Genomic DNA, 72089 nt, shown 5'->3' with positions numbered 1-72089 from the left:
GTTCAAGTTCGGCATACGCCTCTATCCTTAAGCATTCTCAATACAAAGCTAATCCAAATTGCTATCCCCATAGTACCTGAATACATGCTAAAAAGTGTCAACTAAAAAGTTGGTGAGTTCGTGAGTTTAGCTCACATACACATAAAACAGTTAATTTATAAAAGCGCGCAAGTTTGCGTGTATGTAAGTATAAAGCATGGTGCACATCAATCAAGTCCACAATCAAACCCACAACTAGCATAAGTATCCCCAACTCATACTAGAAGTTAAACCGTCCCGGATTATCACCCTGCTAAAAGCAATAATCAAACACGTAGGTTATATGCCGCAACGATCCGCAGATCTCAATGTGGTTTATCCAACATAGGGTCACTGTGCGTGGGGGTCTCTCAAATAATACTACCCATACAAGCCTCCGGCCCATTCCCTCGGGCTAATGATTGTGTAAAAGTTGGGACAAAATTTAGCAGTAAAACACCTTGATAAATATAACACCATAATTAAAACCAGCATGTATCCAGCCCAAAAAATTTAAGTAAAAAAGGCAGCACGAAACTCACCTCAGTCCGTATGCAATATGTATATGAAAGATAATCAATGAGCTTGCACTATGCTAGAAATCACTAAGTACGCCTAGTATATATATATTAACCAACAATAAGTTATCGAAGAACAATGTAAAATTCACTATTGGTATTGTGTACTAGTTAATTCTAAGTGTTTTCCAACTCATTTGGTTCTTGATGAGTAAAGTTTCCCTTTATGGGAAGTTTGTACTTAAATAACTTAATAAGATTAATGTTTTGTGTTTACGTATATAATTCAGCTTCCGAGAGTTTTAGTTACCTTGGTTCATGTGTCGGTTTTGATAAAGTTTCTATTTTTGGAAAGTTAGGTTTTGGGTTACCATATAACCACAGAATTTATATACATTTCATTTATATCAAAAGTCTAATGATACATATTTAAACAACCATATCTTGTGTTTACAAACATTGACAATACCGGTTATCAACGGTGTTGTCGGTTTTTAACGAAATGTCTTGAAAGAATAGTTTAAATAAACGAATACTTTTGTAACTGAAACTTGTCATTTCCAGAATTATATATATCATAAAAATGAGTTATTTTCAGGTCTGATATCTCATAAATTTTTGGGCTGTACGGTTTTAGTCCTCGTACCTTCGTTTAACGTTTATTTTGGCAAGAACCGAGTTAAAGGCTTAGATAGTTTTTGTATAATAAGTAACACTAAAATCATGGTTTTATTAACTTATACTTACTGTTAAAATTCAGAAAAATGAAAACTTTATATTTTTCAAATGCTCGGTCGGGTTACGTCGTTTTTACCATAACTCGCGTTTAAATGCTATTTCTTAGCAAAAATGGGTGTTGTGAATATTAAAAATGGTTTATAAAATTATAGTAATTTTAATTATATAAATTCTGGAAAAAAATATCCATTTTATATTTCTCTAGTCTTTCAGTCTTTAAAAGCCGGCTCGTTGTCGATTTCAAACGAAACAATGAGTTTAAGCATGCAAACGGGCCCATTTTGTAAATACATTGTCCCTTTAAACATTTATAGCTTTTATCTAGCCATTTGAACTCATAAGCCTTTGTTTGAAAAACACAATCTTATACTTTCAGTTTTTGAGAAATAACCGGTTTCCAAAAATGCCCTTTCGTTATATTTTTAACAAAAACTCACTTTTCGTCACCTAACGAGTTAGGACCTGTTATAATAAATAAAAATAGGTTGTTTTGACATCTCGTGGGTTTTAAAAGATTGTCCGTAGCTGCAGTTTCGCTAACGGTCCCGGTTTTGGCCCGTTTGGGTTCTAGTTCGGTTTTAAAGCGATGTTTCCCTTAAAATAGTTTCAGGTCAGATTGTAAACCATCAAAATATTATTTTTATGGATGCAAAAAGATATCATATTATTACTCGGGTTGTACGACTTATTTCTTATCAAAAGGGTCACCAAAATGTCGGTTCGAATGGTTTTTCTTACTCGGTTAGATATTAACTTTTGAGGCTGGTCTTGACCAGGTTTGAGGTCTTAAACATGCATGTGTAACTGCTGGAACTTTTGTTAAATGTCCAGAATTTAGTATGGTCACCTATCGGGTTTGTTTTCAACTAGTTTTCATGTAAACGAATTTCCAAATAGCCTTGAATTAGCCACAGTTTTCGGGGCTGCACATTACGTGATTTTTAAAGTTCCAAACCAGTAATAATTTCTGCATATCTTGGACATATTTGCAAAGCTTATTGGTTTGGTTCACGCTCCGCTAGTTTGGTTTTAAAATCTGAGTTTTCGGTTTAATAGTTAATGGTTTTAACTTCACGGTTATGATAAACCCGATTTTAACATGTTTTCCATTATAGTTTTAGGTTACATATTAATATGTTTTCTTTTAGTTTACTGGTTGAGTTTCCTACAGGTTAAACACGGGTTCAAAGCTTGAAATCAACACGAATATACAACAAATACGAGCTGCAATACCTCGAACTCTTTAGGGTTTCACGAGTAGGATAAATTCTTGAACTCAATCCATGAGCAAAAACAGAAGCTTCGGGGCTGTGGTTGGTTACCGGTTTATTATAATATCAGAGTAATAAGATAAGAATAAGTTGAACAGTATTACATTAGTGATTACCCGGTTTTCCTTGTGATTTAGGCTGGTTCGGTCCCTCCTAGATAGGGAGCAGAGAGTGAGTTTGAGTGTATACATTGAAGAGTAATATTGATTAAGTGGAGATGACGAGCATGAGCACACAATGCTTCTGGTTCTGAGGGTAATTAGACAGCAAGGGAGGAGTTTCAGGTTGGGATTTTTATAACATCCGAACCAATCAGATGATTATAACAGAATGAATTATGGATTGTACATTATGATAACAAACTACCAGGTTTCTTGTTGTTTGTCTGCTGGATCGGTTTTCCAAGCGGGGAAAGCACCACAAAGAGTTTGAGTGATGCTTATAATTGTAAAGATTGATAATATTAAGGTGAAGAAGATGATATCTTTGAATTTTGCATGAAGAGTGATTGGAGAAGAAGATTGATTGGTGGCAGGGCTATAGATGGCTTCGATAGGGGCAGAGAGAAAGAAATTTCCATTGGGAGTGAAGATATTATAATATCTTCCATTATATTGGCAGTGCTGTTTAGGACCGTTAATCCTAAACGAAATTGTGGCTTGGTTGAAAAAGTCTAAGAAGAGGGGATTGATTTTTAAAGTGGAGATTGAAAAAGCGTATGATTCATTAAACTGGAGTTTCCTGGACTCGGTACTACAACAAATGAATTTCCCTTTAAAATGGAGAGGTTGGATTTCTGCTATACGGTTGGGTGGAAGGTCATCAGTGTTAGTGAATGGCTCACCGACTCCGGACTTCGAATGCTCTCGTGGTCTCCGCCAAGGCAACCCATTATCTCCGTTTCTATTCGTGTTGGCAATGGGGGCACTAACAGGAACTATGAAACGCGCTGGAAGTGTTGGTTTATTTAAAGGAATTAGATGTGGACAACTGTTAATCACTTCTTATATGCAGATGATGTAGTCTTTGTTGGGGAATGGGATAAGGATAATGTTTTGAACTTGCGTCGGATACTGAGATGTTTTTATCTCGTGTCAGGGCTAAGAATTAATTTAGCTAAAAGTTGGATTTATACGACTCATGTTGACGCTCCAGAGAGGTTAGAAATGGCAAATTTGTTGGGTTGCAAAACTGGTACGTTTCCTTTCAGATTCTTGGGGTTACAAGTTGGTGCGAATATGAACCTGGTTGGTTCATGGGATCCGGTTGTGGAGGTTTTTAGGAAACGATTGTCACTATGGAAAGCAAAAAAGTTATCGATTGGTGGGAGAGTGACGGTGATCAAGGCGGTTCTCAACGCATTACCCACGTATTATTTCTCTATGTATAAGGCTCCTGAGGGTGTTTTAGAAAAGTTGGATAGGATTCGTCGGGTATTTTTTTGGGGCGGATCGGAGGAGGAGGCGAAATTAAACTGGGTGGCATGGCAAAGGGTAATTGCGCCAGTGGATAATGGAGGCCTCGGTTTAGGTTCGCTGCGTGAAATAAATCTCGCCATGCTATCTAAGTGGTGGTAGAGGTTTAAAAGCGAGGAATGTGGATTATAGAGGTTGGTTGTGTGGGCTATTCATCATTCGGAGAGGTCTTTGTCGGATATGCCGGTTAAAAAGTCGATACCGGGTACTTGGAAAAATATAGTTAAGGTGGAAAAGGATATCATGGAGCTTGGAATTAATTTGCATAACACCATCAGGTGGGAGGTCAAAGATTGGAAGAAGATATTGTTTTGGTTGGAAAATTGGTGTGGTGAAACTGCTTTCTTTGAAAGGTTTGCAAAAATTATGTAAAGTAGCAGATAGATTGATTATGCATGATGGGGAAATATGTGGGCAATGGAGTTGGTGTAGAGGACCACAATTGCTTGCTGAGATAAATGAGTTGCGGGACTTACTGTTAGAATGTCGTGAGGTCCGGTTGACCGGCGAGTCGGACCGACTTGTTTGGGGTTTGGAAGACGGGCAGAGTTTCTCAGTAAAGAGTGTCAAGAACAAATTTGCCTCGGGAGCGGCGGTTGATGGTCGGTACTCTTTCGAATGGAATAGGTTTGTACCTAAAGAGGTGGCTATCCTAGATTGGAGGGCGAAAATGGAGAGGATTCCATCTTTATTTTCGTTGGCCAAACGGAACATTCCACTTTGTTCGTTATTGTGCCCGTTTTATTCGGAAGAACTTGAGACGGCGGAACATTTATTTGTGTCATGTCAATTTGCTCAAATGGCGTGGAGTGTAATTTCGTGTTGGTGCAAGGTCCCTCCTATATATGCTTTCTCGACTAGGGACTAGTTGGAATTACATAGGTTTACTTGTTTGCCTAACCCCAAAGCAAAAGTGTTCCACGCGGTATGCCTCACTACGATTTGGTGTATTTGGTTGGAAAGAAATTCTTTGGTTTTTGAAGGGAAGCCGGCTCCGTTAAGTAAAGTCATAAGCGAGATCAAAGCTTTAAGTTTCTTATGGGTTAAGAATAGATCAAATGATGTGACATTAACATGGGAAAGTTGGTGTAGTTTTAACTTCTAATGTAGTTGGGGGGTGTGGGTAGCTTTGGTTCGTGAGGAGTGTACTTGGGTGGATTGGTGTTGTAATTGGTGATACTAGCAACTTGCTAGTTGCGTTGTAATTTAGTTGTTATATAGTAATATTTTCGTTTTCCGTTCAAAAAAAATATTGGTTGATTTGTTATTATTATTATTATTACATAATTATTTATAGTTTTACTAAGACCGGTTTATGTATTTACATATAAACGTGGGCATAGGTGATTTATATAACGTGTCACAAATCTTGTTTATCGGTTTCGTCTCATTTTGTTTTGTGAAGCGGATGGTAATATAAGGAACTACTTGATGTTTGGTTTAACTATTTTGTATACCCGGTATGATTCACATAATTGTGGAATGACTCATGTTATTTTTTTTTGGGGTTATTGAGTTAGGGTTCGTTTGAGTTATGTGAGTCTCTATTTCGTTTGAGTAATTTGGGCCGAGCCCATGTTTTATATTATGGTATTATTTTTGAGCTTATCCATATTCTATCGAGTTCTACAAAATTATCGGGCCGAGCCGATTAGCAACAATCTTGGTGACTCGGGCCAAGCCCATCGACGTAAAGTTCACTTCGACTGTTCGATCAACATTCCACTCGGTATCTAACGATAAGTTTTCTTAAAAAAAATTCTAGCCCTATTTTTGAGGTTGTTACACAAGGGTCCGACCCTTTTTCAAACCCTTGACCCGTTTGCTAGATAGATATACATCAAATTCACAAATAATCTGAAATTTATGAGATGTTTGCATTTCATATATGATTCATCATAAATATCCCAACTATTAAGAAAAATAAAAATAAAGGGTTATACTACTGAATGAAAACATATATATGGAAATCATTGAATTGTTCTCTACAAGTAATTTGTGAATGTGAATATTGTTTGCATCAATTCAAATGATTGATAAACTTTCGAAGTTAGACTTTAATATGTTATTAAATGAAAGTATAATTGTTTTAGGATTCATATATTAAAGTCATTTATGAGATATGCAACTAGTAAATGCAGAAAAAGGAGATGTGATTAATGTCTTAAAAGGTAAAGGGTTGGACCCTTGAAACCCTTATTTATACCCGACCCTTTTATTGGTTAGAGGGTAGGGTATCGGGTCTACGTTTATTCCTAAAAGAGTAAATGGTCCGGGTAAGATATTAGGTAAAATGATCGGGTCTTACCCTTTGAACAGTCCTACTTTAATCCATACTTTACTTTTCATATATATATGGTCGTGTATTCAATCCGACTCGTTTCCACTTCATCCAATCAGGGCAAACTAATTAAGTCACTTACTATCTATATAGCGTCTCGCAAATCAACTTATGTACATCAGTACATGTATATATTATCAACAAATTGTAACAAAAATTCATTACAAAATAAAAGAAATACTTGTGTAATGATAAGCCAAATTAGTGTAATCCGTATGCGAAAATTCCAATAGCCCTCTTTAAATTAGTGTTACCTCTCATGAAAAAAGTAGTGTTACCTCTCATGAAAAAAGTTATTGGGTCCGCTACTTTCTGACATTGATGTATCTCAATCACACTTACTGAGAGAGCCATTTAGTTACTAGGTTATTTTATTATTTTTACAATTATGGCATGATTTACGGTTGGAAATAACTAAACATACACTATAATTATTGCATGTGTATCTAAATAAGAATTACAATTTCACGTTTGATAATTCGGTACAAGCAAGTTGATAGATTCTTAAAAAATGCACATGTTTTTGTTATAAGTACTTGAATAGTGTATGTTTTTTAATAACATAATCAAAGCAAATCTGGAAATTATCAACAAGCACAAAAACGTGCAAGTCTTTATCTATATCTATACTATATATAAAGCATGAATTAGGGACCTTTTAAATTTTAAGAGGTACCAAACTCAATGCTTTATATACAACACATAATGCATAAAAAATAAAAAAATTAAGGGTAATTAAGTCTTTACAACTTTCTTTATTTTTAACATATACTTACAACTTTAGTCCCCCAACTTCATTATCTTTTTTGTAAAATTTAATAATAGTTACACACAAGCCCCCTAAATCAAAACCAACTATCCCACGGCTTTTTAACGGCCATAACTTTTTCACACGTTAATGTTTTTTCAAAAAAAAAAATACATCATAAAAACGAGCATTTTATTCTCTTTGATTTGAGTATGATATTGCTATAGTTTTTTAGTTTTAAACGTTAACATGTTACGCGCTTACGATTTAGAACCGAGTAACAGGTCGAGTCGGGAGAGCTCAGGTCATTTGTAAAAGTAAAATAGGGTCGGAATGAGTCAATACAAAAAAAATGGTTAATTTGGTTCGGGTTCGAGTAGAAAGGGGCCATGTCAGAACGATGTCGAGTCATAACAGGTTTGGGCCAAAACGAATTGATTTAAAAAAATGATGTGTTTCAAATTAATGTATATTTAATGTTTGCCTTTTGATTTTTGTTACAAGTTACGCATATACCGTTGTTTAAATATACCGGGGCCGATAAATACGTGTCCAGCCCCACGTAGCACCCTACACTATTAATCGCCATGAATTATACGCGTGGTGTTGGTTAAGCATGTTCCAATATCGGTAACGTGCATTCTCGCCTGGTTACGCGCATTCAATATTTGATAACACGCAACTGGCTTTGCACGAGTTACGCGGTCCAATTTTAGGCTATGTGTGTGCTGCCATCAGGTGACGTATGTACCGACACGGACTATTTGTAAAGGCTTTGAAGTTGCATGCGCCCCCGCGGCATCGTGCAGGCACCCAGCTAGTTTATTTGTAAAGGCTGGCCTCGTCATACATAAATATCCAAAATTAAAAACAAAAACTTAACACAACAAAATCCTTCTAGTGTTTGTTTGTTTATTTTTTTAATCATCCAAATATTGACTAAATTTGCAATTAAAAATGAAATGATTACAGCCTTCTTTCGTCTTCATGCATCAGAATATAGACCTTATAAAAATTATATGTATATTTATTAAAGGGAAAATTACCTAAATAGCCCTTTTGAAGAGAGAAAAGAATAGCCCGTGAGATTTCATTTTCCAAAAGTAGCCCACCAAATCCAACTTTCACATGACATTTTGATATTCCCCGCGAGTTTTTGTGGACCAATCAATATCTGTCATGTGTTTTCCATTCCCACCTACCACGCTAGTATTCATCCCAAATCTGTCTGACACGTTAGTTTTGAAATCAAATACATATAACCTGAAGAAAACTAACTTTTAACGTGATGTTTCAAGCTGTTTTTATCGGCAACGTGAGTTTTCAAATAAAATGATTTTTGTGTTATTTTGAAATTCATCTCCAAAGATGAATTTCAAATGAACTCGGAGACGTTTTTTAAAGTAGTTGAAGTTTGTGCAAGTGAAGTTTTGAAAAGGGTTAGATGTATAGGGTCCACATGAAGTTTTCTCCTCAAAATGTATTTGAACATGGAATTTATAAGAATTCCAACTTTGACTATTGTTTTCAACATAAAACCAACGTGTTTTAAAAGGGTTAGGTGGATGGGGTCCACATGAGATTTTTCTCCTCAAAAATGTATTTGAACATGGAATTAATAAGAATTCCAACTTTGACTTGGGCTTTTAACGTAAAACCAACGTGTTTTGAAAAGGGTTAGGTGGATGGGGTCCATATGAAGTTTTCTCATCAAAAATGACTTTGAAGATGGATTTTATTACAATACCAACTTTGACTATGTTTTCAACATAAATCTCAACGTATTTTGAAAATGGATGGGGTTCGCCAAACTACTTTGTCTCGAAAACTATCTATGAAGAGTGGAGCTCCAGTGAACCCATGGTGGTGGTGGTGGTGGTGGTAGGTGGATTGTAGTGGGTTGATGAGTGTACCAAGGTAAAGAAACTCGGTGCTTGGAGTTGAAGCGGTGGTGGGTAGTGGTGGTGGTTTGTCGGAGGTGGGGTGGTTGGCCGGAAACAGGCGGTGGCTGTCGGAGGATGGTGGTTTATGGTGGTGGTTGCGGCGGTATAAGAGGGTGGTGAGTATGGTGGAAATAATGAGAATGGAAATAAGAGAGAGAGAGTGAGTGAAAGGAATAGTATTTTCTTTTGGAAGTGTGTGATTTGGAAGAAGGTGATGGTGGGAAGGTAATGGAGGTGATGTTTGCCGGAAAAGTGGGCATGGTAGTGGTGGTGGGGAAGAAGGTGATGATGGGAGGGTAATGGAGGTGATTTTTGAAATTCATCTCTGAAGTTGAAATTCATTTGAAATTCATCTTTGGAGATTAATTTCAAAAAAACTTTAAAAACCATAAATTTGAAAACTTACGTTGCCGATGAAAACAGTTTGAAACATCACGTTACAGTTGGTTTTCTTTATGTTAAATTTGATGACAAAAATCACGCTTCAGACAGATTTGGGATGAAAAATAGCGTGGTAGGTGAAAATGGAAAACACATGGCAGATTTTTATTCGTCCACGAAAACTCACGAGGAATATCAAAAACTCACGAGAACGTTGAATTTGGTAAGCTATTTTTGGAATTTGAAATCTCATAGGCTAAATTGTCTTTTCTCTCTCATCATAATGGCTATTTAGATAATTCTCCCTTTAATAAATTGTAACTTTACACCTGTTTGATATCTAAAGAAAATAACATAGATTCATGACGTAGTATTATTTATCTCTTAAGGAAAGTAGGAACTGAAACTAGTATTATACTTAGGGATGAGCTTTTTTTTTCTAAATAACCGTACCCGTACCTGTTCAGTACCCGTACCTGTACCTGTGCGTGTCTATTGGGTACGGGTATGGGTACGCGAATTTACTGATTATAGGTACGGGTACTTTCGGGTACATGTACGGGTATAGGTACGGGTGTTATTACAGGTACTGGTACCCGTTTAGAATATGTATGGGCTTTTATTAGGTTTCCAACACTTATGACTTAATTTTCAAGCGGGATTTTCAAAACATAATATATATTAGTTGAATAAGTTCATTCTCAATTTATATGTGTATATTCATATATTGTGTATTCGTATATTTTTATTTCATGTATGCGTAATTGTGTATATAATTAAATAACATGCATTAACTTTCTATCTTGTTTTTTTATAGAAATTGAGGAAGCAATAAACTAAGAAAAGTAAAAGGGAATGTATTTTATATTAGGGCTGATTTGTTTCATTTTTAGTTTTGGTATTATGTTTTGGTTATGATATTACGGTTTTGGTATTATAGATTATTGATCGTCGGTATCGTTTCGTTACCGATACCTAGTTTAGTGGAATTTTTTTTAAAAGAACAAAAAGGTACCAAAGCAAGTACCGTACCCAAAGTACATGTACCCGTACCCGTACCATATAATTCGGGTACGGGTATGGGTACCAAGATTTACTGATTTTAGGTACGGGTACTTTCGGGTACAGGTACGGATACGGTCCCGATCTCATCCCTAATTATATCCTTCTGTTCATCTAGTAAACGCACCCATGTAAACCACAAATTTAATTACACAATGAACATTTGAGATCTTAGTTAGAGATGGATGGATCGAAAAAGGGGCGATATGACTATTTCGAGGATTTTCTTAAAATGATACTCCATGCGTCCCATTAAAATTGTTCATATTTTATTTGTTATTTGTCTATTTGTAAATGTCCATTTTCAAAATTTATTGGTCAATTTTCAAGTTTATCCTTAAACACACACAATTAACATTAATAAACAATATTGATGGATCCAATTTTCAAGGGAATTATTGTCATTTGGTAATCATTCAATCTGCCTAGAACTTTGTGTTTTTCAAACCATGACACTTAAAAGGGGACGGAGGGGCAACATGACTATTTTGAGGATTCTTCCTAAAATAATAACTTCTAACATTGACTATCGGTTTAGAGCATCTACAAGACTACAACAAGCCACACCCCTCAAGGTTTGAGTGATGTGGTAATGAAGCAAACTTGATGTGAAAATAATCCACCATTATGGTGCCAAGTCCATGAACTAAACTACAAACTTGCACAGTGGGTCCCTCTCCTCTATACACTCACATACTATATATATACATATACATACACATACACATACACATTTAATATTTTTCAATAAGGTTTGTGGAGGTTTGTTTTTGTGAAAGAAAGTTGAGGTTTTTAAGAAAAGTTTGGAATCTGATGTGGCGATGATGTGTCAATTTGTATGAGACCATCTACAATAACAAAACCTCTACAAATCGCTACATCAGATTTCAAACTTTTCTTAAAAACCTCATTTTATTCTACAACAACAAACCTTCACAAACCCATCATATAATATTAAAATAATATATATATATATACACATGTTACTCCCTCCGTCTCATTTTAAGTGTCCTAGTTTGACTTTTCAAGTCTTTCTTTTGCAACCTTGACCGTAAATATTTTTGTTCATGTCATATAATACTTGATGAAAGTTATATCTATGTAAAATACATTTAAAACCTAATCCATTCATATATTTTACATCAAGTATTATATAACACAAACAAAAATATTGTCGGTCAAAGTTAAACAAAAAACACTTGAAAAATCAAACTATGACACTTATAATGGGACGGGGGGAGTATATATACGTGTGTGGTTGAGAAAGTGGTCCCCCACTTTTTGGCACCTATGATGTTTGGATGAAGCTTGTAATGACAAACTTTGTGAAACAAACTTTTATAGCCCACAACAATAAAAAAATTGACTTCCCTCTTGTTTGAAGTCATCCACATCATCCAAACTTTTGGTTCCACACTTCATTGTGGATGCTCTTAGAATAAGTTGGCCATGTGTTAATAAACTACTACACCAAAACTTCCTTAAACATCAAAGTCAAAATCGTGTGCTTCTGTCCTGCTTCTCTCTCACGAACCTCTCCAAATTGGGAAATGTGACTATGCAATTGCCAAATCATCAATGAAGAGGTATGTACCCGCCTCAGCACCGAGCAAGGCGGGTCAACCCACAAGACAAAGACATTATGAAGGCACAAAGCCAAAACCTATGCGCATGGCGCATACAAAACATGCTCAGGCATCATATGCCCAGGCATACATATGCTCGCGCATCACATATGCGCGCGGCGCATCAGCGCGCGGCGCATATCACATGCTCGTGCATATCACATCTGCCCAGGCACACATATGCTCGCGCATCACATATGCGCGCGGCGCATCAGCGCGCGGCGCATATCACATGCTCGTGCATATCACATCTGCGCATGAAATATCTGCGCGTGAGAATAAAGAGAAGACCTCGCGCATCCTCAGGATTGGCGCATATCACACATGCACATAATCGACCTCGTCCTTATCCAAATCAGGATTAGGGCAACCTTGATTGTGCACGTCAGACAACCTTCTAGAAGGCATCTTTTTAAGGAGTAAGAATATGCTGATGTTGACAGCTGCCAAATGAAAGGTCGACAACTCAGCATGACACATGTGCTACCACGTGATTACAACCAACGAGAAAGCGCCAGGTGTCCCAGAGGACACGTGGCACAGTGCGATTGGAGGAGGCCAACGAGGTTGAGCCCAACCAGTGGAAACCCTAGCACTATAAATACAGCATCAACTCCACTTTGATGGACATTCATACTCAATCATTGACAGTTACAGGCAGTGATATCACATTCAATCATATCGAATTACATTCACTCACAGTCAGTTACATACAAACACACAGTCATACAGTATTCAGCTATTAAGCAATACTCTTGAGATTCCCTTACTTACATATTATTATCTTCTCCACCATATACTTATTCTCACGCCGGAGGGTTACCCCAAAGAGGACCCCTCTGTCCCTTTCTGAGGGGTAAGTTAACGGCGTTGTTCATTTTGTAGGTGGAAGAACACGGATCCAGAAGAACCATCGGTGAAATAGTACAATCAAAACCCGAGGAAAGTAGATCTGCCACCAGCGAGTAGATCCACGTTTCTTCATTGGCGCCATCCACTGTTATATCGGCAATCAGATCTCATCAGATCTACATAAAAAAAAATCAATCACCATGGTTTCTGGCGTTCGCAACGTTGATCAAGCTCTGGAGGATATTGAACGTGAGGGTGTTAACGACGGACAGCAGGTTCTGAGGGTTCCGCGTGATTCTACGCGTACCACCAGCAACCGTCCCTTCGTCACAACCCCTCACGGCCAGACTGAAACTCCTCCAGACGATCTCACGTTACAAAATATGGCCGGCGCGAAACTGAAAGGACCAATGGGTCCAGAAGAAGAAACAAATGATCCGAATGAATGGCTCATAAACGAGCAGCGGCGTCTGATGGAAAAGTACAATGAAATGGTCAAACAGAAGAAGCTAGCCGACCAAACACAAAGGCAAGCGTTTGATAAGCAGACTACAAAAAGGCCGCGCGCGCCGGAAGAAGGACATTCTGTTCACACTGCACACACTGAGTTCAGTGATGAAGAAGTGCATAGCATGAGGAAGACGCGGGATACTCATGCAGGAGGCTCACAGCTCCGCGCGCCTGTGAACATGGCGCCTGGAGCCAGAGCCGATCTGGACCTGCACATGCCGTACAGCCCACCAGTCAGAGGGCAAGTGGACGTAACCACACCCTACAGACCAGCCATCTTGGTGAAACACTCAAAGTTCACTGCGCGCATCGCGCAGGCTCCCATCCAGCACAAGACCAAGATGCCAAGTGGTTTGGGTAAATATGACGGCACGACAGATCCAGACGATTTCTTGCAAGGTTTTTACAACACGGGAAACCTAAAGAGCTGGACGATGCCAACATGGTGTCACATGTTTGCTCGCTGCCTAACAGGCGCGGCGCGGGTATGGTTCGAGAGCTTGCCGACTGGGCAAATTGATGGGTTCGAGGAACTATTAGAAAAGTTCCAAGCCCACTTCGTACAGCAGCGCAGGCACACGCGCGATCCTGATGACATCATGCACTGCGTACGCAGGAATGATGAAACGATTGAAGATTACATCACTCGGTTCAATCAGGAGTCTCTGGCAATCGGAGGTATAACCGAGCAACTCCTGCGCGTGGCCTTTATACAAGGCGCGCGCAGTGATCAATTACGACGAGCTCTCGTAAGCAAAGATGGCATGCCCACCACGTGGGCCAAGTTAATGGAGGCATCGCGAGTTTTCGCGAGAAATGAAAAACAGATTGCCCAAGATAGGGCAAGAGAAAGAGCGCATCAGGCTGAATCACCGGGCAGCAAAGAGAAGAGGGCCAAACAGAACTCTGTATGGTCCAGGTTGCAGCCAACAAGTTTTTCTTCCGCAGAAAAGCAAGCGCAACCAAGCTCACCCCAGCCCCAAAAAGATGTTCGTAATCGCGGGGAGGGTGACAAGAGGGAGGGCGGCAGAGATCCTAGCAGACCTCTGCCAAGAATATGGACACCCCTCACTAAAACACCTTCACAGGTGTTAAGTACTGAGAATGTCCAATTCAAGCCCCCCAAGCAACTACACTACAAGGGACCGCAAAACAGTGGCAAATATTGTGAATTTCACAGGTCCCCGGGCCACAACACCGACGCATGCCATCATTTAAAGGATGCGATCGAGAAGGATGTAAAATCAGGCAGGCTGGCTCACTTGGTGAAAAACCAAAGAATAGAAGATGAGCAATCGGAAGGAGCCTCTGCCAGCAAGAAATACAAAAGAATCTGTGTGGCTGAGGGGGGACGACAAGGGCAGACGTCAAAAAAGAGAAGCGCGCAAATCCACGGAGAGTGGCGCGAGTAGCAAGTCATCTTCCCAAGAATCAGGGGAGGCCCTTCAATAAGCAGTCCTCTCGTCATCACCACACACATTGCTCATTACGAAGTGTCAAAGGTCCTGGTGGACACTGGAAGCGAATCTGACATTATGTATGAGCAATGTTTCAGAAAGTTAGACCCGGCAGACCAAGCGCGGCTCGAAATTGTGAACGCACCAATCTGTGGTGTTTCAAATGAAATCATCCATCCCCTAGGCCAGATTCAGTTTGAACTAACTATGGGGGATGATGAGCACAAGCGAGCCGAAGTTGTCAACTTCTTGGTCTTGCCCACCACGTCATGCCACAATATGATCCTGGGTAGGGGAACGATTGCCCAATTTAATGCTGTACCGTCGCCAGCGCACGGCGCATTGGGGTTCCCTACACCAACAGGCGTAACATTTGTTTACCGCGATCATTTGTGCGCAGTGACAAGTACGCCGCGGGAAGGGAGAATGAAACTTCCAATGGCGGACAATGCGCCAGAGAAGTGGATTTTAAACCGAAAATTCCCAGAGCAAACGGTCACAATTGGCGCTACCATTTCAGACGAAACGAGATTGAGAATGAAAAGGTTGCTCACAAAATACACGTCGGTTTTCGCGTGGCAACACTCCGATATGACGGGGGTCCCGCGAGACTTGGCGCAACATTCTCTTAACACGTTCAAGTCGGTGGAACCAATTGCTCAGAAAAAGAGAATCATGGGGGATGAAAAGGCGAAAGCCATGAATGAGCAAGTGGAGGACCTGTTGCGCGCAAACATCATCCGCCCGATCCGATACCAGACGTGGGTAGCCAATCCTGTGATGGTAAAGAAAAGCAACGGGTCATGGAGGATGTGTATTGACTTCAAGGACCTCAACAAAGCATGTCCGAAAGACTGTTACCCCCTCCCAAACATCGACGCAAAGGTGGACTCCGTGGCGCCATTCAAGCTCAAATGTTTCCTGGATGCCTACAAAGGCTATCACCAGATTCAAATGGCACCACAGGACGAAGACAAGACTGCCTTCAGAACCGACAAGGGTGTTTTTTGTTACACAAAAATGCCCTTTGGTTTAAAGAATGCGGGCGCCACCTATCAGAGACTTATGGATTCGGTTTTCAGTGAACAAATCGGAAGAAATCTAGAAGTCTACGTTGATGATTTGGTGATCAAGAGCAGGGAGGAGAGACAAATGCTCAAAGACATCGAGGAAACTCTTCAGCGCCTAACGGAAGTTAACATGAAGCTCAACCCGAGCAAATGTACTTTCGGCGCGGAAGAGGGGAAATTTCTTGGTGTAATGGTCACTAAGGATGGTTTCAAGGTGAACCCTGAAAAGGTGGAAGCCATCCTTGACATGCCTTCACCATCCACCATGAAAGAGGTTCAGAAGCTGAATGGTAGATTGGTGTCAATCAACAGGTTCCTAGCGAACCACGCCAGCAAATCTACTCCATTCGTTAACACTTTGAAGAACTGCTTGAAGAAGAGCCAATTCAAGTGGACGCCTGAGGCTGAGCAAGCTTTCAGTGAGATAAAAGAATGTCTCATAAAGCTGCCCGCGCTAACAGCTCCACTTCCTGGCGAAACCCTTACATTGTACCTGTCAGCTGGAGACCGCGCCATCGGCGCAGTATTATTGGTGGATCGCAAGGGGATCCAAACGCCAATATACTATGTGAGTCGGGTGCTGACAGACCCTGAGACGCGCTATTCCATCATGGAAAAGTTAGTTTTGTCACTAACACACGCGTCGCGCAAGCTCCATAGATACTTCAATGGTCATCCTATTGAAGTTCTGACTGGTTACAACATCCAGCAAGTCTTTCGACGCCCCGCGCTCTCCGGAAGGCTGACAAAGTGGGCGCTGGAATTAGGTGAACACACGATCACCTATAAGCCCCGTCCAGCAATAAAGGGTCAAGTTTTAGCGGATTTCATCACGGAAATCCCAGAGGGAAAGATTGAAGAAGCTCAGCGCGAGGTAGACCCTCCGCGAGCAAATGATGAAGAAGATGTTTGGAGGCTATTCACTGATGGAGCCTCCAACAGCGAAGGGTCCGGCGCAGGACTCAAACTGGTGGACCCTGATAATCATGAATATACTTATGCTATTAGATTGGACTTCAAGAGTACCAACAATGAGGCTGAGTATGAAGCCCTGCTGGCTGGTCTGCGCATTGCGCGCAAGTTTGGAGTTAAAAGGCTAGAGGCCCATGTTGATTCTTACTTGGTAGCTGCTCAGGTCAACGGCCTTTATGATGCCAAGGAGAACACCATGCCTCTATATCTAGAGCAGGAAAAAAAGCTCGTTGAGCAGTTTGACTTCTTCAAAATCATACACATCTCGCGCAGCGAAAACAAGTCCGCTGACGCGTTGAGTAAGATGGCATCGACTAATTTTGATCACTTTGGCAAAGATGTCAGGGTGGAAGTGATGAGCAACCCGTCAGTGCAAACGCAATCTGTCCTTGTAATTCATACAACCCCTTCATCCTGGATAACTCCAATAATGGAATTCCTGAAGGAGGGGAAGTTACCGGACGATCGCGCACAGGCGAGAAAGATAAGACACAAGGCGCAGAACTATGAACTACTTGATGGTACATTATATCGACGCTCTTATCTTGGACCACTCATGAAATGCCTGGATGCTGAAGAAGCAAGCTATGTGATTAGGGAGATTCACGAAGGAATCTGCGGAATACACGCTGGCCCGCGCATGGTGGTTGCCAAGGCAATGAGCTCAGGCTACTATTGGCCAGGCATGTACTTGGATGCGCTAAAAGAAATCCAAAAATGCAAGGCATGTCAGAGCTACGCGCCAAACACCATGCGGCCAAAGAACAACTTGATTCCAGTGACCTCCGCATGGCCTTTCCACAAATGGGCCATTGATATTGTGGGGCCCCTGCCGCAAGCGCAAGGGCGAGTGAAATTTTTGGTAGTGGCGGTAGACTATTTCACAAAATGGGTTGAGGCCAAGCCACTAGCAAAAATCACATCTGAGGCGATGAAGCAATTTATCTGGAGCCACATCATTTGCCGTTTTGGCCTTCCTATGGAAATTGTGAGCGACAATGGCAAGCAATTCACTGACAGGAAGATATCCAGCTGGCTCAAAGAATTGCACATCAATCAAATCTTCACTTCGGTCTACCACCCTCAAGGGAATGGCCAAGTGGAGCGCGCGAATCAAAGTTTGTTAAATGGGCTGAAGAAAAGGTTGGAGGGAGAATCCCATTCTTGGGTCGAAGAGTTACCTAATGTCCTGTGGGCGCACAGGACATTAAGCAAAACTAGCAATGGCGAATCCCCGTTCAGCCTAACCTATGGGACAGAGGCTATGATCCCAGCAGAAATTGGATGCCCATCCTATAGGGTACTCATGATGAGCAAGACTGATAACGAGCGCGAAAGAAGATTGGACCTCAACTTGCTTGAAGGACGCAGAGAAGCGGCTATCATCAATGAAGCCAAATACAAGAAAAAGCTGGAAAAATATTATAATCAGCGCGTTAAAGAATGCCACTTCAAGAAAAATGATTTTGTCCTTCGAAACAATGAAGCTAGCCGCGCGATACCCCCAGGAAAAATGTCCCCCAATTGGGAGGGACCTTATCAAATTTCAGAAGATTTGGGGAAAGGCGCGTACACTTTAAAAGATTTGAATGGAAAAAAGATACCGCGCGCGTGGAACGCAGCACAGCTTAGAAAATGCTTCATGTAAAAATTCAAATATGCAATCAAGGCTTTTAAGCCATCATGAATGATGATTAGCGCTATCTTTCAATATTTGTTCTATTACCTTTGCATACATGTTTCACACTTCCTTTATTAATTTGGAGCAATATGACAACACTATATTGACTTCAAAACAAAATAAAATGAAGTAAAACATACATGCGCGAGCCTTAGCTCAAACGCGTTAACGAGTCTTAACTCTAAAACGTCAGGGCCTTAGCCCAAACCTACGAGCCTTAGCTCAAACACGTTAATGAGTCTTAACTCTAAAAACGTCAGGGCCTTAGCCCAAAACAAAGAGCCTTAGCTCAAAACACTCACAAACATCCATCTTACATCCCGCGCAGCCTGATCATAAAAATCCTTAAACACAACTAAGGCAAAGTACATGCCATATCATAGTTGTTAAGGTCTCAGGTCGAGGTCGCGCGCGGAATCATAGTGGATATCTGAGTAACACATGCTGACATGTAATGGCTAAAACTCATACTTCCATATAAAAACCGCGAGATAACGACGCGCAAAAAAGGAATTGAGAAAAGATATCGCACATGTCAGCATAAACAAGATACTGCGAAACCACTTACAAAATATGACTATGGTTAAGCGAATAATTTCCTTACAACCTTGTTCTTATTTTAACGTGCAAGCATATCTTATATCTATACAAGCAAACATGAAGAGATGAATGGAAATGCGCAAGATGTGAAAAAGAGAAAACAAGTTTCATTCCATACAATTGAAATTTACAAGTATGATGAGTTACAAATTACAAGTATAAAAAAAATATATATATAAAATTTGAAGGGCTTCTCAAGTCTCCACGTCGACGTCAGCCGCTTCATCACCCTCATCATCTCCCTCAGCATCTGGCGCGGCCCGCTCCTCATCTCCGAACTGACCATAGTCAAGTTCTTCCTCCTCAATGGAGTCTTCTATCACGACGGTGTCAGGAGCAGATTCTTTCGCCGCGCCAGAGCCGCTGGCAGGGGCAACATCCCCCGCGCCACCATCATCGCCACCAGCCCTCTCGCATTCATCGAGCAACTTCTTTAGCGCGCCGAGGTCGGGCTGGTCAGCAAGCGCAGCTATCTGCAAATCATTAGAAAAGTATTGAGTATAAAACACTTGGAAAATTAATCAACAAAAACTCATTAAGGTCGAGGTACCTGCATAAGGATGGGGATGGGAGTATTCATATACTTCTCCCCCACCGCGGCCATGTCCGCGCAGGCCGCGTCGCTCTTGTAAGGGTACTCGGATGGGTTCTTCTTCAACATGCCATATTCATACCCATCCGTAAACCCTTCAGCTCGACCCACCAAGCGCGCGGCAGCATTGCAGTCCATCACAAGGGCCTGAAACTCGGCAGAATATTTCATCGCCAAAGCGCAACGAGTCATGCCCTGTGACACCAGCCATTGGCGATCCTGCGCGAGGCCAGCAACAGACGTCTCGAGGGCAGGAACCTGGGAGTTTAATAACTCAACAGTTTCCTTGGTCTTTTTTAGCTCCTCTTTATCAGACGCTGCTGCCGCCAAAATTTTTCCTTTCTCCGCCTGCGCAGCATCAAGTGCTTCCTGGCTAGACGCTGCCGTCGCCAAGGCCTCATCTCTATCGGCCTGCGCGGCCGCCAACTCCTTCTTCAGGCGCGCAACCTCACTCTCCAGTGATGATTTCTCAGTGATACTCTGGACGAGAGCTTGGTCACGCGCCTCCGCCTGTTGCTCCAAGACACGCACTCTCCGCGCGTACTTGGCAACTTCGGCCTCCGCCACCTGCTGCTTCTCCCGCGCAGCTTGGAGCTCATGCCCGCGCTTAATAAAGGCGGTGTTAGCACTTGCTCGGTTTTCGCTGAGCTCCGCCTGGAGTTTCTCAGCTCGTGCGCGAGCATCAGAAAGGTTCCAGGCAGCCACCTTAGCCTCTTGCTGGGCTGCCACAAGAGCATCGCGTACATTAATATAATCACGATGAAGCTCTTGGGAGGCAGCAAAGAAAGCTGACCCAGCGAAAATGTGATCGTTGAGCAAGTCAGCGCGGGTGCGCTCCTCCTGATACCTCCTTTCAGTAGGAGGCACGGCATGAGCCCAGAAGTCCTCGCATACGCCCATGGATTGGAAGGAACTGTCTTCATTAATATTCCATCTCGGGCGGTAAACGCGGTCACCATCCTGCAAAACACAAGAATTGTTCTAAGTCATAAAACATACTTATATGGAGGTATGCGCAGCGGAGCAACAAATTAAAACATACATGCGGGGATGAAGCAGAAAAGTCAGCGCCAGCCCCACCTGAAGTCTGCGCTGCGAAGTCTTGTGGCATCGCAGGGCTGGCGCGGTCTCCCAAGGAGTCCTCAGCTTGAGCCCCCTCATCCTCCTCATCTTCTTCAATAGGCCTCTTCTCCTGCGACCTGGAGGGCTCAAAACCAGTTTCGCGGGGAGGGCTGCGTGTAGGAGGAGGCGAGGGAGGTCTCGGCGTCGCCATTTCGGCGCGCAATACGGCTTCCTGCTCCTTTGTAATCCCAATAAGGGAAGACTCAGCACTAGCAGGAGCAGGAGCAGAACCAGCGGCGCCGGCAACGGCGCCAGGAGTGTCACCAGCAACTTGTACGCCAGCTACAACTCCTATGAACAAATCAACAAGGAAAATTGGTTTATGACTGGATCCAAAAGAAAAAATTCAGAAGACAAATGTGCAAAACATACCTTAGCGCAATTCAGTTCGCGCGGCGAACATCGCCATAAAGTTCATTCTACCCTTTTCAGAGGGTAGAACAGGGGACTTCGAAGCAGCCCCCGGCGCAGCCTCAGCACCTTGTGGCGCCTGCGGCTGATCTGCGACCGTCGCCGGTCCTGCAAACATTCAAAGGAGCAAAGGTTTAATAATAATTCAATCAGATGAAGATAAGCAAAGTATACCTGTCGCAGGCGCGACACTGCTACTCTCTTCAGCCGCGCGAAGGGAGGAGGTCACGCCACCATGCCTCAAGTGGACAGGAGGTCTGCCCACTTTCACAGGCAGGGAAGCGAAAGAAACCTTGGTGGTAAACACCTGGGTTTCCTCAGGTCCCTTCGTTTGAGCATGGGGATGAGCGACAGGGGTGTCATCTTTCTTTTGTCTCTTACTGCCCCCTGAGCCAGATTTCCCCTTAGCTTTGCGCTTTAGTAGGGGCGCCTCCTCTTCCTCCTCCTCCTCTTCCGCGAGCTCCAGCTCGTAGTTTTCGAGCGCATCTGCAAATACAAGCAACAGAACTGTTAATAAACTTTGGTATTCTAAAGGAATAAGCATAAGAGCGAAGGCTTACCAGGCGCGTCGCTATCAAAGTCAAATTCCAGATCCACAGGGATGAACATGTCATCGAAGCGATCTGGGAAGCACACCTCCCCAACCCCCAGCGGGACGGAGCCACCCTCCACTTGATCGTTGTAGGCGGCGTGGACAAACTCCTTCGTTACTGCGCAAAAACAAGATAACTAATATCAGCAAAGGCAAATTTTATTAGCGCGGAAATAAAGCAATGCGATAACTTACGCAAGCCGTCCACTTGGATGACAGGCTCCGCCGCGCGGTCGGCTCACAGCTTACTCATGCCGACCCCCACCAGCGCCTCCTCGCGAATTTTCTTGGCGGGGGATGGTTCGGCGGTCAGTTTCTTAACCCAGGCGCCGGTTGGGTTCTTAATAACATCCACATCCGCGGGCGCAGAATCGATCGCGCGCATCGTCATGCGGATGGGGATTACACCAGCCCGGATGTAGAAGAACCTCTCAGACCATTCATGAAGGCTCTTGAATGATACGGTGCTGCACTTAACCTTCTGACTGCGAGGAATAAAGGAGATCCAAGAATCTTGGATCTTGGGCTTGTAAAAAAATTGAAAGTGCCGAGGGGTGGGCTCCTCGCGCTGTGATTTGCACATGAACTCGAAATGAGTCATGCGCACAAGTTCAAACGGATGGACTTGGGATATATGAATCCCGAAAAAACGTAACACCGCGCCTACAAACCTTGTCATCGGAAGACGAAGGTTGCAGTGGGTGAAAAAATGGGTGTACAATGAAATATAGCCGGCAGGCGGGTCCGCCGCCGTTTGCCCGGCCACAGGCAACATGCAGCCAAACACAGGGAGAAAACCCTGTGACGAGATGAGGCTGTCGAGATCGGCCTGCCTCAATTTGCAGGGGATTTCATTCCACCTTTTCGTGGCCTTGGTCCTCCCTACTTCCTCCGATGTGGTTTCAACAACCCTCTTCCCCTTGCCCTTTTGCTTCAATGTTGACATCACCACAGATTTCACACGACGTCTTCGAGAGGCAATAGAGGTGATTGAGGGGTTAGAGGAGTCTGAACTATCAGACATACAACTGCAGCAGCAGATAATCGAGGATTCGAAACGATGAATACACTCAAATCAGAATATTAAAGGCAGAAATTCGAAAATTTGCAACAATGAAGATGAAGACAGAAAATTTCTTAAGGGCCTGCTTTTATAGGCCCAGGAGAGAGAAAAGTGGCAACTGATCGGATTTCACGCGCCCCCACTCGCAGGTGTAAGCCAATGAGGGCGCGGCACGTGTCCCTAACACTGTTGAGGGGACATAAAAACGTAACGGAACTGCCACGGAGCAGACACGCGCCCCCACTCGCAGGTGCAAACCAATGCGAGCGCGACACGTGTTCCAGACAGCTGTGCGAGGGGACATGAAAGGCAACTGTAGCACCTCGAGCACACGAAACGTCTGACACGTTTACGGCGCACGTCACCACCAACCAACCACGTGTTTGGACCCTTCGTTTCAACCAAATGGATAGAACTTCGCGCAACGATGGAAACAACCAAGAAAACGACAAAACCCCATTAAAAAGACCAAATCAGTAAGTCTAATATCTATCGTACCGCGCTAGCGCGAGATAAGACACACATTAGACTGGGGGGGCTTGAAGAGGTATGTACCCGCCTCAGCACCGAGCAAGGCGGGTCAACCCACAAGACAAAGACATTATGAAGGCACAAAGCCAAAACCTATGCGCATGGCGCATACAAAACATGCTCAGGCATCATATGCCCAGGCATACATATGCTCGCGCATCACATATGCGCGCGGCGCATCAGCGCGCGGCGCGTATCACATGCTCGTGCATATCACATATGCCCAGGCACACATATGCTCGCGCATCACATATGCGCGCGGCGCATCAGCGCGCGGCGCATATCACATGCTCGTGCATATCACATCTGCGCATGAAATATCTGCGCGTGAGAATAAAGAGAAGACCTCGCGCATCCTCAGGATTGGCGCATATCACACATGCACATAATCGACCTCGTCCTTATCCAAATCAGGATTAGGGCAACCTTGATTGTGCACGTCAGACAACCTTCTAGAAGGCATCTTTTTAAGGAGTAAGAATATGCTGATGTTGATAGCTGCCAAATGAAAGGTCGACAACTCAGCATGACACATGTGCTACCACGTGATTACAACCAACGAGAAAGCGCCAGGTGTCCCAGAGGACACGTGGTGCAGTGCGATTGGAGGAGGCCAACGAGGTTGAGCCCAACCAGTGGAAACCCTAGCACTATAAATACAGCATCAACTCCACTTTGATGGACATTCATACTCAATCATTGACAGTTACAGGCAGTGATATCACATTCAATCATATTGAATTACATTCACTCACAGTCAGTTACATACAAACACACAGTCATACAGTATTCAGCTATTAAGCAATACTCTTGAGATTCCCTTACTTACATATTATTATCTTCTCCACCATATACTTATTCTCACGCCGGAGGGTTACCCCAAAGAGGACCCCTCTGTCCCTTTCTGAGGGGTAAGTTAACGGCGTTGTTCATTTTGTAGGTGGAAGAACACGGATCCAGAAGAACCATCGGTGAAATAGTACAATCAAAACCCGAGGAAAGTAGATCTGCCACCAGCGAGTAGATCCACGTTTCTTCAATCAAGATTACTAGCTTACATCAAAACTGCACGTGCAACTGCCAAGTCCTCTTCACCTGGATAACACTGCAAAGCCAGCAATGAAAGAAACAAAGGTGCATGTGTCCATCAAATGTATTAAAATTAGTTATTAAAAGATATCAGAAAATTGAGAAAAAACTAACCTTGCCAATAAAATTTACAACGGTTGAGGCAAACCTATTTGGATTTCTACCCATTGCAAAATGGTAACAGACTCTAGTCATATCCTGCAGGTATAATATGAATGGAAAATGACTTTTCCTTCAGGACCCGGTAAATAAAAAATAAACCTTTAATACCAGAAATAAAAGACTTATATGTTCTGGTGTTTTAGAGTATATGTATTCAGCCTGCACATCATGTAGTAGTTCGGTAGAGCCGATCTTACGTGGACCAGAGTCTGCAGAGTGCAGACCATCTAGGAACAGAATAAAAAAGTCAATTTCTTATAGCTATAATTTTATTGAACACTTAACTATAATTATGTGCATAATTATTCGTGAATTTTTTACTTTCATAAACAACAACTTTAGCTAATCAAACAAGGTCGAATGATATGTTCGAAACACTTATGTTATTAGAACCAAACTCGTTTAATAGCAGAACCACAAGTTACCTACAAGTTTAATTTGCATGACTCAATATCTTGTACTAAAAGAAAATAATAGAATATTTGTTTCTAAGCTTTATTTCATGAGTGTTACTGTGTTACAAACTTACATGCTCGTGTTCAGACTGGTGGCAAGCACCGGATTGAAGAAGGTCTAAGGCTTCAGAAAATCTTCCAACTGCAGCGTATCTAAAATGAGCATAAGCTTATGTATACGAAACCATTTGTTTTTATAACACAAGTTTGTTCTACTTTTGAGTCTAATACATTATGGATCAAGATGTTAAACATAAAATTCACATTCAAATAACATAAACCAAATTGACAAAAGACATTAACTGATTAAGACACCGATTTAAGGTAATGTAATAATTATTTATTACCTCGGCTCCCGGAGGCAAAACAACTTTTCTAAATCTTTCTGGCGACATTGGTGTCGTTAATTTGCTTCCGCCGGTTGTCGTCCTGATTTGGGTGGCTATTTAAGGTGGCATCAGTCATTATAGTTAACAAACTACATGACTTGTTAGTTTGTGCAAAGATTAGTGGTACCCTGAGCTACATTCGGTGTACGTTGTATTTTGCAATTTTGGAAGCATTCATTAGCTTCCACAGTATAATAGTTATTCCTAAAATATAAAAAAAAATTTATTTTTTGTTGTGTACGGAATCTGAACTGATCAAAACCTCCAAAACTCCTCCCAATCTATGGTGTTTAAAGACTAAGTCTTTGTTATGGATCGCCAGCTCGATTAGTTATTCCACATATAGTTATTACTTCAAATTTATAATACTTATTTATTACTTTCTTTTTCTTAACTTAAAATTACTCATATAATAAAAACTATAATAAATAGTAATATAGAGAATGAATATTGTACCCTCTATATAGAAAATCTTAACTTTTCTTTAAACTTTTTTAGAGATGAAGTATATGTCTATATGATGAGGATCCTTATGTTGAGTGAAACTGAAAAAGTATATACAAAATATGTGTATATATATATTTTATTTTACATAAAGAAAATGTTTTACTTTTAAAATAAATTGGTGGTATGATTTGCTTTACCAAATATGTTAGAGTTTGGAGGGGTGAATTGGTAATCGTCCATGTCATGATAGTGTCAAAGTGTGTCTACTTCTATTCTAACTTCTAAGGCACTTCTTCTAGGCAATGATCATGTTTCTTTAATTTGTACATACATACACACAATACACACATATATATACACACACGTACATATATACACACATGATATATACACACACGTACATATATACACACATACACACATGATATATACACACACGTACATATATACACACATGATATATACACACACGTACATACATACACACAATACACACATGATATATACAAACGTACATATATACACACATGATATATACACACACGTACATATATACACACATACATACGGACGTACGTACGTGTGCCAAATGTATCCCACCTCTTGTTCACTTTTACTTATGGCACCCATTTCAACTTGTAATCACGTTTAGTTCAATGAAAATTTAGGAGGGTGGGATACATTTAGCCAACCTCAAATATATGAATGGATGCTCTATTAATTGATCTAAGAAACCATTAAAAATCCTAATAAAATGTACATGCAATAAAACCAGCAACTTCTGTATGGTTTTATGAAATCCATGGAATTTGAAGTGTAAACTTCAAGAAAAAAACTCCCAAAAAAAGGTGAAAAACAAGAGGAGAGAATAATGAATAATGATGACAATCATTCTTTTACATCAAAATAGAGGTGGGTCCCACTCTTGCCTCTCTACTCTCTCTCATATAAGATATGAAGTGGTTTTTTTTATTTCATTGACAAGATTAATGGAAGTATATAAGGTTGAGGGGTGTGGGGGCTCTAATGGGGGCGTGAGTGGGGGCTCCAGCCAATAATATTGTGACGTGTGGCAGAGAGAGAAACTGGATAAGGGGGTGTTGGAGCCCCCGTTGGAGCCCCTGGCTCTGGTGTGGAGGGGCTCCAGCGGATTTTTTTTTTATTTTTTATAAATATATTCAAAAAACGTATCATTAAAAAAACTCATAAATTATTAAAAAAAACACACATTAAAAAAAAATACATTAATATCTAAAAATAAAATAAAAATAAAAGTACTAAAAAAAACATTATTCTTATTCTTCGGCTTGGTCTTCTTCGATCAACCTCTTTCGGATACGTTCCTTTTGCTTTTCCATTAGCATTTGATCGACCGGATTTAGGTTACTGAAGTCTCTAGTAAGGAAGTCCAAATCTCTCATTCGACTTTTTTCCTTTTTGTCATTAGAGACCACCTCCATGGTTTTGTTGAATTTATTGAGGGATTCAACAAGATCGACGATGTTTATGGCTCCCCCCTCAGCCGGTTTTTTCCCCTTGGCGTCCCTTCCCAATGGCCGCCTCCTCGGCGGTGAAGACGTTTCCTCCCCCGCAATGTTTAGGTCGAATCCAACGCGGCAATCCGACCCAGCGGAAGTGCTATACGCTCCAGACGAACTAGTTTTAGTCCGTTTCGGCCCTACTTCCGCATCAAGATCCGGCGCCACCAGCTCAACCCACTTGGAACACCTTTTCAACCTCTCCCACAACTTTAAATCGTCCCACGTCTTCACCATCCCATACCTCCGCAAACACTCCTGCCTCCGCTCTTCGACCGTGAAATTGTAAACCGCCAAATCATCACTGCCACTTGGTGTCATACGACCGGCGTTCCTGTTGAAAAGATTAGTAAACAAGCCGACAAATTTTCTGATTTCGGACCACCGACCCGAAATCATATCGGCGTTTCGCTCTGTACTCCCAACGAGCGTATAGAACGTCTCCCTAACCTTTGTCCAAAAAACCTTGCTTTTTTGGTAGTCGGCTGCAAAATGAATAATTAAATTAGATTTCCAGTTAACTTTTTTATTAAAAATCATTTTTAAAAACGTTAAAACAATTACCGCAACGCCGATCCTCAGAAATGACTATCCAAGCCCGACACAAGGCTTCCTTCTCATCCGATGACCACGGAGTGGTTTTCCGTTTCGTTCTCGGAGTCGAAGCCGGTCCCGGCCCGTCCGTTGCAAGTTGTTTTTTCCGGTGGACGCGTCTTCTTGCTCCCGTAGCATCACCGTGTGATTCTTGTGTCTCTGGAACAACAAAGTTAGGAGACGGTTGTATGTTGGATGGTTGAAAGCCGGATGTTTCTTGCGGCCCCGAATAAAACATCGGTTGGTCTGGTGACGACCATAAATCGTCGTCAATATAATCTGAATCTAGGTTTGGGTACCAATTTCCAGACATTTTTTTAAAAAAAAGTTGGGAAGATGGGTTGAAATGGGTTTTATTTTGAAGTTGTGTTTTGATATGGTTGATATGGTTGATATTATATAGGACATTTTTTTTTTATTTTTTTTTTTAATTTTAATCCAACGGCTCTTTTGCCTTCCAACGTTCACTTTTCTCTCTCTTCTCCCGCCACCATACTCACGCCTGCCTGGGGGCTCGCGCTCGCGCCCCGTTCGCGCCCCGGTGGTGTGGGGTTAGCGCCTGGGGGCGATAGCGGAGGGGCTCTCGCGCCCAGGTTAGCGCCCCACACCCCTCAGCCTAAAGGTTTGAGCACTGTAGACTGTTTAAGAGGCAGATTACTTGCTGAAAGAGCAGCTTCCAAGGCTGCAAATCATGAATCTGAACAACTTACCAAAAAGGTATTGCTTCCTATTATTATTATTATTATTATTATTATTATTATTATTATTGTGTGTGCGTGTTTCTTTACAGAAAGTGTCATCTGCAACTTTTTGGTTTTGAATTTCATCTGTTTACATGCATTGTTTGAACTTGATATTGGGCTCTATGAATCTTGAAAATTGCAGGTGGTTGAGCTAGAGAAGCAGTTAAAAATGGAGATCAAATCAAGAAACAAAGCTGAAAAGAGGCTGAGATTCTTGATGAAAAAGCTTGATTCTTTAAACATATCATATGTTTCTGCAGATGAATCTTTAAGTATTTCTGAAAAAAGTGAGATTTCATCGGTTTCATCTTCAAAATCTCAAGTCAGTAACACCTCAAAATGTGTCAAGAACATTGACATGTCTGGTGAAAGACATAAATACCCTTCATATGAAGATAATTTGGTATCTTTAGATGAAGCTATATCTTGAGAATGCGATTCAATCCGGTCCAAAAGAAGATAACATTGGGTATGTTTCTTGAATTCAGATTTAAATGATGTGTTAAGAGTTGGTAGTTAACATATTCATTTTAATGCTAATCTTTTGTTGACCAGGTCAAAATTTACACATAACAACAATGATAATGAAGAACACTATCAAGACGCATGTCATAATGAGCAAAAATCGATTTTGACACCGAGGAATGACGAAGGTGATGATGATGTATATGAAAACTCCATGGCATTAGTGCCGTTCGATTATAAGGTGAAAGAAGAGAAAAAGGATGTTAAAATATCAAATGGTCATGTGAAAGATGTACTTGATGCTTTAAGGTATGCTAGAGAATGCATTCAAGCTTCAATGGATATGAGGAGGCATGTGAAATCAAACATTGTTCGACCTAGACTTGATAAGATTTCATGTTAAAATATAAGGTATTTAACGATTTTTATACATCATTTTGAGTGATAATATTTTTGTAAATAGACATGTTTTTGCAAATTCCAAAAATTTCGGTACCGGTATATTCAGTACCAGTATGTACCGATCTCATCCCAATTTAGGTCATTTGGGTGAGTATAAATTTAAAAAATATGGACTTTCTTATAATTTGTTTACTTAAGATCACACATGAATCAATGGTACATGTGACTTTCAATATGGGGCCAAGAATAAAGGCATTGAAGTTGATCAAAGTAGCTACCTATGAATGCATATTCCCTTGTAAGACCGTCACCAAGATAATCACTTTACAAAGTGTATATATTTAAATAATGTAATTACATAAACATTTATGCATTTTGCTAATGATTGTGATACATAAGCATATTATTATTTAACTGTTTGACTCACTCTACTTCTAACTTTTTTTATATCTATGGCGCATCAAGTACAAATGTGATATGTGATTCTAACGATTGTTTGCTTAAAACTGTTACTGTATTATTTAGGGAATACAAGCCAAACATCTTAATCCTAATTATGTCGGGAAAACCTCTTTAATTTTTTGGTTTCGTAAAATTCTATGGTCCCGATTCCTTTGTAAGTTATTGTGGTACATGTGGTCATATCACATGCCTTCTGGATGTGGTCACTCCTGACTCCCACATTGTAACCTCTTCATGGGGGCAATGTTCATTAAATTTGATTGCATGGTATCATAACTATAGTAAATAATTATAAACGTTTTCATGACAAATATATAAAACTATTGCTTTTGTGTGTGTGTCGCTATTTGAGGTTAATAGTGGACTCATTTATCATCTTCATGATGAGATTTCAAACCCTTTTTAACGTAATCAATCTTTACCTTTTGCACCTTCATAGTGTGGGCTTCCCTTAAATGATCTACATGACACGTTAACCATGACCAAAAGATTGCCTCTCACATGGTTTTAGTATGCATAAAGATATAGATGGGGAAAAAAAATTCATGTCTAGTATATATGTGCAAGGACAAAAAATAAAAAGTAAGAAAAAAAATATACTGAACTATAGAAAGAAAACATTGATCAAAGTGTAAGATGTTTTATGACTTAACCTTTAAATCATGTTGTTTGACACTACTTTTCAGAATGTCTAGGCATACAGATAGTGTTGTTCAAAATGCTCATAGCTTGAAGCTCGGGCTCGTGGCTCGCTCGATGAAAGTTTGACTAAAACTAGCTAAAAATACTTGATTTGAAACAACTTGAGCTGAGTTGACTTATTTTTGTAACCGAGCCAAAATCGACCATGGCTCTGCTTGTTGGCTCGATTTTGGGATCATTTAACTTCAAAATCGAGCTCGAGCTCAAAACCACCCTAGCTCGACTCGTGAACAATCCTACATACAAATTGTGAGGTTGGGTAAAGAAAATATGTCAAACTATACTCACGGGTCTAGTCTTTAAACTTTTATTGATGACATAAGTAGCAGCTTATTAGCCACTTCTACTTTTAATCCAACCTAAATTGTTCTGCTTCCATCATTTTCTGCTTGTGAATGCAAATATCTTGTCACGCTCATGGTGGCTAAGTGATCGCTATCTTCTTTGGTTACCAAATCTCACATTCACCATATATTTCAAGCCAGCATGTCAAGGCATGAGTAAGATCAAAGTTGCAAGCCGAGTTTGAACCCAACCTTGCAACTCATTAAAGGATTTAAAGGGCAATTTAGAACTCATGACCTACTTAGGATACATATGCAAACACATATTCTAGTTTGAGCAAGTATAAATATACTAATTTCCAGGGTACATATAAATTCTACCAAACTATCATTTCTTAATCACCTTTAATAATCCCCAAACTAGTAAAAATTGATCACAATGTATATTTTTTATGTCGGCAATCAACTAATGCTTAATGAATAATATAAAGAAATTTATATCAGATATCCAACACCCGTTTACATGCACTACGCATCAAGAGATCATGCAACAGTTGCTATGAGCAAAACATCTTTACAAGTTTTAAACCACTCTGGTAAGTCAAAAACAAATCAAAATGTCTTATCACTTCCTATCGAGTACCAAATTCAACACAGTATACATAAACATGATCACTGTCATTTAACATTATGGCCCTTCCTTCTTTGCTGCAACTCATACTGAACATTTGCACAGATAAAACAAGCTGCCCGACATGATTAATAACAATCCCCTAACAATGTGCCACCTATCTCGACCAAACTACATAACCCCCCAACCCTCTTTACCCAGCAAATATTTCATCTTACACCAGTTTTTAAAACTAGTTCGTTTTACCTTAATAACAGAATATCAAATAAAACAGATTTTAACATGAAAACTTGAAAATTTTGATTTTTAGGTAATAAAATTTCCATCTTAACATCAGATGACCATGATTCTTGGTGTACACAAAACGCAGCCCTGATACGAAATAAAGATTACCTGAAGCTATCGAGCATAGTGGCATACAAATTGTAAAGATGTAAACAGAATATCTAGATTCATGTTATATCAATATATGCAAACAATTCACCAAAAATCATGGACATGATACTGCTAGACCAGCAATTATTATTGTTTTACTAACACTACAACTGGTTTGTGCACTTTAAAATTGAAAAACTACGCATGAGCATTACTAGAGCGATATCAAACTAAAATGAAACACATCTTAAGTACTAGTTAGTTCTTGTCAAATCATATTCTCCTACAATCTAATCCCATTTAATACTTAATTAAAAACATTACCTACTATATTTTTTTGTTAGTGTGACACAAGGAGATTGCTATTATATAAGTCGGGCAAACCAGCTTAACCAATTCTCACCGCACTTGATACATGAAGGAAGCACCATAACTGCAAAATACAGTTGTCCAGTGATCAAAAAGGGAATTAACAATTAATCTTTCAAATGTGAATAAAGTTAAAACTATAAGCAAGATAAATATAGAGGTCAAAACTCGGGGCCTTACTGGAAAATGACAGTACAATGCTCAAGCCTCTCCGCCTGCGTTGCCAGCAATAGTTGCCTTCTGTGTAAAACAGGTAAAAGAATGATGGGTTAATCTTGATGAAGTGTGAAAAGAGCTCAATATTAAATGCTGTATAAGCCGATTATGAGTCTTGCTTTGTTTATTTATTTAGATGTATATCATTTTGTTTCGGTCAATATTTGTTTACTAGTTTAAAGGAGTTTTAGTTTGCGAGTAATAGCTTGAATAGAAAGTAGTTTTTCTAGTGTAGATAGAAGGTTAAGAGAGTCTTTGTATTGTGTAGTTTTCGTTCTTAATAACATTGAAAGAATCGGTAGTTGGTTGAACCCAAAAACACCGTATGGCTTTAACTTGAGACGAATAGCTTGAATAGGAAGTTATTTTTCTAGTACAAAAATAGAGGGTTAGAGAGTCTTTGTATGCTGTAGCTTTTGTTCTTAATAATATTGAAAGAATCAGTAAGCGGTTGACTCCAAAATCCAGTGTGTTCTTATTCGTGCTCATCATAATATCAGATCGTGTGTGTTTATCAAGATCTGGGCCAACAAAAGAAGGCTAATGAAAAGCACATAAGCATTTTACAAAAGCACAAGTTTAAAAGACCTACTGGTTCAATTTTCGCATTGCCAGTCGCTGCTGTTCCTGAAAACCTGTAAAATAATACTTAAAATTACTGCTTAAACTTAAAATGGAAATTAAATTTTTTGATGAACCTAGTTAATTACCTGAGTGCCCTTGCTTTCTTTTTCTCTTCTTCTGCAGGATCAGGACCAGAAGCTGCTGATCCAAACCTAGAAAGTCTAGCCTTCTTTTTCTCCTCGTCCTCAACAGGTGTTGACTGAGTAATACCAAATCTGATCAACAGAGAAATATAATCATTAGTTAACAAATAAAACAGTGATAACTTTGAACAAAAAGAGAATGAGAAGTTGTATCCTCTAAACAACCTCTCCGCTCTCGCCTTCCTTTTTAGCTCCTCGGCTTTCTTTGTGCTATTTGATCCTTGTGACCCAGGTGATGTACCAAACCTGAAACACAACAGGTCCAAACTTATAAGTTCAGATGCTCCATCACAGTTTACAATGAAAACAACAACCAAGTCAAAATGATTCAACTGACTGATCCCCATTAAAAATAAAGATCACAAAAACTACAATGTTGTGATGAACTACATAATACAGATCTATTAAAAGAGATGCAGAAAAGAAGTTTCTGCCCCTCAAAGTAACAATCTCAATTCCTTCCCAAGACACAAAACCACAGATAATGACTTCCTACTCAATTTCAAAAGGCAAATCTCGTAAACAACAACAAACAACCGTACCCAATAAATCCCAGAAATAACAAAGCTATCGGTAGGATCTGGGAAGGATGGGATGTAGACAAACCATACCTTTATCCTGTTGGCAATCAAATTCAAATTGAAAAAAAAAATACAATGAATTTGTTAAACTTGCTATTTGAATATCACTAAATCAAGTCTGTTATGCATACATCTGACGCCAGAGTTCAATGTAACGACCCCTATTTATCTAACATGAATCGGTGCCTTCGACTATCCCCATCAACAATCTCATAATCTCAATCTCACATTATAAAATTAATTTCTCTCTCTTCAATCTACAAAATTTAACCCACTCCAATCTTTTACTCCCATTAACAACCCAATCTCATCCTTTTTTTATTAAATAAATTCAATTTATAATTAGTTTTGATTAACTATATAAATATAATTAAGTAATTATATTTTTTTTTAAATATAAAAAACTTTAAATATATATATATATATTAATCAAACACACTTTATAAAATAGATAAAATCTGACTAACCAATAGAAAACTAGTGCTTCAAATAAGATAATTCAATAATGGTTAAAACTAACATTTTATATAAAAAATACGATTTTTTAAACAAACTCCATTTTTAACGAAATTTATACCGGAATGCTCACAAAAAAAAACTAAGTAAGACTGTGTTTTTAGATTTTTTTAAAAAGTCAAATATAATAAGTTATAAAAAAAAAACCAAAATATATATATAAATAATTGTTATGAATTAAAAAGAAAAAATAAAATAAAAGCACATCCAATTGCATGCTGACACGTGGCCATTATTGAGAAAAAGAAGGGATTGAAATCCCAATTGGTGGACCGATCGGTTTGCCCCTTTAATGCCATTTTTTCTTTTTTTTTTCTTAATTGTTAGGATTGCAATCCTAGATCATGAATGGGAGTAGTCTTCTAACTGATGCAACGATCAGAGTACAACCATTCAAATCCTTAATTTAGTTTACATAGAGACCCCTTATCTACTTATAATTACATATTAACAACACTAAACATACTTTCTACTAATGACGGAAATACACCTATACTTAATATTTAGTTTAAACTTTCAACAAATCCATGGGAAAATCTTGTAAATAAATCATATAAATATTTCTTAAGATAAACCACAAGATCATACACTGGTTCGAAGCATCAAATGCTAGACAACACAGAGTAACTATAATCACTACAGCAGTACAAACAGAACATATGTTTTTACATGTCATGCTAGAAAAAAACAACTGGTCATAAGCAGTTCCTCCAAATAATAGTAAACCAATGAAAACTAAGCATCAATAACAGTATTAAAGTAACAGCAACATACAAAAGTTTCACAAACTGTATAATCAGGCAAACTAAGTAACCCCTATCCCTAATTATTTATCACAAAACACACTCACCAAAATAAAACCCCAAAGTCAAACAGAATCAACCAATTCCACACGATTCCACACAATTCATAAGCAGTGGCAAAGCTTGGACAAAATCGCCCGGAGTGGGGGGAACTCAATACGTATACAAATTTTCATAAACCGGAGATGACGCACAAATTTTCGGACAAAAACGGGTAATTATACACTACTGAGCAAAACACTTAAACGTAAACCCTAACCCTAGCTTCGCATATATAATTCTTCCAAGCCAAACATATGTATTTGTGTGTGTGTGTATAACTACCTCTCAGCACGAGAATTCCTCTTTTCTTCTTCCGAAAGCTTAACCGGCATACCGAACCGCTCGGCACGTCGAATCTTCCTCTCAGTATCGGTAACCGAAGCACCGTCTTCGGTGTTTGTATTATCAACATCCGTCGGCGGATCTTTAGTATTCTCCTTTGTTGTTGGTTCTGAATCCACCGCGTCTTTCTTCTCGGTGGATGAAGCGGGTGCTGGTGGTGTATCGGTTGAAACGGTTTCAGTTGTTGTGGTAGGCACCGGGTCTACGGTGTTGGTAGGATGATTGTCGGTCGTTGGTGTGGTTGCTGTGGTGGTGGATGCTGCCATCGTCGTTTAGGTGCAGAGGATTCGATTGATTGAATGAATGATGAACGTGCCCTAATTTGTGAAGTGTGATCGATTTGGGATATATTCGAGTTCTGGGGTTGTTAATTGGATATTTTAGAACCTAAGGAGTCAAAGTGTACATTCTCAATAACAAAGAGAACTGACAAGTAAGTGAGTTACAAACTAACAACTCATTTTTGTTCACAAATATATTTGTTAGTTCTTTTACATAACTTAACGAAAGGTCATAGCCCAGTGACTAGGCATGTAAACGAACCAAACGTAACGGAAGTTCGTATATGTCGTTTATTTGATAAACGAATAAATATGAACAAAAAAGTTGTATCCGTTTAATTAAACGAACGAACATGAATATAGGTTTCGTTCGTTCATTTATGTTCATAAACGTTCGTTTATTTATGTTTGTTTATGTATTAATAAAAAATAATTAAATATTATTTGGATGAGTCATCTACTCACAGGTTTTTATATTTGTTAATTTGTGCTCATTAAGTGTTTTCATTTATGTTTATTTATGTTTGTTTGTGTTCATATATTTTCATTTATCTTTGTTCGGTTATTTTTGTTTAAATTTTAAACAAACGAACATAAACGAACACAAATGTTCATTTTTTAATTAAAATAACATGAACATAAATATTTGTTCGATTAATTGTTCATTTAAAGCTAAATGAACAAACACGAGCATGCCCTTGTTTGTGTTCGTTCGATTCGTTTACATGTTTTCATTATTCACATTGATGAATACATCGGTCTCAATCTCTAGGCTCTGTCGATTTTATTGATGTTTGTTTGTGTTCGTGAACACATTCATTTCTTTAATGAACGGACACAAACATAAAATCTTGTTCAGTAAGTGTTCGTGAACACATAATTTCCTTAACGAACGAACACGAACAAGGCCTTGTTCGTGATCGTTCGGTTTGTTTACATCCCTACTCATGACGCTTTGTTGGATGTCGTGTCTCGTGGGTTCGAATTTCGCCTGAAGCAATTTGCTCTAAGCTGAGCAAAGGTTTTTCCAGTTGTGAGTTTCCTCCTAGGTGGGTGGGTCGTGTCACCACATTAGGAATGTGTAAAATTTTATTAGGAACTTCCATATTAATGACTGAAAAATTGATCCAGCCCATTATTAATCATACAGTCCAACTTGCACACGTACTGGTACCAAGGGCAAGATTATTGGAGATTTGAAAAAGAAAAAAGCAACGTTGATACCGTATCGGAATATGGGTACAGTCGCGATCTCATCCTTACGCCTTTGTTAGAAAAAAAGAAGAAGATTATGGATGACTATTAAATTTTTTGGAGAAATACGTTGCCATTGGATAAAATTTTCATCACCGACTGACACTTAGACGGAGGAAAGAGAGGGACATGCTAGTGAAGACGATGAGCGAGAAAGATAAGTTATTGTCATTGACCGTATATCGTTTTTGGTGAGAAGAATGGGTTCTATGAAATCTTGACCTTCAACTCGTAAAATGGAGCTTAGTCTAGCTCCTAAAATGAAGCCTTGAACTCATTTATTAGGTGCTTTATGGTTAAATGAGTCCGATAGAAGTTAAATCTTGTTTTAAATCGGCTTGGTTAGAACTTTTACGTTGATCAAATAGCTTACACATGTTTGATTCATTTACACCTCTAGTTTCCTATCCTGCTAGGAGCCTGAATTTTTCCCAATTCCATATTTTTCTGAATCATCATAAATTTATAATTTCAGGAGTTTTAAAAAATAATATAAAGTTGCATATGTTTGAAGTTGATATAGCTGTATACTCTTTTCCTTTCTTACTACATAAAATCACACAACTAAAAGAGGGGAAGTCACAAGACTGGTTTCTTGATATTTAATGACAGGTCTCAAGTAATTTCCTTTCCGGTTAAAATCATTAAGAACTATAAGGTTCCATCTAAGCATTTGGCATATATGAAACAAAAAAGAGAGCCCTTATAGAATAAATCTTACATGAAGCATCATAATCTACCACCAATAAACTTATACATCTGCATACCAACTTATGAAATATGAACTGTTATTGTCAAATCTTATAGTAAACAAATATGGTTTCCAGAGTATTTAAAACCCTCACAACAAATAATATATTAGCTATATATAAACACCAATCAACATCCCAACCTGTGTTTTCCTGTACATAAACTTCCATGATAAACTAACCATCATCAGCATTGGTTGAACTGTCCCGATTTGTTCCCTTTACAAACTGTCCTCTAACACGCGGCCTTTGTTCCGCCAGTTTCTTTCTGTTTTGATATCGCACCTATCAAATTAAAAGTCAAATTAAATCCATAATTGTACAAATAGGCGACTGAGAATCTGAGATAATATTATTGTTTAAGCCAAAAATAAGTCACCTTTTTCTGGAAGCATCTGGTTTCTCTCTTTTGGCGGAACTTAGTCAATGCCGCCTCTCTCTCTGCAGAGTTGTGGCGGGCTCTGCCGCTGCCGCCACCACTAGCATCACCACTTCCACTTTTCCCAGCTACACCAACATTACTTTCTACATTAGGCACATTGCTTCCATGCTTGCTACCCGAGCCACTTCTGTTCAAACTATGATTTTCAAGGTTACATTCAACGGGCCCACCCTTGATATTTGATGACCCACAATGCGGAGCATCTGCGGCTAATTTGCTTAAACCAAACTCATCATGCTTGGACAATAATGGCTGGTCTGTTGCTATGTTATGGTAATGATGAACATGATGATGATGATGTATGTGTTGAATGTGGAGCTCTGGATGCAGATCACTAGGTGTGGTTCCGTCAGCTTTCTTTGGTATTACTTGCTGAAACAAGCATCAAGGATTTGTTTTTGTAAGTTTCAAGTAATAAAAAGATAGAGAAATGTGGCATTACTCATTACTGACCTCACTTGAGCCTTGATAAATGAGATATCCATCAAAATGAGCGTCATGGTCAGATTCTTTGTTCAAAATACTAGTTCTATTATCAGGCTGAGAACAGCTTCCAGCAATGCCAGGTGTGCACTTCATGTTGTATCTGCAAGAATTCAAATTACAATCATTAGAAACATAAGTACATAACTTCTTATCAAATTACAAAATTTCAGACCTTGTGAAGGCAGAAAGCTCTGAATGTCTCAGAATATTACAGCCATTTTGGACTTTTCTCTCATCAATTTCAGTTGCGCGAGGCCTCTTTAAGCCAGACTCACCAGCTATGACTTCCTTAAAATCATCAATAACCTTAGTATTTGCACCCATAATCTCTTCAGGTTTCTTTTGACCCTTGATTTCTCCATTTTCCATGTGGGGATCAGACATTTTGCCATCTTCGATTTTGTGCTTCTTTGAGTCCTTACTTTTGACATTGAGTGTGGGGTCAGTTACTTGATGAATGTTTTGTTTCATACCAATATGTTTAATAGGAACGTCAGATGTATGAATTGCAGTTTCTTTAACGTTTGCACCATCACCTGAAAAATAAAACATGTTTCTTGGTAATATGAAAACAAATGTTGTGGATAACGTAAGTAATTCAGATATCTGAATACCCAAACAGGGTTGTCCTTCCTGGTCAACAAAATCCCTTCTTGGGCGTATAACTAGGCCACAAGTACTGTCTTGGTCACATGGAGATGCTGCTTCTGGGCTCTCAGGTTCAACACCTTGTTTTGTCCAAGAACTCTACATGCCATTGCTAAATCAGACTTAAATTTAATAAAAATGATGATGATGTCATAAATATGTCATGCAAAAGTACCAGAGTGCCACTACCATCATCACTACCACCGTCAGTGCTTCCATTTTCATCCCCATCTTTCCCATCGTTGTTGTTAAACCTTAAGTTGCTTTTTGAGTTTACAGATTTTTGAGCTTGTGTGCCACTTTCGCTCCCACTACCACTAGACTGATTGAAACAGAATAATTTTCCAAACAATGGGAAATAGTAAAGTTAACACATGATGCAACATAAATGCAGAAATAGAGTAAATTTCTTGAAAATTAGCAAGTTGAAAATTATATAGAGCATATATATTACATACACTGTGACACCTCCTCCAAACGTGCTGCCAAAGATTCTTAAGCTCGTTTTTACGAATAGGCTTCACCAAAAAGTCTACTGCACCCTTTGATAAACACTTAAAAACTAAACCCATTGAATCATGAGATGACATCACTGCACACAATCTCATAATGAATGGTGGTTAATAGCATCAATTAGTAAGATTTTGCAAGATATAGCTAGATTTGTTGTTAATTTTGTATATAGAAAAGATTAAACAAGGTACTTACTGATCACAGGGACATTCTTGCGTGACTTGTGGCTCATAATCTTGCATAAAAGGCCGATTCCTGAAAGAAAAGGCATGACTACTTCAGTTAAAACAATGTCAATGTGAACGGATAGGTTTTCCAAAATCTTCCAGGCTTGTAATCCATTGGATGCTTCAATAACTGCCAAAAAAGACAACACAAAAAATAGAAACTGTTAAGACAGTCACCATCAGATACAGTCATACAGGGCATGAAACAAGATCAAACTTAGAAAGTATGATAACTATATACACTAATGCATTAAGTTTTCAAAGGCTAACCTTCATAGTTACAGTTGCGGAGCAAAGCCGTGACAATGTGACGAGTACAATCATCGTTTTCAACCAACATGACCTTAATGGATCTAACATGGAGAAACTGCTCCCAGTGAACCAGTGATCCTTGAGGCTGTTGCTGAGCTGCTTGAACAGCAGCACTTCCCTGCACAGCCACCTGGCGTTCGTCTTGCCCATTTACCACAATTTTACTACTTATCGGTTCCTCACCTGCTTGCGAACCTGGTCCATTGCCCACAAATCCGTTCACATCTCCCTGATAGTCAGCTTCCACTTGACTATTCACCTGCAGAAATCCCTTCCCTCTTTGGCTACTGGTCATTGAAACGTATCCTGCTAATAATATTCAAAAACACAAATTATGGAATGGTCCGAAAACCATACTGATACTCGTCAAACCTATTAAATGCAAGTAAATAAGCCGCACAAAGCAGCCACATCAAGCAATCAAAGTATCCAATCTCTTCAAAGATCAAATACAAAACCTTCTGCCCAAAAATAAATGCAAAACATCCGGAGATGTGAAGAACACATATCAATCTAACAACACCATGAATCAACCAACCAAAACTAAACCAAACTCTTCCATACCTGCTAAAAATGACTTCCTAGACTCACCATTTATCCCTGTCACAAACAACAAACAACTGATTAGCCACCTCTATCAATTACTACTTCAATTACAAAATCCAACAATTACCTGACCATTTCATGTCAAATACAGCTAAAATGTTAACACTAACTCGAAAATCAACTAAATCCAGCCTACTAATTACTGAAAAGAAACACAAATGACCTCCATCATACACTACCTCAATTACAATATCCAGTAATTACCTAACCATTTCATATCAAATACAACTAAAATCCTAAAACTAACTCAAAAATCAACTACAACAAGCATACTAATTACTGAAAACAAACACAAATGACCTCTATCAAATACTACTTCAATTACAAACTCACCATTTCATGTCAGACACAACAAAAATCCTAACACTAACTCAAAAATCAACTAAATCAAGCAATCCAGCATAGTAATTACAAAAACGAAACACAAATTCATAATCAGCATATAATAATACTAACTAATCGTTCAACTAATATAGAAACTAGTACCGAACAGATAATTAAAAAATTACTCTAATCTGTTACAATTAAGATATAAAATTACCGAATCGTATTGGCGAGTAATCATGAACAAGGCGATTGGATTATGATGGCAAAAGCTAGGGTTTGGCAACAACACGACAAGTAAAAATATCTGGCTAAAGGAAATGTAATGAGATTGACTGGTGCAGAAACAGAGGGACTGGTTATTTGAATTGGAGTAAAATGGAGGACTGGAATGGAAGATATTGTGAGGGCCTACCAGTGGGTGACGTGGAGGAAGTGTAGGTTGGCGATGTTACACGGTGGATATAGATTGGTGACGTGGAGTGAATCTAAAAGAGGAAATGGAGCGGTTGAGATGGATTCGGACCGTATCATTCGGGTGGGGATAGTGGACTGGAGACACGTGGCTGTGGCTTGCGTGAAAAGATATTTTGTGATGGGAAGATTGTTGATGGCTGTGCAGATTAGACCCCTCAAGTTTCAAGTGGTTTACTAATCAGGCACGTTTTAGTAAGTGCAGGAGTTTATCTTTAAAATGGTTCTAAGGTTTGTAAGGTAATACAGATGAGAGGATAATATAAGCCGTTCTAGATCAGTTGGTAGAGCGCGTGGCTTTTAACCACGTGGTCGTGGGTTCGAGTCCCACGGATGGTGATTGTTTTTAAACGACCCGGGCTCATTTTCAGCTTCGAATCAAAACTGCAATTGTTTGATGAATGACCGTTTCTAACCAGTTGTTTGATTTAAGTCAGCCCAAATTGCCCGTCGAATAACCCTAGCAAACTCAAATGAACCTGAATGTAACAAACAAACTTACCCAGCATAATCTCATTCATAGGATGGGTCATGATTTGATGCTTAGTTTTTCGTGTGGATGACAAATATCATGATAGGCTGACACACACAAAAATAAGGTTTTGCAATATAAATATGAAAACAAAATAATAGTGTTCAACAACTATCCAAAAAGTTGCAAAAAAACATATCTTTTTAGAACCAAATTTCCCAAAAGTATATCTTCCTAAAACTGGCATTTATAGCATATGAGATAAGTACATAATCGACCATAAAAAAACTCTTTCTATATAACTTATTGATTGATGCATACATGTAACAAATATACCCTGTTCTATAGCCTTCTGCCTTATTTGAGAAGAATACCAGAAGCCTTCAATTTTGCAAATAATGATATGTGTATTATAAACAGAAATAAATCAAACTATGCAGCAGCTGTCTTTTTAAGATGGTATTCATCTAGATTAAGAGCCTCCAACAACTTTGGCCATGATTCTGGGATCCCTCCTGGAAGATCAAACTCCATTAATTTCCCTCGCTTTGGTAATAATCCTCTACCGGTTCACTCTGTGCATCCAAACACAAACATATATGATATATCTATCCAGGGGAGGCTCGGAGGGTGTGCGAGCAGCACCATCGGTCGGGGCACATAAGTTTCGGGGGCACAAACTTTTTTTATACATATTACATATATATGTTTCTGGCGTTAAAAATAAGGTTATTTGCAATGGTTTATGAAATAATGACATGCTCAGAATGGTTTCTGCTTATAATAAATCGGTCAATAAAAGTTTTATCCATGTACACCAGCGAATAAAAAATTTTCGTTAAGGCCTACGGGCCTTTTTATTTTGGCTCGGCTGAGGTATTTAAATTCTCAGAGACGGCCCTGTATCTATCATTCATCATAATAAACCTCCTAAACCGGTTTATTAAAAAAATTGTAAAATGATACCTTTTCTTTGTAAACACGAAGCCGCTCTTTGACAACAGGTTCGGTGTCATCAGCACGCGTAATGAGCTTTGAAGCACATTGCGGGGGTGGCAGAAGCGGAGGCATTCGCATACCTGGCAGCCCGTTCTCGGCCTTTGCATCGATTGAGGCCACATTGAAACCTTTACCACATTCACTGCATATCCTTCTTCCTAAACACTTCTCAATCAATACATCTTCCCTTAGTTTCAGATTCACCACTAAATCAATTTCTGTCACATCGTCAAGTATTTCCTAACCGAAACAAACATTTAAGGTTACAAAATTTTAATAACAATTCATAAAAGTCAACCTGGTTACGGGCCATGTTAATTTAACACTTTGATATCGTAACTTGTATAGCATGACACTTACCGCTTGTCTTATTGTTCGTGGAAAACCATCAAGAATGAACCCTGATTCGCCTCTTGATTCTCCGGCTTCGAGTCTCTTTGACAATAAGTTGAATATGATTTCATCTGAAACCAACTTCCCTTGATTTACCACCTCATCAAGCTGAAAAACATAATGAAGAAACTGATTTATAAGCAAACGATTTAATGAGTTTTCCTAACTTTTGACTTGAATATATTTATCTATGTATGCGTTATACAGATGTGAGGGCATCACAACGAATTAAATCATGTCCAAAATGAAGCTGAGACCAATGAGATATCGATGCTTGAAGTTGTGTGGTCGGAACACCAATTTATGCGAATTTGCTGTACCACTACTCATTCATCCGGAATGTCCTGCAGTACATACCGCTTAGCCTGTCTTACCCTAGGAGACAGGCGAGTTCTTCAAAGGGAGACTCAAAATTTATTTTGACGGACCCGTGTTAAACACTAATCGTCAGCCACAACCATCAACAAATAGTTTGCTCCTTGTGCAGTCAAACATAGTTGAAGAAATTGTTGAAATTGTGTCAAAACAACGGATCGAATTATCTCGTTTATGTAACCTTGTAAGTTTTATAAAATGCATTATTTCGATTTTGTAATAGTCTATTTTCCACGAATAACTAGTCTATTTCCCAATCCACCGCTTATGGCCTACTGGTAGGAGGCTTGGGTTCTCCGGTGGAGACCCAAGTTCAATCGCCACTTGTGTCACTTTTTGTGGATTAAGACAATAAAGGATTTGAGCTAGGCCTTATGCAATATTGTCAGTTTGATTCCAGAGCTCACTCAGGTTTTCGTCTCACCGTGTGTTACATCAAAGAATTGCTCTTATGGTGACACAACAACTGTCAAGTGGCAGCTGGCAGTATGGTTTTCTTAGGGAAAGCCAAAGCCAAACTCTAAAGCAAGTGTGGGCCCAGGCTAAGACAACATAGTTTGGACAAAAATGAGGCAACAAGTTTAAAGAGTGCGATTGTCTAAACACAAAAACTCACCTGGTTTCCCGAATACCAAGAGTATTGTTATTATTAAATTTTCAATATTTTCCTATTTATTTTAAATAAATGTGAACCAAACTACGATAAAAAGTCAAAACATGACAACAATATCAATACCTGACGAGACAGAAGTCCAGAGGAAGACAACTCATCACGAACAAGATCACCGGTGGCTATATGAGGGACACCGAGAAGATCAGACAGTCTGCTGGCGTACGTACCCTTACCAACACCAGGGCACCCTAAAAACACCCACTGGAAGCTTCTAGAATCCCCCTTGGGATCACCGGTGGATTGGATTAACGAAACGGTAGAAGTGTTGGTGGAAAGTGATCTAATGAACATGGACGAATATTGGGGTTTGAAGAATTGGCGGGTGAGTGCCGCCATTGATGTGGTGGATTCGAAGAAGACAGAGTTTGCAGAGACAGAGGTGGAAGTCAGTCGTCCGCACGCATAGACCTAACGACGTGTGCTTCTTCCAATTGGTCTTTATATTATAATCAAAAATATTATTATATATTTTCTTTTAATATAGTCAATTAACATGAAAACAAAAAATAACGATTCCACGTTTGTGTCATGGAAAACATCGTTCTCCTCCAATTTTATACGTTTACGAAAATAAAATAGAGTTAGTTACCCGATCATAATCTTATATTATTATTAAAGAAAAATACTCTCAATTGATTGTTACGAATTTCTTTCTATTCATAAAAATGTTAATAGTAAAAACTACAAACTAGTTCAGGTTGATACCAAGACGAGCTTGCTCCATTTGTAAACAAGTCAATCCTAAGCCAAGAGCAGCTCGCTCATTAGCTCGGCTTGGTTTGGCTCAAATTGTGTTACGTTTCCTCCACTATTTTATTGTATATATGCACATGTTTGTGTGTACGTAAATATAAACAAGCAATTTATGATATTTGTTCAATGAATTAATATTTTGTTGATTCGAATGAGTATACATTATTTTGTTGTTAAATGGGTTAAAACACCTTTATCTTTTGTTGATTTCATTAACATATTGCACTTTATAGTTATTAATCAATTGACTGAAATATGATTTTTGGAAAGAAAAAAAACGATAGCGGAGGAAAACCTCCTAGGAATAAGTGGCATGCTCTATTTTACTTGTGAAAGACAATAAGGCTATGTGTTGTGATTTAACTAGCAAGGGCTAGTTAAAGTGTTACGCCAATGTCATGTAGGTAGAGTCGTAGAGAGGTACATCTAGCTCACTTGTTAACTTGGTCTCGTTGTAGGTTAAGTCGTTAACTAGCTAGTTATGATGATTGAGAAAATAAAGAAATATAAACATAATAAGTGGTTCTTTATGGGTACCCCATCTTCCATCGATAAAGAGCTCGTTATCACGCTAACACAACCTCCTTAACATGTCCCCATAATACCGCAGGTCCGCAACATGGTGTAGCCAGCATTAAAGAGATGCCACACCACCATAACCTAGGGCCGTTCGCTTCCACAACGAGCAGTCAAGATCTCATTAGATCTTATTAGATTCATTACATGTGAAACATATTTTTTTAATGTGTTCCACATATGTTTTTAACTTAATAGTTTATATCAATGTAGACAAATTTCCAGGCCCAAAAATGTGGAAATATATATATACAAGTCAACGTGTAATACTCATATTTGCACGTAAAATTCACATATATACTTGCTTCTTTGTCTTTGACGCCGCTCCAGCTCCACCGGCAAGTTTTACACCTCACTCTTTGTATTCACACACTAATCAATGAAGAATTGAAGATATTTGATATTTATGTAAATTGTGTCGGACATTCTTAATTTGATTAAGTTGGTTTAGTTTACTAAATGTAATAATATTAGTATGATAATGTCTTAGTCACCAATAAACATAGAGTTGCATAGACTATAGAGGCTTTGAATATACGATCAATAAAATTTATTGTAACGAGCTTTTAGTTAATCTTCTCTTATGATATTAGAGTGTTTATCGATCACTTGCTTGAAATTAAACATTTTCATAGAATACACTTGTAACATTAAGATATCCAAGATAAGGAAAATAATTTATTATTACATAGGAAACAAAAAAGTATATTAACAAGTAATAAAATGACATGTGTTATTTATTAAAATATCATGAGCACTTGAGGAGGTATATGTTTATGTTTAAAAGTAGAGTGACTAATAATTTATGTGATATACTATATTGACTGATTATAACGTGAGAGGTTAATATATCAATTATATGTTTGCTTATAATTGATGGAAAAAAAAAACTTGTTTCAATAAGTTATTATAACTCATTTTATATGGTGGCGTATTTTCATTATTTGAGTTTGTGTGTATACATTCTATTCTATATGTTATTATTTGTTATGGGTAGTATTGAATAAAACAATTAACCATAGTTGCAATTTTGTATCACTCTCATGAAAAAGGATGTGATTAGATATGACTCTAGCTCAAAGTATCATAATCCTTAAATCTCTTGTAATTACTTCCCACTTTATATTATGTGAAAAAAGTAGTTTATAAAAAAAGTTTGGATAAAACAATTTACGTTGTCATATCTCAAATGTGCTCATGAACTAACAACATTATTGTAAGAGTATGAAAGTTTTTGAATGACTTAAAGAAAATGAAAGCATGAAACTTGTTTGTTGCCACTTTATTCCTTGAAGTGAATGTGATTAAATAATGATAACATACAATGAATGAGGTTGACCATTGATATTTTAATGATATTCATGTCAATAATAAGATTAACCATCGATAATTTAAGCCAAAAAGTTATAATATAAATGGTTTTGGTCATAACTAAATACTTCACATCAAGAGTTTAGTTGTGTGGTATATATTGTAGTTGATTTACCATAGTGCATAGTGCATAAAGATGGAACCTCGAAGGAGTAGGCAATAGATATTACGTATGAATCTATGACTAAATACGTAAAACCATTAGAAAGAGATTTGGTTACATTTGATTAGTTTTCAGTTTAGTAAATCAGCATTTCAATATTATAAGAGAGATATAAAACACTTATAAAAAGATATGAGTTCGTAACGAATTATCACCCATCCACAATTGTTAGTAACTAGTGTTTTACCCGGCGCATTGCGCTGGAGCAGGTCGGTAAAAATCGGGCGGCGGTAAAACCTAGGTATTGAGACGGTAAGTCGAGGCGAATTCGATCGGTTTCGGTTACCTGTGTTGTTGTACCGGAACTAAAGTCAAAAATAAAACAAACATATTATAAAATTAAGGTGGACCAATAGGATGACGTCAATCGATAAAATTTAAGCGTTGGTAACTGTTGTCTGTCCCGGGCGTTGAGACGGTAACTCTACACGAAGTCAGTCGGTTTTTGTCGCATTCATTACGATACCATAACTAAAACAAAAACAAAAACAAAATTAAAAAAAAAGAAAAAATAACAAAAAAAATGGCTTAAACCAATAACGTGCCGCCAAATACACCAATTGGGTCCTTGGGACACCAAACTTCTCAATAATAAGATATTTAAAACATGTATTCGTTTGGTAAAACTCGGAAGTTGGTAAAACCCGAGTGTTGCGGTGGTGAGTCGATGCGAATTCAGTATGTTTCAATTACACTAGTACCGGAATTGGAAAAAAGAATTAACATAGCCCAATAGCATTGTGCCACTTGGCCCAATCAAATTAATTACGACACCAAACTTTATGTTTATACTATATAGCTAATTTAGGTATTAAATATACGGATCTTAGGAACAAACAAACATGATATCTTAGTGATGTATCCAAATGTATAAAAGTTGAAAATATTATTTTAATATTTTCCATGTCTGTATATTAATAACTAGGTTAGGAACCCGTGTATTACACGGGTTGGACAATAAAAACGGTATAATTGATAAATCTTTTTAAATATGTTATATGATTAAACTTACGTATTACATATAATAATGAAAAATGAAAAGTTCATAAATCACTCAAATTAGAAATAAGTTGCAAGTTTTATATATACAAATAAATTGCTACAGATTTACTGAAACATTAACAAACCGTACGTTGTATAGCAACAAAGCATATACAATTTTTTTTATTTGAACTAATTGCTAGTTTCCTTAATCATTGATGAGGCCATCTGAATCCTAATTATTACTTCTACTATTGCATGCAATTCATAACAAAAAAATAGCCAAACTAACCATGATTTAATACCCAATACTTGTCTCATTCATCAGTTCGATTTGTACATTCATAATTAGTCAAATCAATCAAAAGAGAGAGAAAAAAAAAGAAAGATTGGCTAAATTCATTTCAGCTCGATTTCAAAATAATAAGGCTTTTGTATTCATATGTGACACTGATGTAACACAATGTGTACACCTTTTAGAATCAAATTATCCTCTTATTTTGGTAAACTCCATGCAAAAATTCGTTGTATTCGGTACTTATTTGAGTTATTTATGAATTTGCAGGTCCGGGCGCCCGCCCGACGAAGAAACGATGAAAATATGGCGTTTTTCGGACAAAAATCAAGAATATGTCAAAAGTGCATGACCATGCTAAGAAAGCGCATGACCATGCAGAGAGCAGGTGCATGACCATGCTAAGGAAGTGTATGGCCATGCTGAGCAACTGCACCATCATGCACTTTATGGGTATGATGGTGCACCTTTATCGGAACCCGTGCACATCTGATACCATGCCAAAGTGCATGACCATGCTGAGAAACTACACCATCATGCACTTTATGTGCATGATGGTGCACCTTTATTGGAACCCGTGCACATCTGATATCGTGCCAAAAGTGAAACTGCACCATCATGCACTTCCGAGTGCACGAGCCCGTGCACTATCCGATTCCGAGAACAAGACAGATCAACTTTGAAAGTGCACTAGCTAGTGCCGGTAATGCACGACATGCACTTTTTGTGCATGACCATGCACTTTTTTGGAACCTGCAACTCTGAGCCGCCAAAAGTGAAAGTTTGACTTACCCAAAATAGTGCACGACCATGCATTTTTTGTGCATGACCTGCACTTTGACCAGAAGCTTATAAACACTTGTTTTCACTTCATTTTGGTGTGTGGAGTCTTGGGGATTCTCTCCCAACCAAGTGCAGCAATTTTTGGGGATTCTTGGAGGCTTCCACCAACACAAGATTCATCATTCCATCCTTAAATCCTTGCTTGATCTTAGTTTGCATTCATTTTTTCTTGAACATGTTTTGTAAGCTTATTTCTAGTTTGATTGTAGTTGTACTAAGCTTTATGGGCTAATTACTTTTGCTATTTAGACAATGTTGAAACTCTTATTAATGTGATATATTATCTATGCATGATTTTGGTAAAGTGGTTTTCTTTCAAGAATATGGTTGAATTTATAAGTTGATATTGATGGTGTTCATGCTTGTTATGTTACATAACCTTGTTAGTTTTGCAAATGTTTAGGCATTCATGTTGGAAAACTATGTTCTAGATGTTTGTTTGTAAACTTTGAATGTTCATGAATCTTTGTTTACATTGCTAAGTTAGGAATGACTAGTAAAAACTAACTTGGTTTATAATTATTGATGAGTATGAAACCATACACTTAATATTGAAAAATTGATGAGTGTTGTTATGATTCTTGACTTGGTGATGACTTGCTAGTTAAAGTTTCATAAGTTTATATTAATTTCATGAATTTGGCTACTTTAGTGTAATCTTAGGTGGTTAGAATGTTGTTCATGCTAGCTTTCCTTTAATTATGAGACTTTGTTGTTTTGACAAACAAGTTAGTCTATGTTTATCTCTTGATTGAAAACCCATCATGATGATTATTTGCTAGTATTAGGTTGCTTTATTAAAATCTAGTATTTATGTTTAGATTCATGATGTTTTGCCATATCATTGTTATTTTGTCATGTTAGTAGAGTGGATTATTGTCTAGGTAGTGTGTTGGATTGATTTTTTTCTTGTATTTTTACTTTCTTTGTTGTAGGTTCCCAGCCGGATCTACACGGAATATCTCGTTCTACGTAGGTGCGGAATCCCTACGTAAGACGTTACGAGCGTAGAAGACGATATATGTTAACCCGATCGAACACACGTTACAATAAGCAAAGACACGTTGTATATTGCAACCGGAAACACGTGATATCAATCACTGATTACAGGACCTCGTACAATAATGACTCGACCGCTTCCAAACTCAGCCGTAACCTAATCCTTATAAACACGACAACTTCGCCTGGCATGTTCAGGCGAAGTTGTCACTAACTTCGCTTATCTAACAAGTTCGTCTATATCAGCGAACTTGTTAGCTAACTTCGCTTAACACAAAATACAAATCCAAACGACTCGATTACAGACACTATATACTGAACTACTGACATCATGTACCAACAGACTCCCCCTTGGCAGTAGCTTCAATCTTTATATTCAACCACGTGTCTTGTAATCTTCAACAATCTTGTATCTTCATCTTTAAGCATGAACTCCTTCACGTACACAAACTGATACAATTCTTTGATATTTCTTCGCTTCGTCTTTCCAAGCAGGAATATAAAATATCTTCTTCTCATTCAGCACCTGCAGATCAGCTTGCGACAAGTTCACTAGATGCATCGGATCATAGACTCTCAGCAGCTCTTGTTCATCTTCGTCCTCCATTACTGCTTCAGCTGTTTCACAATCTACATACCACCACTTCAGATCCTTCAGCACATCCTTGGGCATTTGTTTCATCGGCACTTCTTTTAAACACCGGATCGGCTTATACTTCATAATCATCCAAGGTTTGCCATCTGCTCTCATCCCTCTATCTTTGTCTTCAATGAGTTTTCCCTTTTGTGGTTTCAACAGCTCGAACTTCTTCTCTTTTATACTTTCCTTCCAAACAATCTTCCCAATGACTCTAGCCATGTTATCATCACTTCTGTTTATTAACCCCAATCTGGCTAAGTCTTTCACTTCACATTCTGGCAATGTATTCAATGATCTCAACAATCTTTTGAAGTACTGAACGCCATCATATCTTTTAATTACAAAGAGCCTCAACTGCTCATCATATATCCAGCATATAATCCCCTTTCTCGATTCAGCATAGCCTCTAATGTTGTAACTCTTCTTAAACATAGTAGGGACCGCCGGTTTCTTCGTTTTTACGAACCATTGAGCATAGCCTTCTTTCCATCTTGGCTGCTCTTCCCATTCTGTCTCATCATTTCCAATCTCTTGACTCATATCTGCCTTATCGACTTCTGGAATCTCATGCTCCACATTCTCCTCTACTATCTCTCCCTCTTCTATATCATTTTCAATAACAATCTCTGCACCAATCTTCTCTATCTCATCCACCGGTAATACATCATCATCACCTACAAATTCATCATCCATCTCCTCAACGTCCACTACCACCACATCATCACCACCAGCTGCACTTGTCGACTCCCCCTGAGTTGTGGAAGTCCCAAGAGCTTGATCAGTTCTTGGCAACTCTCCACCTGCACCTTTCGATGCATTGGGATCATCGTCTCTGTCATTTCGCTTCTTAGTCCTCAGCTCATCGCCCTTACAGCTCGTCTCCCCCTGAGATGCCAAGAACTCCTTCAAAGCATCAATGATTTTGCCATGTTCTATCAGCAGGGACGACTGTATCTGATTCTCTGCAACGAGGCGTTGAATAGCATGGGTCTGGATAAGATTCACCCTTGATTGTTCTGCCACGACCCGTTCAAGTGCTGCTATTCGTTCAGAGTCTGATAAGGTTGCATCGAAATCAAACCTCAGATGTGATATATCTTGAGTGTACTGAGGAGGGATTTCCAATGTAACCGGGACCTCAGAAGTAGGCATAGACGTAACCGCAGGTGGTATCGTCACCGATAACCCTGCAGTGGCCACAACCGTCGTCTCAATAAATCGTGCCACGACCTCTGTTGGAGTAAGAGTTGGAGGTGGCAACGATACAATCTCCGGAGCCGATAGTTGGAATGTAGTGGGTGGGAGGCCAAAGGCAGACTCTCAACGGAACGATTTAAAATTGCTACAAATTACATGTGAGTTTTGTAATTTTGTTTATATTCAATAGATTGGATGATGGAGATTAGTTAGATTCTTCTACATGTGACAACATAGTTTCATTTACGAATTGGTTTGGGTTGACCCAAAATCGTTTTTATTCCAAGTAACTAGAATGTTAAATACGACCACAAAACAGTAATAACCTATTTTTTATAAGATGATTTCGTCGATTTTATGCGATAAAAATACACTTTAAAGTGTTTTCACTTTTCACATGTTTCAGTTTTAGCTAATAGTGTTTGCCATTTTACAGACTGCTATTAGAACATATCCGAAATCGACCCATTAGACATATTTCACTTTTAGCTAACTGTTTATAATTTGCGTTGTTGATAGGCATACCTGGATAACTCATTTAACGTGTTGCATATTAAACATAACCCGAATCAACTTATATATAAGTGAATTGTTATTTCCACTTTCTCCTATAAAACTTGTCACAATTGTCATATCTTGGTTGAGTTTTTGAGCATTGAGTTCCCACAAAAATATTTATAGGAATGATTAAGCAATCTCATGAATCATGATCAACAACGTCTTTGATGCTTATTTATGCGAAACAAACAGATAATATTTCTAATGTGAAACACTAAAGAATTGGGAACGTGTGTAAATGTACACATGCTTCAGGTAGTAGGCATTAATATTTGTATGTCATAATATGTGTCAAGTATAAAAGAAGTCATTCAGACTTTTAGTCAACTTTCGATAGGCAAATCCTTCAAATTTTATAAGCTACAATCCAAAATTTAAATCGAAGTTTACCTTATGGCTGCTTTCCTCTATTTCCTTTATGTCCATACTTTCAAATGTAACATTATTCAAGGTACAAACAAATAGAAGTTAAAAATTACTAAGAAGAAAAAAACATATTTACGACTACTTGTGGCTGAAGAACGGGTCAAAGTCAAGCAATTGCTTGTGGGACGAGTGACACCACTTTAACTTGTAAGTTTTGTTGTAGTCGAATTGTTGTCTTGTGTATAGATGGTTTGTAAACATGTAAACCTTGTGTCATGTTGATTTTCATGTATACACTAATAGATTATTCTTGTCATTCTAAAAAAAGGGGGGAAAAGATATTTACAATGATTACATGATATATGAGAATTAAAGGTATGAAAACTTTTGACTATTAACTTAATAGATCTTATTAGATTAATATTTTAATAATAATAATTTAATATTTATTTACTATTTTCCCTCTTTTTAATAAATAATGGAGTAATGTATATCAATGTCCACATATTCCCAACCCCAAAAATACAAAATAGAAGTTTGTACACAGGGCCAAGTGTAACCATATTTGCCACCAAAACTCTTTAACGGCAAAATTGAAATCGGTTTTTATATATATTTGTTTTCCGGCAACAAACAAGAGGTAGTTCAAACGGAAAATGACGATTACTCTCTCAACTCACTCTATGGTCACTCGTACACACCTATCTCCTGTTACTAATTCTCCACATAATAATAACTATACTACTTCAACAAGTAATATTAATATTAATATTAATAATAGTAAACTCACTCTGTTTCCGTCCGCCAACAAACTCCTCCTTACTTCTCAATCACATGCTCGCCGCTCTGTCTCGGCCGCTGTTTCCAGCTCTGCGGGCAAGTTTTACACTTCTCTTTTTGTATTCATACACTAATGTTTAATGCTTATGTAAATTGGACTGTTAATTATTCAGGGAACTGCTCAAACTTCGGTTGAAACCGGAAGTTTGTTGGAGAGAGTAGAGGTGTTTGATTTGAATGGGAATTCGGTTTTGATTTCCGATTTGTGGAAGGATCGGAAGGCTGTTGTTGCATTTGCTCGTCATTTCGGGTATGCATATATCATATATGTCTTCTTATTGAATTATTGTTCTCTTTGGTTAAGGAAATGTGGTGTCCTGATTAATATGCACGTTGAACTGCAGATGTGTCCTTTGTCGGAAACGAGCTGATATGCTTGCTGCTAAGAAGGTATGCAGCCTGTTTAAAATAAAATCTAACTTTTTCATTCTAGAAATGATAGACTTAAGAGTTGTTGGACTACTTGATGTATCAGGATAGGATGGATGCTGCAGGTGTGGCAACTTGTCTTGATCGGCCCCGGTAGTGTTGATCAGGTTAGTTGTGTGTCTTGATCATCTTGAATTTTTCTTCAAGATTATTTTTAGTATGGTTGCCAGTTTTATTTGGGTTGTATATTATCTTAAGGAACGGGTCAAACAAGAAGATAGCCTCCTAAACTGTTGTGTTCAAATATTAAGATTAGCATTGTAAAATATCTTTGTTTTTTCGTCATAATTAGTGGTTTAGCACATTAATTGTTTAAAGCTTTCAATAAATGGACAAAAAATCCTTGTTAAAACTCAATCCGACCCGTTACACAGCCAACCCAATCCATTCCGGTTTCTCATTTTCTATATTCTAATGGAAAAAGGAATTTAAATATGCTAAGTTCATGAAACATGTTATTCTTGTATTAGTTTCTTTACATTATTTTTATTGATTATGTATATATTCGGCGTGTATTATTGATCTTGTGCAGGCTAGAACTTTCTCTGAGCAATCAAAATTTAAAGGAGGTATATTTTCAAGTTAGATGATATGCTACCCATCTGACTCTACCTTTACTTCAATATATGGATAATTTTAGCTTACCTTATAGCACAACTGACAAGTACTTGTTGCTTGTTGCAGAAGTATATGCAGATCCTAGTTATGCATCATATAAGGCACTAAACTTTGTTTCTGGAGTCACAACTACATTTACACCTGGGGTATGTATGCCATATGTTAAACTTCTTGAATTTTGTTGCCAAATTTTACAGTTTTTAAGTTATCATATGAAAACTACAGGCAGCTTTGAAGATTATAGAAGCATACATGGAAGGCTACCGACAGAATTGGGAGCTTTCCTTTGAGAAAGATACACGTACTAGAGGTGGCTGGTATGTATGCTTATTATCTAAATTGTTTTTGTAACCGATATTCAAGATGTTAATATCATACTGTGAAAACATAAAGTGCTGCAGTTGATGTTTGATTGGTTATGTTGTCAGGCAACAAGGTGGAATCATAGTTGCAGGTCCAGGAATAAGCAACATCTCATACATTCACAGGGTGAGTCTGTGGTCTTGTTGGATTAATAATATTCCCATATTTCTTGTTCTTACAATATTATTTTTGTGTTTTAATGATTAACACTGGACAAGGAAGCAGGTGATGATCCTAATGTAGAAGAGATACTGAAAGCTTGTTGCTCGTGAGGTTGTAAATATATACAATGATCTATGCTACGCTTTGTGTCGATAAATTTCATCATAGATTTTTACAAAATGCATGTGAATTTTATTTATACTCAATAAATTGAATGACATAGAGCAGTGTTACTGTTACAAGTTTACAACATATAAGTACACACTTTTCTTCCAATATTATTATCTACAAAATAAATGCGGGTATGAACGGGTTACTTGTCTTCTATTCTCTCATTCCACTTTTTCTGTAACCAACGGTTCAAGGATCTTCTTGTGACCTTCAACCTATGCAAAACTGTCGGTCTTCTGTTTGGTGATTTTGACAATTTGGCTCCTTTTAGGGTTTCATGTAAATCAGGCTGTGAATTAAAAGGATTCTCCACACTGATTCTTATATCGGCTGGGATTTTAGGTCCTAACGACAGAACCTCCAGCCCGAGATTATCTTTTAAAAGTTTAATTATAGCATCTTTTACATCATATTCATTTTCATCTACAACTGTACCAACCTCCTGGACTCCCAAGATTATGAACATGTCATCTCTCATAAATTGTCCTGAAACAAACACATGTTTAGGCATAACAGTTCATAATAGTAACACGTAAAAATGTATGGATTATTAAAGAAATTAATTTTTACCAGGATGGTAATTCTCTTTTATCATTCTCAAAACGGCTAGGACAACAATACGTGCTTCAACCTGTTGAATACATAGTGTTAGATAATATCTATCCACCAATCGTGATCATAATGCAAGTATATTCAACTTAATTATGAATCACCTTCGTCAGGTCTCGAAGATCAACAGCTATAGATTGGGTACCCTTCTACAAATGTGATGCAACTTTCTCAAGAAGTAAACTGTGGGGCCCACCCAGATCTCTTCTGCTGGTAATTTTAAGCTGGCCTTGTGACCATTGGTTATCTTGTATTATCCCTTCACACCATTCCTCTATCAGTTCCTTGAGATAGTAATCATTCGGTTTGAACCTACACAATTGAAAAAAATATATATGTATACGCATTTCAGTAAAACACACAGCAGTGCAGCACAGCACAGCACAAGGCTTATGTGAAATTTGACACTTACCCTGATTTGCGCATGTCTTGATAGATAGAAAGACATTGTTGAACTTCTATTAGGGATCCGTATCTGGTACGGGCCCTGAGAAGTGTGTTATATGTCACCTGAAATTCAATAAACACTTTAGTATTTTATATAATTAGACCTATAAACATATAAACTTTGATTGTACTTGACAGAAATATAACTTAAAGCATATTGTGAGAAGTCGTTTTCCTCACCATATTTGGTTGTATTTGATATCTCTTCATCTCTGCAAATAATGAAAATGCCAAGTTCAACTCCCTTTGTTTTACACAAACCTGTAGACAAAAGTCATTTGTAATCAGAGTCAGTTAGAACCTGCTAAATTTTTTAACTTTTTCACATACACTAAACACTCAATAAGTAAAAAAAAATTGAACCTTAATAGCTGCTGTATATGCAATAACATCAGGCGGAACACCAGACTCACGCATGGTTTTCAAAACCTGCACTGAAGGGACAAAAGTTGTTAACAGGTTATATGGTGTGGATTTCTGCCTATAAATCTGGTGACAGTTGATAGAGCTTAAATTCAGTTCAAATATTACTTGAAAGCCACTATGTCTCTTACCTGTACAGCATTCTTAACATCTCCAGAGCCACCATAAACACCAATCAGAGTTGACCAGCTTATATGATTAGGGCTAAGTCCAACCGTCTCCATCTCATCCATTAACGCTTTTGCAAGAAAGTGATCGGTGCCACAAGCTTTCATCAACACATTATATGTCGAAACAGTAGGTTTAAAAGGAACATTAATAGCAGTTTGTGAACCACCAAGTGTCAAACTTCTGTTGGTCATCTGAAACGAATTGTTTTTCCAATTCTGAAACAAACGGAAAGCTCTATCATACTGTAAAGCCTTAACACAGGCATGAAGGAGGACGTTGCAGCACTGTGAATTCGGCATGCAACCGGCAGAAAGCATTTCTTCAAATAATACAAACGCTTGATCTACTAAACCAGATTTGGCGCATGCACTGATTAGTGATGACCATGTAACTATATTTGGAGTGACACCGGCTTCAACCATTTTGTCTTTTATTCCCAGTGCCATTTGCCACATTCTTGCATCTGTAAATACCTGAGATTTGAAAGAATATTATTTCATAAATACAAGATACTGACTGTAAACATGTATCTGGTACCTTAATCATTGTGCTGTATGTGAAGACATCTAACTTTAATGAACCTTTTGATTCAAAATACTCGACTTCCTTATAAATTTCTTGGGCCAAATCAAGTCTAGCAGCAAGGGAGCATGATTTCAGAAGGATATTATATGATGCGATGTCTGGAGCAATACCTAGATTCTGAATTAGTCAAAATGTTAACAAAGTCCAGTCAGAGCTGAATCGAGACAAAACAAAAATAGTTGCAAAAGGGTGTGAGGACGAGAATATTACTTGCATATGCTTGTAGATATTCATTGTGTAGGTCAAGTCGAAGGCATTTACATTCATAAGACTGTTGAATACATACAAATTTGGGTTGACTTTTTGAGCACTTAACTCCTGCAGCAAATTCGCAAAAATGATATAATATAAGTGACCTCGTGATCAATCAAAAAAGTCCTTGATGCCTAAATATGCGACACAAAGAAGAATTAACGATAATATTTCTAATGTGAAATACTAACAAATGGGAACATGTATAAATTTAATCATTGACGCCTAATGTACTTAAACCACATGCTTGATGGTAGCAGGCAGTAAAAGTTTATTGAAATCGTTTAGACATTTAGTCAACTGTCAACATACAATCGTCCAAATTTTACATGAACTACAATTCAGAATTTATATTGAATTATGATCATACCTCATAAATGGTTCTAGATTGCAAATGGTCATGACAAAGACCACATACATCTATGATTGTGCGGTAAGCATACATATTTACACATCCCAGTTTCTGTTTGGATGCTTCGAAAACAGTCAGTGCCGAATCCATATCAACCCGCTTTCCAAATTCAAGTATTGCAGTACAGAATACTTCATCAAAGCGGGTACAAATACTTGCATACCTGCATAACAAAGAAGGTTATTAGAAACTATCTGTTAGTTAATCTTGAATAAAAAGAATAAATTGAATAAATCATGGGTCAATAAAGAGTAATTCTAGGAGGAGTGATCCTAGGAGCAAGATTAGGTTCTGTTATTATTTAGTCTTTATGGCTGAATATTTTGTGTCTTATTTTTAGCAAATTTCCTTTCTTAGTTACCCAGCCTACCTAATATAAAAGGGGCAGTCCTGCAGCATTGTAATCAACACAAACACAAACACAAAAATACTTTTGTTTGCTTTCTTTCAAGCAATAAGAATCGGGCTGTCTGTTTTGTTTTCTCTTGTTCTTGATTTGTGGTTTTGATCCAATTGTCTTCAATTGGTATCAGAGCACCAGGTTAAGAGTGTTCAGTTGCTTGAAGGCTCAGTCTTTTTCGACGGACAGAAGAAGAGAGTATCTCAGAAAGCAACAGAAAAGGCATGGCAAATCCAGCAAACCAAGGAGGACCAAGAGAAGCAATCCATGGAGGACCAAGAGAGCATACCTTGTCATTGCAATGCCCGATTTTGACTCCCTCAAACTACACTATCTGGGCTGTCAAAATCAAGGCTATTTTCAATGTACATGGTGTTTGGGAAGCAATCGAACCAAGGGCTGGAGTCGAGGTTGATCCGAAGAAAAACAGCCTTGCGATTGCATACTTGTATCAAGCAATCCCAGAAGAACTAGTTTTGCAGCTTGCTCATCTTGAGCAGGCAAAACAAGTTTGGGATGCTTTGAAGGCAAGATTCATCGGAGCTGAACGAGTTCAACAAGCCCGTTTGGGGCTGTTAGAAACAGAGTTCGAGGCATTGAAGATGAAGGAAAGTGAATCAATAGAAGACTTTGCTGGAAAATTAGGAGAAATCGTATCTAAAACAAACAGCCTTGGAGGGGAGATGGAAGAAAAGAAACTAGTTCGCAAGTTTCTTGGGGCTGTTCCTGATCGGTTTCTACCAATCGTAGCCTCAATCGAACAATTTGCTGATCTGGATACTATGTTATTCCAGGAAGCAATCGGGAGATTGAGAGCCTATGAAGAAAGAATAAAATCAAGTACTAAAGGTGGCGACCAACTCCTATTATCCTATGAAGATTGGCAGAACAGAAACCGCGATCAAAAGGGTTCTGGTCGGGGACGTGGGTCTGCTGGAAGGAGTAATAGAGGCCAAGGGAGAGGCAGAGGTCGATCATCTTCGAATGGTGCGAAAGCTGAAGAACGACAGCATTCAAAGGGGAGGGATAGATCAAACTTGAAATGCTTCCGATGTGATGGGAAGGGCCATTTCTCGTCTGATTGTCCCACAAAACGAAGAGATGAGGCAGCAAATCTTGTACAAGAAGATGGACCAGCACTGTTGATGACAGTTCATTCAGAAAGCAAGAAGGAATTTGTTTTTCTAAATGAAGATAAAGTGATTCCACAGCGGTATGATCAAGAATCAAAGGAAGACCACACATGGTTCCTTGACAATGGTGCAAGCAACCACATGACGGGTAATCGTGCAATCTTTTCCAAACTCAATTTCAACACGGTTGGAAATGTTCGATTTGGAGATGGTTCATACGTGAACATAGAAGGAAAAGGAATGATTATCTTAGCATGCAAGAATGGTGAACAAAAGATTCTTGAAGATGTCTATTACATACCTTATCTAAGAAGTAATATTCTTAGTTTGGGCCAATTTACAGAAATTGGATATTCGGTTCTCATGAAAGATGAGTACTTATGGATGCGAGATGCAGAGGGGAGACTCATCATGAAGGTGCTAAGGTCTTCAAACCGGCTGTACAAGATTGATTTGAAGGTGGCAGATCCGGTTTGTTTGCTGTCAAATTTGAAGGACGAGGTTTGGGTATGGCATGCCCGACTCGGGCATCTCAATTTTGACGCCATAAAGCTGTTAGAAAACAAGAATATGGCAATAGGAGTTCCAAAGATTGAGCACCCAAAACAGGTATGTGATTCTTGTCTTATTGGGAAACAAACTGGAACCCCTTTTCCTAATCAAACAAGTAATCAAGCCAAGAAGCCTCTTGAGCTAATTTATGCAGATGTGTGTGGTCCAATCTCTCCCTCCACAAAAGGTGGAAACCGGTATATGTTTCTAATCGTTGATGATTATAGCCGGTTCATGTGGGCTTATTTGATCAAGACAAAAGATGAAGTCTTTGAATGTTTTAAGAGATTCAAGAATCAAATGGAATTGGAGCTTGAAACAAAAGTTAAGAATTTGAGAACGGATAATGGTGGTGAGTTCGTTTCTCGTGCCTTTGAAGACTTTTGTAATCAAGAGGGGATCACACATCAATTCTCCGCACCATACTCACCACAACAAAATGGTGTGGTGGAGCGTAGAAATAGATCCATTTTGGAGATGACACGGACTATCTTGAAGGCTATGGAACTTCCACAAGATTTATGGGGAGAAGGAATAAGGCACTCTCTCTATATCCTAAATCGAGTTCCTACAAGAGCTTTAAAGGACAAGACACCGTATGAAACTTTAAAGGGCCGAAAACCAAACCTAGATCAACTCAGAATTTTTGGGTGTGTATGTTATGCAAAAATAATGACTACACATCTGAAAAAGCTGGATGATAGAAGCCGAAGACTAGTGCATCTTGGTGTTCAACCAAACACTAAGGCATATCGACTTCTAGATCCAACAACAAATAAGATCTTGGTGAGTAGAGATGTGGTGTTTGAAGAAGATACAAAGTGGGATTGGTCAGAATCATCAAGCAACAGTGCACCAGAAGTTACAGAATTTATTGTGCACACTGATTCTGAAACAGAAGACTTCTCATACTTTGATGCATCTACGGCTGACCTAAACCAGCCATTGGATGATCAGAGTCATGAAGAAAACAATTCTTTTGTTGATTCTTCAACTGGGTCAGATTCCAGCAGCCCCATGATGGCAGTAACAGGTAGAGGACCTATCCTACCAAGGGAACCAACTGATAGTGAAGGCGTGGGAGACCCATCTATGGCTGAAGATGAGGTGTTTGATGACACTCCAATTCGGGGTTATAGATCTATTGGTGAAACTTATGAAAACAGCAACATAAATTTACTCCTAATGGAAAATGAACCCAGAAACTACAATGAAGCTGCAAATAAAAAGGAATGGGAAGTAGCAATGCAGCAAGAATTGAAGTCGATTGAGAAGAATGACACGTGGAAGTTGACTGATCTACCACAAGGTCATAAACCCATCGGTTTGAAATGGGTATTCAAAGTAAAACAAGATGCAAATGGAGCAGTTACAAAACACAAAGCACGCCTGGTCGCAAAGGGGTATGTACAACAGTATGGGGTCGATTTCGAGGAGGTGTTTGCACCGGTTGCAAGAATGGAGACCGTGAGATTGATCCTCGCATTGGCAGCCTACTTTGGGTGGGAAGTACATCATTTGGATGTAAAATCTGCATTCCTCCATGGAGAATTAAAGGAGGAGGTGTATGTAACCCAACCGGAAGGCTTTGTGAAGAAAGGAAAAGAAAACCAAGTCTACAAACTAAGGAAGGCACTCTACGGTTTGAGACAAGCTCCTCGAGCATGGAACACACGCCTAGATAACACCTTAAAGTTGTTGGGTTTCATAAGGTGTAAACATGAGCATGCTGTGTACAAAAGGGTGACAAACAAACAATTGTTAATTGTGGGAGTGTACGTAGACGACATGATTGTCACCGGGGGGAGACAATCAGATATAGCAACTTTCAAGAAGGAAATGGAAGGCCGTTTTGAAATGAGTGATCTAGGATTACTCCAATATTACCTTGGCATCGAGGTAAGCCAAGGAAGTTGTGGCATATCTATAAAACAAGCTGGGTACGCTCGCAAACTACTGAATCTAGCAGGACTTGCAGATTGCAATGCAACAAAGTTTCCTATGGAGCCTGGTTTGAAGCTGTCAAAGAAAGATGTTGGAGCTGAAGTTGATGCAACCGAGTATAGGAAACTGGTGGGGAGTCTTCGGTACTTAACCCACACCAGACCAGACTTGAGCTACTCAGTTGGGTTCGTAAGTCGTTTCATGCAATCGCCACAACAAACACATATGCAAGCTGTCAAACACATTTTAAGATATGTTAAAGGGTCGACTGAACTTGGGATACACTATCCTAAGAATGGCAGCAAGGAAATTCTCGGCTTTAGTGACAGCAGTCACATGACCGATCTAGATGATGGTAAGAGCACAACAGGCCTTGTTTTCTTTTTCAATAATGCACCGGTAGCATGGAACTCTCAGAAACAGAACACTGTAGCTTTATCCTCGTGTGAAGCTGAATTTATGGCAGCCGCTACCGCAACTTGCCAAGCACTTTGGTTGAGAGGCTTACTTGCTGAGATAACAGGCTGGAAGGAAGAAATGGTGACCATGAAAGTTGATAACCAATCCGCCATAGCACTTATGAAGAATCCGGTGTTTTACGGAAGGAGCAAACACATTAACACGCGCTACCATTTCATACGGGAGTGCATTGAGAAAGAGGAGATAAAGGTTGAACACATCAGTGGGAAGTTGCAGAAGGCAGACATTCTTACAAAAGCTTTGCCAAGGCAACAATTTGCTGAAATGAAAGAGCTGTTGGGAATGAAGATTATTCAAGATTAAAGGGGAGATTGTTAGTTAATCTTGAATAAAAAGAATAAATTGAATAAATCATGGGTCAATAAAGAGTAATTCTAGGAGGAGTGATCCTAGGAGCAAGATTAGGTTCTGTTATTATTTAGTCTTTATGGCTGAATATTTTGTGTCTTATTTTTAGCAAATTTCCTTTCTTAGTTACCTAGCCTACCTAATATAAAAGGGGCAGTCCTGCAGCATTGTAATCAACACAAACACAAACACAAAAATACTTTTGTTTGCTTTCTTTCAAGCAATAAGAATCGGGCTGTCTGTTTTGTTTTCTCTTGTTCTTGATTTGTGGTTTTGATCCAATTGTCTTCACTATCTACTTCTGTGAAGACTGATTTACATCCGGTCATTGTAAAGAAAAAGAAAGCATACCTTATGGTTGCTTGTGGATTCCTTTTACTGACACAGTTTCTAATAACCTCTCTTGGTTCCACTGCATCTTCAATAGTTAGACCAAATCCTGAACCAATAATGAAAACCCCTTAACATATTGTGTATAACTAAACAACTATTTATAGGCGTACAATTCAGATTATTACAAAGGAAACCTAACTAAATCATATCTTCAAACTATGACACTGATATAACGATGAGCCCTAACTAATACATATTCTCTAGTAATTGAGTTGAAAGAATAAGCGAAATGAGTTCCCTATAGCTACCAAAACCTACTTTTGTATTAATTAAACTTGGAAGAACTAACTGCCATTGTGTCAACCTGAAGAATTCCTAGAAGTATATAATCTATTAATGTTTTAATTAATTTCAGATGCATCTATTTCAACTAGGGGTGAGCATAAAACCGAATAAACCGAACCGAAACCGGATTAACTGAAAAAACCCGAACTGAAACATTAACCGATGGTTGATTTTTTATTTTTTGAATAACAGGTTTTTTAGTTCGGTTTCGGTTAACCACTTTTCAATAACCAAAAATAACACCAAACTGAACCGATTAACCAATACTTTTATCCGTAACAATAATCTTCTTCTAACGATATTATGTTCCAAATTCCAAAACTTCAAATGATATATATCCAACTTTCTTTGACCATTGTATTCTTGATCTTAGATATTTCATTCCATTAATAACATATATTAATTCGTTTCGAGTGACAGTGACTTTAAATTGCATTTATTCTCTTATACAGTGGCTTTGACAGCAATCTCTTCACTAATTTGTATAATCAAATTGTTTATAATGTTCATGGTTTCTATTTTAGTAAAACTTTTAACAAAGGTCAACAAAAATTTAGTCCTAATTAACCGAACCGAAAACCGCTAATAAGTAATAACCGATTGCTTTTTAATAACCGAAGTCTTCGGTTATGATTTCAGTTATTGTCATTAACCGAACCGAACAGTACACACCCCTAATTTCAACCGCAACAAAAATTAATGTCAGGAAATTTTACCAGCCAATGTTTCCATCAAATCAACAACCTCATCCACACCGCCCGATTTCAAACCCCGTCTACATACCCGACCAACCGCGTCCACAACCGACCGATCCAACACCACCGCATCCACCGCCCGACCGATCCCCAGCTTCCGAAACCCAGTCAAAACCCCAACCAATCTATCAACTCCCTCACTATTCCCAACCACACCCAAAACCCCCTTCAAAACCATCTCATACTCCAACAATGCGGCAAACTCACCCGCATTCACACCGCCACTAGAACTAACAACAGTTTCCACAATCATGAACACGTCATCAAACCTGGCGTCTTCAGCAAGCTTGGAGGCTAATTCGGCGTAGTAGTTGATCTGGGTGTGGGTGTTTTTACGCTGTGGGCCCCATTTGAAGGTGGAGAATAGAGGTGGACGGTGGGTTTTGGTGGGTGGTGGTGGTTTTGGGTGTTTGGGTGGTGGTTTAGTGTGTTTAGGGAGTGGTGGTGGAGTGGATATGGAGGAGGTAGTTATGGTGAGAGTGAGAGTGGTGGTGGTTTTCATATTCCGGTTAACCGGCGGGTTATACGGTTAGTGGATGATGATTTTGAAAGGCTTTCATTTCATATTATTTCATTGGTTGGTTGGGGTTGAGGATTGTATTTGAAAGGTAGGTGTTGGTGGGATAGTGGGATAGTATGATCATATGAATATCTTCATCCTACCCAACGCGTAACATTCGTCATTTTTCGGTTTAACTTGCATTTGTATTTATATCAAAAATCTGATTCGTTTTGATCTTTCGGATTCGTCGTTATTAATAAAATATTGAATTTTATGTTCATTTATGTTTCACAAATGTCGGGTCAAGAAAACATCATTTTCGGTACGTTAAAACACCTATTTATGATGAAAATCGACTTAAAACAAACTTAAAGGACTAATTGTGTCAAATAACTCTTGTTAGTTTGACCATTTATAACCAATGAAATGCAAGTTACCTTTTATGTGTAAACCATACTTTTCCCACTATAAAAACAAGCCTCATGCATCCATTTTGGTTGCTCATTCTTCGCCAAATTCTCTCAATCTAAGATCCAAGTATTCTTTCTTCAAGTTCTTAATAGTTTAACTTCTCAAGGTCAAGCTAATACTAATCTTTATTTCTAACTAATTCTTGTTACTTAAAGCTTGAGGTTGCAACATATATATAATATACACCCCTTGTTTCCTTCGGCTTTCACTTCTCCGGTCACGGTTGGTTGAAGTGTTATGCTACAAGGCAAGGCTACATGAAGGACTATTGCCTTTAAAAAAAACATGAATGACTATTATAGTCCTTGATATATACTTAACTTATGCTTTAAATTTGTTTATGCTCATCAATATTGTTTAGTCATTACTTACTTTTAGTTTCTAAATCATTTTTAATAGTTCAATGGTATTGGGTATGTGGTCACCATTTTCGGTTTCATCCCGAGTCAATAGCCGAAACCAAAACCGAACTTTTGTTTAAATACTTTATTGTTAACATATTGTATGAAATATTTGAGTATTATTATTTTTAAATTTATTTTAATGAATTCTATGGTATTGGATATGTAGCCACCATTTTCGGTTTCATTTCGAGTCAAAATCCGAACCAAAACCGAACACTTGTTTAAATACTTTATATTTAAAATGATTTATTACAAGTATGAATTGTGTATTATAATTTCTAAGTTCATTTTAATAAGTTCTATGGTATTAGGTATGTGGCAACCATACTCGGTTGTATTCCGAGTCAATGAATGAACCAAGACCAAACTAAACCGAGTTCACCGAATCTCATATTTTCTCTAAAACTATTTTATAAACTAATTTTAAATTGTTTTTCTCAAAACACTTAGTATATTGGATCTAACTTGATCTTATAACAAGTTTGGACCGGCAAAACCAAACACTCGCTTAACGGGCGTCGAGGTTCTTCTTAATAGAACTACACACTTGGTTAAGTTTCTTTTGATTTCATTGAGTTATATCATAACATTTTGGAACCTCGGCTTCGAGCTTGACCAATTATCAAGACTCGAACTGACAAATCCGAACACTCGTAAAGTCACGTTTTGGTATCTATTTAACTTTGCAACATTACAATTATACCCAAATATTTACTTAATAAATGTTAAGTAAAAACTAATAAATAGGATACCGAGACCCAACTTCGAGTAAACTTACTTTTCAAAAATCATTACTTTAATTCCTTATGTGATTACATTTTAGCCTTCAAACTTAAATTATTTATGTTACATGTCAAGTTATTTTACTTTAAAGCTTTCAAAACCATCTACTAACTCAAAACCCTTTTTAATCTAGGTCTTGCACGTTGAACATACCCTTTGTGACATTCGTCAATTTCGGGTCTCGTTTGTATTCGTTTTTGTATTCGTTTATCATGTAAACCGACCCATCTTGTAAACCAAAGCTTATGATATAATCAAAATGATGGATTTTATGTTACAATATTGTTTTACACTTGTTGGGTCTTGAAAACATTCTGTTTGCTCCTTAAAACTCCTTAAAATGACTTAAACAAAACTTTTGGGACTATTATTGCCATTTACCAAAAACTTGTTTGACCATTTCGACCATCACATGCATCTTTACCCTATTTGTATGAATCATACTCTTACCATTATAAAAGCAAGGCTCCATACACCATTTTGGTTGTTCATCTTCTCCAAAATCTCTCTCAAATCCAAGTATTCATCTTCAACATTTTGTTATTTTGATTTCTTAAGGTCAACTAACTATAGTCTTTCATTTTAAGTTGTTCATCTAATATTACTGACACTTGAATATGGTGGTACAACAATATATAATACACACCCCTTGTTTCCTTTATTTGTTACTTCACCGACTCCGGTTGGTTAAGTTTCGAATGTCATAAGGCAAGGCTTCATGGAGGACTTCGTGTTCTTGATATATATATATACACACACATAACTTATTATACATGTCACTTATGACTAACTTCAAACCCTTTTAGTTTGTTCATCTTATTTACAAGTTCCATGGTGTGGGTTTGTATAAGACTAACCTCGGTTTAACCGAAACTAGTCCAAACCGGAAACCGAACTTTTGTTTACTAGTTTTGTTAAAATAGTTGTTTAAACATGTTTATTGCTATATTTGAGTTTCAAAAATCATTTTTACAAGTTCTTTGATATTAAGCATATGGAATCCATCTATGAACTCGTTGGGAGATGGAAACCCAACTAAACCGAAACTTTTGCTTAAAAGACTTGTAGTTAACTTTTTATTTGTAAAATTTAAGTTTTCTTCATTTATAAACCAATATACAAGTTCTATGATATTTGGGCATGTAGAAACCATCTATGAACTATTTGTGAGACGGAGACCGAACCAAACCGAACTATACCGACTTTTACTCGCTTAAGACACACAAGTGTGTTTTTAGCTATCAAGACTTATATATTTCTTTAAAAGTAGTTTACAAACTGATTTTAATTATTTTCTTAAGTACTTGGAATTGTTGGATCCAACTTGATCTCATCACATAGTTTGGACCGACAAAACCGAACACTCGCTTAACGTGCGTTGTTAGTTCTAAACAATAGATCTACATACTTGGTTAAGTGTTAGTATAGTTTAATGAGTTATCTCATAACAATTAATATGTTGGAAAGTTGACTTTGGGTTTGACCATTTGTCAAGACCCAACTCGACAACCCGAACACTCGTTAAAAACCCGTTTTAGTATCTTTGTCCTAAAGGAACTTGCATTATAGCATTTTTCCCACCTTATTACTTAACATTGGTTAAGTAAATATTAAGGTTAGATACTTTAACCCGGTTTCGAGCAAACTTACATTTTTAAAGGATTGTTATTATAAATTCTTAAATAGTTACATTTAAAACCTTGAACTTTAATTGTTTACTTTTTGCAACAATTATTTTATTTAAAGATCTTCAAGACAAGCATTCTAAATCCAAGATTTTATTGTCATTTAGGCCTTGCTCGTTAAACTTCATCCATCCGGTTATTCATCTTTTACCGATCAAGTTTTATACTTAAACGTGAGTAACTTCATACCCCGTTTTCTATCTTTTGTTTTGGGGTGACATTTCATACTTATTCAAATCAAATGCTTTATATTTGAGTCTAAAACCACAAACGTTGTTGTATACTTTACTTGAATAATTGCTCGATTTGGTGTTCTATGCTTATATGCCTATGTGTTATCGCTTTCGGTTGGTGAAATCTATAAATCCTAGACTACTTGGCATCCCCTTGTAGCAAGGTGTCGTTAACGTAATGCAATTAACGATATTCTATTAAATCCTAGACTACTTGGCAATCCCTTGTAGCTAGGTGGCGCTAACGTAATTCTATTAGCGATTGTCAATTTATCCAAGTTTATAGCTATTATTTATGGTTTTGTATACTAGTTTTGTGGCTTTTCATACTATATATCTATTGTTCAAACTTATGAATTGCTCACCAACCTTTGTGTTGACAACTTTATTTTATGAAATGTTACAGGTTTGCATCTAGGTTGATTATGGAGTTTGGTGAAGAAAATGACACAAATACCGTTAGGATATTAGCAAATATAAACAATATTTGATTTGCTATATTTTGTTGTATTTGACTTATGAATATTTGGTTATGTGACATTTTTGATGTTGTGAAATGAAATGAGTTTGTTAAATATTGTCGCTTTAAATAGTGTCATGCGCTTATGGGCAATCGTTACACCTCGGCATGTTCCGCCGCCTTTGGTCGGGGTGTGACACCCTTCCCCTGTTTTATCGCAAACTATCATTCAAGTTACTTATTTCACGTGAGTACATTTCATCCTTCGTTTTCACTTTTATACTTTGGGGGTAACATGCATACTTATCCAAACAAGAACGATTTTTAATACTCTATCTTCAAACCACAAACTTTAGGGTGTATGATACTTAGAATACTTGCTCTATTGTGTGTTATATGTTTCACATGCTTTACATGCACGAGTGTTTATTTTATGTTGTTGTGGAACGCAATAAGTATGATCATACGCACCCCTAACTACTTAGCTTTGTGCAAGTAGCGTAGGGCATCATTATCCGAGTATGTCAGTTGTTACCGATTAGAAAGGAACCTCATTTACATATGTTTTATATACCACGATCGATGCTTTTATTTATAGGCTCATATACGTTTGTGGATTTCGCTCATATTATATATACTCAAAACTATGAAATTGCTCACCAACATACGTGTTGACAAATATTAGTTTATGCATTGTTACTTGTTTGATTATTACTTGACTTGGAGTTTGAAGACGTCATTCTATTTGATACCGCTAGGTTATTAGAAGGATGAACAATATTTATTTATTGTATTTGGTGTTTAATTGTATGAACGAGATGTGCTACTTTTGTGATTGAATGAAATTAATGAGTTGATTAAATATTGTCACTTTAATAGTGTTTTGTGTTCATGGGAAATCCGTTGCACCCCGACATATTCCGCCGCCTTTGGTCGATGTGTGACACGTTGGACGTGAAGTTTGTTTATGTTTGTTCGTTTAATAATTAAACTGACATGAATAAAGAACTTTGTTGGGTAAATTTAACGAACAGGGTTGTGTATGTTCAATTGTGTACGTGAACTTTTGTTAATGAGCTCGTTTAGGTTTGTTTGTGACTATTCGTTTAATTTGTCATGGTTAAGTTCATTTACGTGTATATGTTCGTTTATTATTAGAATTTGACTATTGTTATTTTTATTTATATATTTATTTAACTTTCTGACTGATCCGCGAGAGGGAAGATCTGCCCTGCGTCCTGCGGACGTTCTTGTGTTTGGCTGGGCAGGGGGTAAGCATGCGTGTGTTGACCTCACTGGGGTGTCCCCGTTGGTGGGGCTGAGAGACAATGGCTTCGTACCGGGACAAGCGGTTTGAGAGCGGAATCTAGGAAGGTTGCTAAGCATGAGGCAGCGTGTTTGGAGAATCAACACGTGTTCATTCCATTTGCCTTCGACACATTTGGATCCCTAGCTCCCGAGGCGGTTCGCTTCTTGGAGCGGGTGCAGAAGGTGGTCCACAGTGACTCGCAGAGCCCGAGGAACCAAATATTTATATTTAGTAGAATAAGCTTTGCGATTCAAAAGGGGATAGCGGCGCAGCTTTTTGTTCACTTACCCATTATAGATGTAGCTCGGTTTGTGTTATATAAAAATGTTCATGAAAAAACCAACATTTTCATGATTATTACTATTTTTATATAATTACGTTTATGAAACAAGTTAAGCTTTTGGATATTATTTGGTGTATGAAACGATCCAATACAATAATCAATTATCATATTATTTGGTGTATGAAACCATAAACAAAAAAATTACGTTGGCGTTCCTATTTCGGGCTTTTACTCTCGATTCCTATGCTGGTTATTTTTGTTGGTTTAAAT

The 72089-nt window shown here is 38.2% G+C and overlaps 4 protein-coding genes, 1 non-coding gene and 1 pseudogene across 10 annotated transcripts; 2 read left to right on the top strand and 4 right to left on the bottom strand.

The window, feature by feature from the left end:
• Nucleotides 1-31865: 31865 nt before the first annotated feature.
• LOC143582769 (uncharacterized) lies at nt 31866-36349 on the bottom strand. The gene is made up of 6 exons (XM_077065257.1): nt 35888-36349; nt 33829-33909; nt 33607-33735; nt 33489-33531; nt 32861-32920; nt 31866-32744 (listed from the first exon to the last, which is right to left on the bottom strand). Exons 1-5 carry the CDS (start codon nt 36211-36213, stop codon nt 32882-32884), a joined length of 618 nt encoding a protein of 205 aa, XP_076921372.1. The 5' UTR covers nt 36214-36349; the 3' UTR covers nt 31866-32744; nt 32861-32881.
• A 1981-nt stretch (nt 36350-38330) lies between these two features.
• LOC143582770 (two-component response regulator-like APRR7) lies at nt 38331-42181 on the bottom strand. 4 transcript variants are annotated; one of them, XM_077065261.1, is made up of 10 exons: nt 42007-42181; nt 40818-41165; nt 40516-40677; nt 40266-40399; nt 39983-40129; nt 39774-39906; nt 39332-39695; nt 39127-39259; nt 38611-39045; nt 38331-38516 (listed from the first exon to the last, which is right to left on the bottom strand). In XM_077065261.1, exons 2-10 carry the CDS (start codon nt 41152-41154, stop codon nt 38409-38411), a joined length of 1953 nt encoding a protein of 650 aa, XP_076921376.1. In that variant the 5' UTR covers nt 41155-41165; nt 42007-42181; the 3' UTR covers nt 38331-38408. The 4 variants fall into 4 exon arrangements, with proteins under 4 accessions (XP_076921376.1, XP_076921374.1, XP_076921373.1 ...); XM_077065259.1 differs by lacking the exon at nt 42007-42181 and adding an exon at nt 41424-41606; XM_077065258.1 differs by lacking the exon at nt 42007-42181 and adding an exon at nt 41424-41445 and having other exon boundaries at nt 40818-41168.
• A 348-nt stretch (nt 42182-42529) lies between these two features.
• On the top strand, nt 42530-42602 carry TRNAK-UUU (transfer RNA lysine (anticodon UUU)). Its single transcript has one exon. It is a non-coding gene; the product is annotated as a tRNA-Lys (tRNA).
• A 281-nt stretch (nt 42603-42883) lies between these two features.
• On the bottom strand, nt 42884-45676 carry LOC143582779 (adenylate kinase 1, chloroplastic-like). Its single transcript, XM_077065269.1, has 4 exons — nt 45239-45676; nt 44095-44235; nt 43702-43974; nt 42884-43310 (listed from the first exon to the last, which is right to left on the bottom strand). Exons 1-4 carry the CDS (start codon nt 45509-45511, stop codon nt 43269-43271), a joined length of 729 nt encoding a protein of 242 aa, XP_076921384.1. The 5' UTR covers nt 45512-45676; the 3' UTR covers nt 42884-43268.
• An 8887-nt stretch (nt 45677-54563) lies between these two features.
• On the top strand, nt 54564-56439 carry LOC143582768 (thioredoxin-like protein AAED1, chloroplastic; annotated as a pseudogene). The gene is made up of 9 exons (XR_013144040.1): nt 54564-54794; nt 54873-55007; nt 55102-55147; nt 55233-55293; nt 55719-55755; nt 55871-55950; nt 56030-56121; nt 56233-56292; nt 56379-56439. The product of XR_013144040.1 is annotated as a thioredoxin-like protein AAED1, chloroplastic (transcript).
• A 59-nt stretch (nt 56440-56498) lies between these two features.
• Nucleotides 56499-66327, bottom strand: LOC143582767 (pentatricopeptide repeat-containing protein At5g02830, chloroplastic-like). 2 transcript variants are annotated; one of them, XM_077065255.1, is made up of 12 exons: nt 65651-66327; nt 64608-64695; nt 59358-59562; nt 58946-59053; nt 58688-58852; nt 58111-58623; nt 57920-57985; nt 57737-57817; nt 57522-57619; nt 57214-57421; nt 57071-57131; nt 56499-56986 (listed from the first exon to the last, which is right to left on the bottom strand). In XM_077065255.1, exons 1-10 carry the CDS (start codon nt 66189-66191, stop codon nt 57259-57261), a joined length of 2028 nt encoding a protein of 675 aa, XP_076921370.1. In that variant the 5' UTR covers nt 66192-66327; the 3' UTR covers nt 56499-56986; nt 57071-57131; nt 57214-57258. The 2 variants fall into 2 exon arrangements, with proteins under 2 accessions (XP_076921370.1, XP_076921371.1); XM_077065256.1 differs by lacking the exons at nt 56499-56986; nt 57071-57131; nt 57214-57421; nt 57522-57619 and having other exon boundaries at nt 57738-57817; nt 57920-57990.
• Nucleotides 66328-72089: the final 5762 nt, after the last annotated feature.

The sequence above is a fragment of the Bidens hawaiensis genome, unplaced genomic scaffold, assembly GCF_021521415.1.
Source record: "Bidens hawaiensis isolate Kalapana, Puna unplaced genomic scaffold, B.hawaiensis_p1.1 tig00031945_1, whole genome shotgun sequence".
Taxonomy (NCBI): domain Eukaryota; kingdom Viridiplantae; phylum Streptophyta; class Magnoliopsida; order Asterales; family Asteraceae; genus Bidens; species Bidens hawaiensis.
The sequence above is the reverse complement of the archived record's forward strand: the minus strand, read 5'-3'. Positions and strand labels throughout refer to the sequence as shown.

Excerpts from the sequence above, each read along its gene's own strand:
- LOC143582779 (XM_077065269.1), bottom strand. The coding sequence starts at position 45,511 with ATGGCGGCACTCACCCGCCAATTCTTCAAACCCCAATATTCGTCCATG. Across the intron at positions 43,975-44,094 it reads CACGAACAATAAGACAAGCG|GAAATACTTGACGATGTGAC; the intron begins GTAAGTGTCATG and ends TGTTTCGGTTAG. Across the intron at positions 43,311-43,701 it reads TTCGTGTTTACAAAGAAAAG|AGTGAACCGGTAGAGGATTA; the intron begins GTATCATTTTAC and ends TTGGATGCACAG.
- LOC143582767 (XM_077065255.1), bottom strand. The coding sequence starts at position 66,191 with ATGAAAACCACCACCACTCTCACTCTCACCATAACTACCTCCTCCATA. Across the intron at positions 59,054-59,357 it reads AATCTAGAACCATTTATGAG|GAGTTAAGTGCTCAAAAAGT; the intron begins GTATGATCATAA and ends AATTTGCTGCAG. Across the intron at positions 58,853-58,945 it reads ATATCTACAAGCATATGCAA|AATCTAGGTATTGCTCCAGA; the intron begins GTAATATTCTCG and ends TGACTAATTCAG.
- LOC143582770 (XM_077065261.1), bottom strand. The coding sequence starts at position 41,154 with ATGACCAGTAGCCAAAGAGGGAAGGGATTTCTGCAGGTGAATAGTCAA. Across the intron at positions 39,907-39,982 it reads ATGATGGTAGTGGCACTCTG|AGTTCTTGGACAAAACAAGG; the intron begins GTACTTTTGCAT and ends AATGGCATGTAG. Across the intron at positions 39,696-39,773 it reads GGAAGGACAACCCTGTTTGG|GTGATGGTGCAAACGTTAAA; the intron begins GTATTCAGATAT and ends TTTATTTTTCAG.
- LOC143582769 (XM_077065257.1), bottom strand. The coding sequence starts at position 36,213 with ATGGCAGCATCCACCACCACAGCAACCACACCAACGACCGACAATCAT. Across the intron at positions 33,736-33,828 it reads AGGAAGGCGAGAGCGGAGAG|ATTTGGTATTACTCAGTCAA; the intron begins GTTGTTTAGAGG and ends TCTGTTGATCAG. Across the intron at positions 33,532-33,606 it reads AAGAAAGCAAGGGCACTCAG|GTTTTCAGGAACAGCAGCGA; the intron begins GTAATTAACTAG and ends ATTATTTTACAG.